At 40.8% G+C, this 71,584-nt stretch overlaps 1 protein-coding gene and 1 non-coding gene across 2 annotated transcripts; both read left to right on the top strand.

Annotated features, from left to right (window-relative positions):
* The first annotated feature begins 13,683 nt into the window (after positions 1–13,683).
* On the top strand, positions 13,684–64,258 carry INO80D (INO80 complex subunit D). Its single transcript, XM_045032068.1, has 11 exons — positions 13,684–13,947; positions 26,064–26,158; positions 26,259–26,505; positions 33,362–34,113; positions 37,454–37,562; positions 50,582–50,806; positions 53,006–53,115; positions 55,826–55,959; positions 57,392–57,609; positions 58,180–58,337; positions 60,361–64,258. The coding sequence occupies exons 3-11, from the start codon at positions 26,288–26,290 to the stop codon at positions 61,527–61,529; spliced, it is 3,093 nt and encodes a 1,030-aa protein (XP_044888003.1). The 5' UTR covers positions 13,684–13,947; positions 26,064–26,158; positions 26,259–26,287; the 3' UTR covers positions 61,530–64,258.
* LOC123343468 lies at positions 51,496–51,616 on the top strand. Its single transcript, XR_006572255.1, has one exon. It is a non-coding gene; the product is annotated as a small nucleolar RNA SNORA57 (small nucleolar RNA).
* Positions 64,259–71,584: the final 7,326 nt, after the last annotated feature.

Below are 71,584 nucleotides of genomic sequence, written 5' to 3'. Positions count from 1 at the left end.
TCATCTTGGGTGGGGTAGCAGGGGAGAACTGATGACCAGAATTACCTCACTCCCCATCCTTTTAAATAGGATTTGCATAAAGTGGGACCCCCCCTTCCCTTATAGGGGAAAGTTACAAGAAGTCGCAGGTAATGTTTTAGTATCAGGTGACAAGACCACCTGACTCTAGGATTAGTGTCCATGAGTCAGGGGAAGTATGGAATGTCCACAGGAAGGCCAAGCTTTTCACAGTTCATTGTCCTTGCTGATGGGCCATCTGCCCTGTCTGGCTTTTTCATTGTTGTACCTGAAGTGTCAGCAATAGGCATCACCCAAAGTAGCATAGTTGAAATACAGATACATAGTCAATATTCCTAATTTCAGATACAGAATTGATATATACATATGATTTACTGAACATGATTATCCTATTGTATCTCACATGAACCATCTTGTCTAAAGTATCTTATGTCATGTCATATAAGCATATTTTCATAAATATGGAATGACGTAACTGATTTATTCAAGGGAAATAATTTAAATCAATCTAACTTTACCATTTGTTCCATTTCATAGATGATAGCTTCAGTAATTAAATTGGTTAGGTCACTTTTTCATACACAATACCAATACTACCATGTGTGGGAAACAAACTGCAATAATCTTAAATTGATTTATCTAAATATTATGTGTGTGAATATGAAACAAGAATTTAACCAATAGAAGTACTACTTTATTACTACCATGCTGCAAGTTAGAGATTGCAAGGTTGTTTTACTCAAATTCTCCATCAGAATTTAAAAATGAAAATATTTCTCAATAGTTTGTAAAGATTAGTTTATGTACTGAAGGTTTGTTTAAAAATAGTCTCTTTAAACACTGCAAAAATTTAAATCAACATTGCAAACTCTTAGGATAGTTGAAGCTTTCCTTTAAAGTGCCAGCTCATGGAGTTGTGATTATGAGACTATCATCTTTCATTAGAAAAAAGTTTCCAGTGTTATGGATAGAGAAAAGCATGAAAATATGAACCCTAGAAATTCAAAACTAAGACAATTTTTTTTTTAATCACTTGATTTTAGTATTTGAAGTTGGCAAGCCTACTTTGGTTCTCAAACTAGCTCTGTTCCTGATTTCCTCTTAGCTTCAGAATAAAACATTGAAAAAGAAGCAATGGGGTACTGGTGGGGAGAGAATTGGATGTCTCAAAGTAGTCTGCAGTTCTAGCAGATCCTGGCAATTACAGGCCAGTAAGCCTAGCTTCAATACTAGGCAAATTGGTTGAAACTATAGTAAAGAACAGAATTCTCAGACACATAGATGAAAATGATATGTTGGGGAAGAGTCAACAGGGCTTTTGTAAAGGGAAATTGTGCCTCACTAATCTATTATAGTTCTTTAAGGTAGTCAACAGCCATGTGGACAAGGTTGATCTAGTGGATATAATGCAGCAATTAGGGGTATGGAACAGCTTCCCTATGAGGAGAGATTTAAAGACTAGGCCTGTTCAGTTTAGAAAACAGATGACTAAGGGGGATATGACAGAGGTCTATAAAATCATGAATCTTAAGTTTCTCTATAAGGAAGTTTTACTTACCCCCTCACAAACACAAGAACCAGAGACTCTCCCACTCAAATTAATAGGAAGCAGATTTAAAACAAAAACGTAAGTACTAACACAACACACCTTGCCTGGGGATATTGCAAGGGCCAAAAGTATAACTGGGTTAGAAAAATTAGATAAGTTCATAGAAGATAGGTCCATCAATGACTGTCAGTCAAGATGGTCAGGGACAAAACCTCACATTTTGGGTGTCCCTTAACCTCTGGCTTCCAGAAGCTGGGACTGGACAACAGGGGCCAGATTACTTGATAAATTGCCCTGTCCTGTTCATTTCTCTCTGAAGCATCTGGCATTGGCCACTATCAGAAGACAGCATACTGGGCTAGATGGACCATTGGCCTTACCCAGTATTGCTATTCTTATATTCTAATTAAAATATAGAAGCAAAATAAATAGGGGTTTCTTAATTATGCAATCCACTCTGTAACAGCCAGAAACATGTTAATACTGTGCAGCAGTTTGAGGCATTAAGAGTTGGGATATGTCTCATTTAATCTCTTTTTTCCAGAAATGCTTTTGCTGGCTAACAGAGCTGGAAGACACTACATTTCCCAGAATGCAGCATCTGCATTTCCTGTCTGCTGATCTTGCAGGAGCAGCTCTACCTGTCACATGACCAGTTGTGCTCCAGTAGCCTAGCTTTGCCTCTCTCTTTATGCTTATGCTCATCTGTCCAATAGTCAAACACCTCTTCCCCCACCAAATCATCAGGTAAATGCAGTTGTCAGTCAGTGATTTTAAACATATTTGGGGGGGTTAGGGGAGAGCCTGCCACATTCCAAATTTCTCCCTCATGTGGCCTTTTCTGCACTAGGAATAGAAAAGGTGTATTGCTAACTAACTCAAGGTAAAATGCCAGTGAAGACAGTTTGTTGTTTTCACATGAGTTTGCAGGTTGAGCTAAATACTAGGCTCCCTCAGTCTTTAACTGGCCTGTTAACTTCCAAAAATTACAAACTGCTGTGGTTTCACTAACATTTTATCTTGAGTTAAGAACACACCTTTTTTCCTAGTACAGAGACAGCCTGTAAGGCTGAAGTAAAGATGTACTGAGGAAAAGGTTGAGAAGGGTTTGACGGTAAGTAGGTAGGATTCTAGTACTCTCTGAGGAAAAGGAGGTTTTTCACGCTCACACAGTTACTTCTGCAGCAGGCTGTGTCAGTGTCAAACTGTGAGTAAGTTGAATGAGAAGTATTCTAAAGAGGAAAAATATAGATGAGTAAACTCACTCACCAAAGCCTTCCCTCAAGCTTCTTCCCAAGAGACACAATGCAAACTCCCCCTAGGTCAAGGGCGAGAGGCAGCAAAATCCCACCTCAAACCTTGACTCCAGACACGTGCCCCACACAGTATTTGTAAGAGGGCCTGGCTAACCTACAGCAAAAACATACTCTCCTGAGAGAGAGACTAAACATTTTCTTAACATTAATTCCTAGTGTTGGCTTCTGAATCTATGTAAGCAGATGAAGTCTCATAGGATGGAAAGGAGGGGGCTGAAGACTGAGCCCTGAGGCCCACAGACACAAAGAGGGCAGGAGGAAGAACCATCAAAGGATATGCTGAAATAGTGGACAGATTGACAGGAGGGGAACCGAGAGAGGCCAGGGGGATAAAAGCCAAAGGCTATGGCTACACTTGCACTTCAAAGTGCTGCCGCGGCAGCGCTTCAAAGCGCTGCCAAGTGTAGTCAAAGCGCCAGCGCTGGGAGAGAGCTCTCCCAGCGCTGTCCGTACTCCACCTCCCTGTGGGGAATAACGTACAGCGCTGGCGCTTTGACCACACTGGCGCTTTGCAGCGCCGCAATTTGCAGCGCTGGAGAGGGTGTGTTTTCACACCCTGCTGCAGCGCTGCAAATTTGCAAGTGTAGCCATGGGCAAAGAAAGCACCAAGGACCGAATAAGGAGTATCAACAGTACATGAGACTCAAGGCCTTCACTTATTAATAGCCTTAAGGTGTTAATACACCAGGACACATTTTTAATCCAAGTGGCCGTTGAATGATAATTTCTGAACAAGTTATGTCATGTCATTCAGAGTAGTTACTATTGGCATAAAACAATCTTTTACATATGTAGATTACTTTCACCTCCAACTATCTGCCTACAACACCAATGAAATTCAGGGGTGGAGGGATATAGGCTGCTATTGCACAGCACTACAAGGGGGAGGAAGGCAATATTTTGCTCAAGGACAAGCCTCCTGCTCTTCCAAAATGTGTCTTTTTAAGAGCTATGCAGTGCAGAGTGGATGTTGTTCAAGATTTTGTCCAAAGACACTACATGGTATATTACATGGTGCAACAATCTGTGTCCTTTGACATTATGGAATTCAGTCAAACTTGTGGTTCCAAGGACTCCAGATATTTAAAAGTAGATGCTTTTACTTCCTGAAAATTTAGTCTTAAATATTTTCATGCCTGGGTTAGTAGTTTAGGAGTCTGTGTGGAAAGCTTGATATCTATGTACATACTTTATGCATGCATCCATAACCAGTAATGCTAAATAAATCTGCTACTAAATAATATATTTTCTTCTGGCTCCACACTCATCCATTCTGCTACAGTGCAACAGTGTCTAAAGCTGAGAAAGCCCTGGAGACTCTGAGGCCTTTCCCTGCTCAAACCTGCTTCCATTAAAACGGTCATTATGAGGCAGATAGTAGTTACTTTAACAAGGGTGTTTTCAAGGGATTGGATGAGAACTGTTTTCAGTTTGAGGGGCTTGGGGAAGTGTAATAACATTTACGATCAAGAGAGATTCCAAAATTTATTTAGTATTCTAATCCAGTTTTGAGCATGCTTAAATACAATTTCAAAGGAAATTAATATTTCCTTCAAATTACTTTCTTCTTGTCAACCTTCCCTACACCTGTTGGAATTAGCATATAGATGAAAAACAAGTACATCCAGGGGACAAATCCAGCTAAGAACAGAAAACTTTGACTGACCCTGATCCTCAAAGGTATTTAAGCTCCTAGCTTCCATTAATTTCATTCCAAGTTAGGAGCCTAAATACCTTTGAGGATCTGGGCCTTTACATCTAATAAATAACCCACAAAAGGGACCATTAAGGTCTGGCCTCCTAGAACCTGGCTACCCCTCATGCTTTCAGACATACACCAATCTCTTAACAGCTTATGAAGAAATTTCCCCTATAGGCAGTTTGCTATATAATGGTCTATTATGGAGCATCCCCCTGAAGCATCTGGTACTGGCTTTTGTTAGTGACAGAATATTGGACTAAATGGGCCAGGATTTTACCCAATATGGAATTCTGATATTCCTAATTTGCAGTAATGACAGAACCACCCACTATGAATGACTGAAATTTATGGTTTAATGCATAGTTGAACTAATCGAATAAAAAAAACCACAAGATAATAAGGCAAAGAATGCCATTTATTTCAGTGATTGTAATTTATGAAATATCAATACATTTATACAAATGTACTAGTAAATACATTAGTATATTTTGAATTACAAAATGGAAGTTTTACTAACATGAGACCTCATTACAGTGTTCTCTTATGATTTTATTACCTTGTTTATTTTCAATTCACAAAAGTCTCAATAGATGCCCACCCCATGATCTGGAAGACATTAAAACACAGTAGTATACACATTATTACATCTTTGCTGAGATTTAGGGGGACATTGCTAATATTTTTTTTAATGTGAATTGATTAATGAAGTGCAGATTAGCGAGGCTCTACTTAATGTTTTAATAATTACTCAATTAATTATCAACTAATTCAATTATGTGGAAATTAGAATGTAGGCCTACTCCCAAGTGGTTACACAGTTAAGTTCTAAGAGCTTGATCCTCCCATTAAAATCAATATCAAAACACACATTGATTTCAACAGAATAGGATCAAGACTTAATAGCTGATGGACATGCAGTGCACTAATTCTTTTGTCTGTTTCAGTTTGCCACTGTCAGAGAAAAACTCAGTTCTCGCTTTTTGTTTGGGTGCAGCAGAGTCAGATACTTTATTCTGTTTAGCAGCTACAACAGGGAGAGAGTGCACTAGGACATAGGGTCTCCCCTTCCTAGACAGGTCTCTCAACAGGTAAACAATTACAGCAAGCATTTATACTTTTGTTACAGACAATAATAAGCAACAGCTGCATTTTGTTTATACATAGGTCATCCTGATATCTTGTTTTTCTCACTTCTAAAGAGACGCCAGTCTACATATCGTATTATCTACACAAGGTCGAAAAACAACTTCTCACACAGTTCTTTTCCACTCGCCTCACACAATCCTCGCTTCTACAAATCTCGCGTTATTAGGGTTACAGCTGGCCTAACTCTGGCTAACAGCTAGTCTGACTCTTGCTAACAGACCGTCATGCATTAAGATCCCCTACAAATCCCTGTCAGTTCTTTCTGTACTTCCACACCACTTCATATGGGTCCTAATACAAAGCCCAACAAAGTTAGTGGAAATAATCCCTTTGTATGAGTCTTGGATCCCATTCACACACTTGAACAACAAGTCAGTCAGAACAGTTATCTAGCATGAAGAATTCTACTGGAATTCTAAAAGGAAGAATATATTTGTAATAAAGATAACTATAAGGCTCTATATATTTGGTAGCACATAACTACTTGTTCATTTACATATCACAGCTTTTCAAACTGGTTTAACTCAGGTGAGCCGGGGCTCCTCTCTTCCTTGACAGTGTCATAATTACTAGCAAGCTAGATGGACCAGACTTAGTGACAGCTATAAACTACCTTGTTGGTCTGCCATGGCTCTTGTCAAGTTGTCGTAAGAGAAAATTACCTTTCACATGTTGTGTTTGATACCCTTAATAGTCACAAATTTGTCCAGACCTTTGATAGCCAAGTCTGTTAGATAAGCATGTGTTTTGGACAACGCAAGTATAGAAATATATCTTAGGAAAACAGATAGGCCAAAGATACTTATTTGTATGTATGTTTGATACGAAGTTAGAAGGCTTTGCTTAAAAATAAAAGGCTATTTCCCATGCTACTTCCATGGTATGCTGAGACACTGAATCCATGCATGTGAGTACCATGGCTTTTCTCTTGGCTATCCCATGCCTGCCCTGTTCGGGGCCAGTGTAGAATCCCCTTCTGCAAGCTGCAGAAGTTACCCACTCTCTGATTCCTGCTGCACAGCCCCACACAGGCTTACATGGTGTGCTGGCCTTCCATCTCCAACAAACTTTATACACTTATTGCAGAGTTTGTCAGCAAAAAGGATACTACAATGTTAATGGTATTCTGTAGCTAAACATACTCAAAATAAACTATATCTCATCTGTTTAAACCATTGAGGGCTGTATCCCAGTGCACAAGAACTTAAGAAGTCTGCTATAAGGTACAAATGAGCAATCTCTTCTGAAATCTTTGCAACATCTTCCTGCTTGCTGGGCTTAATTTTCATAACTAGTGAGATCACAGTGTCTGTTTAAACAAAGCAAAAGGAAAACTCTTTGCTGTTTAATCTGTGCACTGCAATGAAACAATTTCAGTTAAAAGAACAGTTAGCGTTTTCTGGGAGAATGCCCTTGACCCCAGAGAATATTTACTCTTTGTAATATGTGAACTGTAGTTGTAAAAGTATTTTATTTCAGAAATGATTGTAAAAAAAGTGGAAAGAAGAATATGGTTTAGTGTGTCCAAGAGGCCTCTGGATAATCACCTCCCAGGCAAGCTTCCATCACAAGCGGATATGCTTAGTTCTAGAGATATTAAGCAACATTATGCCTGGTGCTCTTTGCTCAGTGTCAGTTCTTGGAATAGCATTGTCTAACCATGTGGAGGCCTCTTTCCTCCATCACGGGTCAAGTACTACTGCAATGGCAGTTACAGCTAGCTGTGAAGTAGCCCAACATGACAGACACACTCAAGGCCTTGCCTATATCTGGGATTGCCAAGTGCCCAGTTTTCGACCAGAGCCCCCTCCTGCATCCCAAACCCCGCATCCCCAGCCCAGAATCCACACCGCCTCCCACACCCCAACTCCCTGACCCAGCCTGGAGCCCTCTCCTGCACCCTGAACCCCTCATTTCTGGTCCAACCTAGAGCTCACACACCCAATTAGAGCCTTCACCCCTTCTCACATCCCAACCCCCTGCTCCAGCCCAGTGAAAGTGAGTGAGGGTGGGGGGAGAGCGAGCCACCGAGGGACAGGAAACGTAGTGACTGGGGAGTGGGGCTCAGGGTAGGGGCAGGGCTAGGGTGTTCAGTTTTGTGTGATTAGAACAGTGGTGGGCAACCTGCAGGCCGCACACGGGCTGTCAGGATAATCCACTGGTGGGCTGTGAGACAATGTTTACATTGACCGTCCGCAGGCACGGCCGCCTGCAGCTCCCAGTGGTCGTGATTTGCCATTCCTGGCCAATGGGAGCTGCAGGAAGCAGTGGCCAGCACGTCCCTGTGGCCCGTGCCACTTCCCATAGGTTGCCCATCACTGGATTAGAAAGTTGGCAACCCTTTATATCCCTAACTGTGCCAGCTGCCTCATCGGATTCCACCAGCAACACATGATTATGGGGGTTTAGTGTCTGAATAAAAAGAGTTAATGCGAACGCTTGTGCTATTACTCTAGTGAGTTTGCTAGTGAAGACAAGCCCTTAGATTGTAAACTCTTCAGGGCAGGGGTTTTTCAGGTAGATGTTTTTACAGTGGCTAGCACAACAGCGCTCTAATCCCTGATTGGGGCCTCAAGATACTAATACAATATGTAAAATAAATAATAATATACAGAAGCCTCAGGAGCAACCATTGCGAAACAAATAAAGTCTATACATTAACTGAGGAATTATTTTAATTAATGTTTTTAATAATATATAAAAGTTTGAATTTCTAGTTAAAGTTTTTTTTTAATAAAAGGTGTACTGCCTTTGAAAACACAAACCACATTATGGAACTCAAAAGCTGAAAGCAGCACCATAAGAGAGTGCAATATCTTAACAGAATTTAGATCTAGAAAAGACCTAAACATTCACCTAGGTCGCCTCACTGGAGGACAGTTCATGGAGTCATAGAGTTTAAGGCTAGAAGGGACCACCAGATCATCTAGTCAGATTTCCTTTATATTCCAGGCCACCAACATCACCCGCACCTACACACAGAACCACTTTTTCAAAATTGTTCCCTACAATATATTCTCTGTTGCTCTATCCAGTCTTGTCTGGGAAATCCTTTTACAGTTTACTAAAACTCACCATAAGGAAATATGTTCTGATATTTGGCCTAAACTTTTTTCTGTTTATTTTTGCCCTGTTATTCTTAGCTGCCCTCTAAAGCACCATAAACAATTCTTCTTTCTCCGCTGTGTTTAATCCTTTCAAAAACAAGACCTTTAGTTCAAGTTTGGCTTTGTGCAATAAGATTTCTGAATTAGAGCTACTGTCTATTTAGGGCTTTCCCCCAATATTCACCTGGATTTCTAAAGAAGAGAGGCTCTCACCAAGGTTAAAAAGCATTTGAAGACTTTGTAATTGAGGATGTTCATTCAGGTTGAGTGTGTATGTAATTTTATAGAACTATATTGGGATACCCACATTTTTCCCAATTGAGGTCACACTTGATAAGCAGCATGTACAGACCCCACTTCCATGACTACAGAGAGAGAAATGGGCTTGGGGTGCACAAGGGGGATGCACATGCATTCCATGGCATAAAGCCCAGTTCTACAGTCCAAATGGGGCACAGTCAAAGTACACCTCTCTCTGCAGCCGCTAGTCCTCTCCACTGCTTGTGCTCACCGGGTCTGCAGCGGCTATTTCCATAGCTGCAACCTAAAGATTATTTTCTCTTGCCGTCCCAGAGAGATGCCCAGGTATACAGCACACTTCTTTGGGTGGGCAATGGGTCTATGGATTTGGATTTATTCTCATCTTTAATGAGGAGGTAGGCAAAGACTATAAGCTCCAGAATTAAATGTTCATTTTGCATCTTAAACTGAGACATCACAATATGTTTTCCTTTGGATTTATAGTTCTGTTCTTTATCTTCTAGAGGGTCAAGAAACCTGGTACTTATTCTTCAGCAGGAAAAAATGACAGCACTGCAAATCAAACCACCAAAATATCTCTGTCTTCCAGTTTTAGAGTGAAATCCTGCTTATCTTGCCCCTATGAATATTCCAATTTACTTTGGTCCCTACAATTTAATATTCTGTTGTGATAAAAAGCGATTTAGTTATAGTAATCACTTTTAACATTACACAAAATATTATTGATAAATGGACATTTGTCTTAATCTTCCTGAATAGTTAAAACAACTAGGGGGGAGGGATATCTCAGTGGTTTGCACATTGGCCTGCTAAACCCAGGGTTGTGAGCTCAATCCTTGAGGGGGCCACCTAGGGATCTGGGGCAAAATCAGTACTTGGTCCTGCTAGTGAAGGCAGGAGGCTGGAATCAATGACCTTTCAGGGTCCCTTCCAGCTCTCTGAGATAGGTATATCTCCATATATTATATTTTTCCCTGCTATTAGTTTACTCCGCTGATTTACATTTGTCAGCAACAGATTGAAAGATAACTATCTATATTATGAACATCTAGTGAACTTTTCATCATCATTTTATTCCTTTTCAAAGAAAAGTCAAACTTTTGGCACAAACTACTCAAACAGCATCCCTTTCAGTTTTAAGCTTTTCAAAGTGGATTCTGAAATTTGTTTTATTGTTTTGGATTGCGGGGGGGAGGAGAGCAGGAGAGAGAAAGGGGCATTAAAAATCTTCACAGGTTGTGGCCCCTTTAATTGCCATATTGCAAACAGTTTGATATTGCAGGGATAGTTACTGGAGCTTTGTACATTTAAGCTCCATCCTGCAAACATACATATTTAAGTTTAAGCATGTAAATAGTGGAAGTTAAAGTCTGCAAAGTTAATTACACTGGGCCAAACAACAGAGAAAGAAGTAATCTTGAACATAGGATTTGTATATCTCCAAATGTTTTAAAGGGCATTTCTGTTATGGAGTGCATCATGTGCATCTCATTTTAACAAGACTAAGGAAACCCACATCCATGGGTACAGACAGTTAACGCTGCTATATTCTCTGGAATCTGAGCTTTTTCTAGTGGTGCAGGTTATCCTTTCCAGTGTAAAATACTGCCTTTTATTAGAACCTCTCTGTTCACAGCATAACAATAGCAACAAACAGGATGTGAAGTTTACAAAAACTAGAATTAGCCTGGGGAAGAAAAGAGATAGAGGGGACTTGACAGAGATATTCCACAGTATAAAGGTATAGTGAAAACTAATCATTCCCTTGTTTTTATCCTTTAACATAATACACCTCTACCTCGATATAACGTGACCCGATATAACACAAATTCAGATATAACGCAGTAAAGCAGTGCTCTGCGGGGGGCAGGGCTGCACACTCCGGTGGATCAAAGCAAGTTCAATATAACGCGGTTTCACCTATAATGCGGTAAGATTTTTTGGCTCCTGAGGACAGCGTTATATCGAGGTAGAGGTGTATTAGAACAACAGGTCACTTGATGGGGAAATCCTGAATTCTGTACTTAGGCAAACTCCCATTGACTTGAAGGGAGTTTTATACAAGTAAGTACTGAGTTAAGGCCCTGATCTTTCAACATTTATGCATGTGCTTAACTTTACTCCTGTGAGTAGTCCCATTGATTTTATAGGACCAATTCATGTGAATAAAGTTAAACGTCTGTATGTTTGTAGGACTGGTGACTAAGAATTGAAGAATTTGGCCTTTCATTAATTAATTTAGAATAAAATGAAAGGAAATACTAGTTCATAAAGCACATAGTTAACTTGTGAATTCACTACCACAGAAGGTCATTGAGTCAAACACTGTCATTGAATTTTTTTAAAATGTTGTAGAACATAACAATGATCAATCACATTTGTAACCGTTGTACATTTGTAGGTATAATAAACAAATATTTTTGTTATAAACATACTATGATAAAGATAATCAGATTTCATACTTCAGGGCATAAGATGATCATTGACACACTGGAAGGGTCAGAAGGAAGCTCTTGACTATCCCATCATCATCCTATATGCAGTTTTGCATAAAGAGTTAGGTGCATTATGTTTTTTGTTTTTTTTTAAACTTCCACTGCCACAGCAAGATACTGGATTTAATGGATCAATATTTTGAACCAGTAAAGCACTTCCTTTGCAACTACTCCATGCATTCTATCATGGTGCAACCTTCTAGTCTACCATAATGAGCTAACAGTATTTTTTAAATAGCCAAAACAAAATATTCTTCTTAATGCAAGGGCCAGGAGACTCTTTATTATGTTTTAACTCTAAAACTCATACCTCCAAATGGAAGACCCACTATACATTCACATTGCTCATTCACTATTCACTATACATTCACATAGACTCATTGCTTATCCTAGCTCAGAAAATCCATATCCAAGTAAATTTTCAAAAAACAACTTCTTTGTAAATTCAGGGATAAGAATGCTACAAAAATTGGAGATATTGCCACATCTGATTTGAGACATTCTGAACTATGAAACCAATATAAACATGGAGGACTCGGAGAACTCTTGATTTATTTCAGATTTCATTAAAGAGACAGACAGTGGGCTATGCCAATTTAATTTCAGCATTGATGTTACTTCAGTCAAACTGCAGTTTAGCCAACCTACATCATATAAATAACTTTTACAAAGCTGCAAAATTTGCAGTTCTCTACTATACATCTCCTTAGTTTTCTAATTACTTCCTCCTCCATGCAGACAAAACAGAACAATGTATTTGCAGTTGTTCATCCCTACATAGGACTCTGCTGAATCTCACTGCATGCATCTCACTTGATCATTGCCTGTTAGGTTCACTCCCTCAGGGGCACCTGGCATTGGCCACTGTCGGTAGACAGATACTGGGCTAGATGGACCTTTGGTCTGACCCGGTACGGCCTTTCTTATGTTCTTAATGTTATCACTCATCTGCTGAACTGAGTGAGAATGTTTTCACTTACAAGATACCTGGTGGCATCTCCCATTACTTTAACAGCATTTCATACATTTTGTTCAGTCTAATCAAAGCACCTAAAAAAAAAACCCTTTCAATATTAGAGGTATTTTAAAAAGATCTTATAGAATAAATGAACATTGTCTCTTGACTTTGCAAGATTATGTCAGAGATAACATTACTCATAAATATCAGGAACAAAGCACCCAAATCAAAACAATCTCAGAAAAAGAATCAAAACAGATTTTAAAAGGCTGCAAAATGCTTTGAATTTAAAAAAGAAACTCAACTACGGTCTTAAAATTTGTTACTATAAGTTTTATTTTTCACTTCTCATCTTTTATGGACAGACAATGCCAAAATTATGATGGACCAACATCATTTTCTAGATATGTGACAGGTTCCACTAACTGTACTTGCATTAAAACCCTCTCTACATATCTCTCTGCACTCTGAAATACTAAACAGCTGTATCTACCTACCTATACATTCAATCTGCTTTATTTACAGTGCCTTGAGAGAGACAGAGAGGACACCATGATACATAACTGCCAGACTATCCCACATCAGTTTCAGCTTTTACTCTGAATAAAAGAGTACCATAATAAAATACGTTATATCAATGAGTTTCTTTCCAGACATCAATTAAAAAAAAAAAACTGCTACCCAGAGACAGAAAAAAAAAGTTAACTTTGTACTTTATGGAATACAAAATAAAATAATTTAAAAAACAACCTCTCACTCTTAATTAAAAATAAATCATAACAAATAAACTTACTAATAAGAGATTTCTTTTTGACCATTCTTCTTTTAAATTTGTTTTTTCAGACAAATGATCTTCACTAATTATAAAGGAAAATATTTCCTAAGCCACATGCATTTTTTAAGTCACACAAATAGATAAAGTCTTTTTTTTATTATTATTTTTAAACTGACACTTTCTATCAAAACCCTCTGTACTTTTCCCCCCTCTCTACTACCTCCAAGATGGTAGGAAAGTTGTTGTTTTGGAGGGCAGAGGAGCTGCTCTCTGATGTTATGTCCTCTCAGTGCCTGTAGTGGTGCTGTAGGAGGCTGCTGGCTCTCTTCTTGAGCAGCCCCAGCAGCCCTGCCTTCTTTGCTGGAGAATATATTCAGGGATTCCCCTTAATAATCACCTACCCTCTGAGCACTTTGTACTTTTAAAATAATAAAAAGCCCCCCGAAGCTTTCTCCCCCACAAAAGCAGGATCTCCTCAGAGCCAGGGGGGCAGCAGCTGCTCAGCACAGAGCCCGAGCCCATTCCCGGTCCCTCTGCTGGGGAGGAAACTCTGATCTGTCAGCCCAGCAGAGGGAAAGGGGGGAGAGGCGAGAGAGGAGAAAAAAAAAGCAGCTGGAAAGGTAAGCCAGGCCCGGCCTGCATCCTCGGGCTCGCGTAGCGCGGCAGGCGGCGCGCAGGGGGCAGGGCGGGCGGCCACGCGGACTACGCGAGCCCGGGGATTCGACGGAGTGCTGTAGGCCGCAGTGGGGGTGAGGGGTGTCGGAGGGATTTTTAAGACTTTCGGGCGCTAGGGAGGCAGGAAAGCGGGGGTGAAGCGGCCGCTGGATCCCGGGGGACGGGAAGCGGCGCCTCAGTGTGTTTGAATGTAAGGTTAAGGGCGGCGAAGGGGGCGGGTAGGCCTCAGCCCGGCGGGGCCTAGCCGCTCCCCGCCCCCGCCGGTCCCCCCGCTGCGGCCCCCCACTCACGAAGACGGACGGGCTCCTCCTGCCCTGCATGCTGCTGCACTGGGCTCCACGGGTTTGGGGGGGTCGCCGAGGCCGCAGCAGGGGCTGGAGCTTCCCCCCGCCCGGCGGACGGGGATGTGGGGGGAGCGGAGCGGAGCCCCCGGGGGGGCGGAATTTCATGGGATCATATAATTACTGAAGTTATTTTAATTATAATTAGGGATTGAGAATGACAACCCCCCCCCCATCGCAGCCTGGGAGGCGGGTCCCGCGGGGGTGTGTGTATGTGTGTGGGGGGGGGGGAGATTTAACAGCAGCCGGCGGCCTTTAAAGTTTAAGGTTTTCTCCCCCCACCCCCCCCCCACCCCCATAACCTGCCTGTTTTATACCTCCTGCTGCTGCTATTTATAAGTAAAATCATGGGGACAGTATTTTCTTCTTTACTAAATTGGGGGGGTGGGGGTTAAATCCTTCCCTTCCCCGCCCCCCAACCAACCCGTGTCTCCCCCTCTTTTCTGTTTCATTATAGCCTCCTCGACCATGTGCATGTCAATTTTGCTTTGAGTTATTTTGTTTGAATTATAACTTTTTACGGGGTTCCCCCTTGGTTTGTGGAGGGGGCTAAAGGTTTGGGGACCTGGGGAGTTGTTAGATGGACATAGGTTGATCTCACTAGAAGCAGCCTTGCATCACTTGACTCCAACTCATTCTGTAATTTTGAGTGTGAATAAATCTTTCCCCCTCTTTTAGTGCCCCTCTTGCAGGGTCATTATATCTTTCCAGCTAACTTCTGTGTCTTTGAGAGTTTTGCAGGCGCTGTCATTGATAGTCCAAGCACACTGACGCGTGCAGTGTTCTTGGACTGACTCTAGATTTGTGAATGGGGTGTGTAAACTCCTCCTTATTTGAGGTCCGATCCTGCAGACAATTATCTTGTATAGTGTTTACTACCAGGAGTACTTTAAGTAAGCCCTGTGCTTAGTATTAAGTGTTTGCAGGTTGGGGCCGTTGGTCAGTTTTGTATAAAAAGGCTAGGGAAAGATGTTTCCGCAGACCACTTTTTGATAACAAGAAAGGAAAAACTTTTGCATCCAAAGGTGTTTTAAAACTTGGATCTTGATCCTATAGTCTGACTCTGATATCAGTGTGCAGGTCATTATGTCTGTATGGAATCTCACCCCCCTAATTGCAGTATCAGGGCCTGATTTATCAGTCATTTATAGTGGTAAGTAATGAATTTGATGTGAATATAATTCTTACCCAGGAACCCTCTTTACAATCCTAGTACATAAAACTGAAAACGAAAGCAGTTTTCCTGGGGAAAGTCAAGTGTGTTAGCTATACTTGAGAGGGTCCACTGTGGGAGACAGGCATCTTGCACAGCATAGGTAAAATAACTCTGATTTTTAATAGCTATAGATAGCAGTGATTTGTTCCAGTGCATTTTAAAATTTTTTATTAATTGCTTTGTACATATAACCTTGAAGCATTTTTAAAAGCAAAAAAAAAAGCTTGACTTGACACCTGATATTCCACTTTCTGATTTCAGAATAACCAAGTTATAGTTAGGGTTTTGTTACGTAGCAACCTGCAATAAATGCCTATGTTCCCCGTTGTGGGCACTTCTTGAGAGTTGATTTGCCATTCTTTGTTTGTAAATTTAGCAATATGTCCTGTCCATATATTACCCTCCCATGTATCAACAGTGGCTCATGCTTGGACTTTGCTGGCAAAGTATTACACTGACTGACAACCCAACCTCCAGAGCACTATTCTGTTGTAAGAAACTGGCACTTGGAAACCAATGGGACAGCTATAAATTTGTCAGAGCTGACTTATGGACTTCTAAGTGAAAGATCCCAATGATATTTTTATTTATACAAAGTTTCAACTTTTTATTTTTATTCTTGTTTTGGAAAAATTATAGAAACTAACAACATTAAGAAAAAGCAGCAAAGAATCCTGTGGCACCTTGTAGACTAACAGACGTTTTAGAGCATGAGCTTTCGTGGGTGAATACCCACTTCGTCGGACTTGCATCCGACGAAGTGGGTATTCACTCATGAAAGCTCATGGTCTAAAACGTCTGTTAGTCTACAAGGTGCCACAGGATTCTTTGCTGCTTTTACAGATACAGACTAACACGGCTACCCCTCTGATACCTGACAACATTATAGATAATTTGGGATGTTTTCTTATTTTCTTTTTATGTTACAATTCATGTTTTCATGAAAATGTAGGCTCTGATCCTGCAAATATTTATGCATGTGCTTACTTTTATACATTGTTTGGTGTAAATTACCAAAGCGCCATTGTGAAGCTATGACAGTTTACAGCAGCTGAGGGTCTGCTCTGTGAGTACCCCCAGTGACTTATTTCACACACTGTGAGTGGTCCTATTGAAATCAGTGGTGCTGTTCAGTGTGTAAAGATAAGCTTATGTGCAAGTCTTTGCAGCATTGGGAATAAAAGTGCATATTTGATTTTTGTTAAACCTTATACGCAAGTGCATAATTGGAATTATTTAAAATAAGTACTTCATAATGTCATGGCCCTCTCCCGGCAGATGTGGAATAGCTGCTAGATGTATTGCAGAATTTTTCTAAAGACAATTAGTTCACTTTCAAACCTTGCAAAGTTATAAAGGAGGCCTTTTCAGGAGACATTTCTGGGTTATCAAGGTTTTCACTGTCTGTCCTTCACCTTTACATTTTCTCACTGGATTCTAGTTTGTTTTGACATTTATATTGTACCGGTACAATAATTTTGTTTTGTTTTTTAATGTTCTGATGGCTAAAAGATTCCATTTATTCCTTTTTCCAAAGACCTGTATCCTGCAGAGAGTGCCTGCTCTGGCAGAGCAACATATGTGCAGAGAGCCTGTAGAAGTTGGTGTGGGTCTGGGTGGGCACATGGCTCTGCCTTTGTGGGTCTGACTGCAGGATTGTGGCTTTAGCATTTATCTTTAAATGCTGCAGTCTGTGTTAATGATAATTCAGAAGACATAGATCCTGATCTTGCAACCCTCACTGACAAGAATAATCTCATTGAAGTCAATGGGAATATTTCTTTGAGTAAGGTTTGCAGTATCAGGCTATTTTGCTGTATATATCTCCCCTTCTGAGGATTCCCCTTTGCAGTTTAACTCCCGGCTTCCCCATCTTATATGGTTACTGGTATTTAGTGTTTGTGTATCTTCGTACACTTATTCCATGTGCTGATTATTGGGTAAAATGGATCAGCTAGAATTAAAATCCTTACTTCTGTGCACTTTCCAAAGGAGAATAAATAGAAGAATCAGTTCAGTTTTGTATCAATAAAAGTTAGTTTCTAAGTAGGTCCATTTGCTGCTGCCAGTTGTAATCCAAGCATTGTCTGACCATTATTAATCAGAGTAACACAATTATTTTATTACATTTTAGTATATTTTAAAATGTAATTCTGTCGATCAGTACTGAGCCTGAAGGTACCACATTCTCACTTAGTATATTTTGGTTCCATGCAGCCGCTTTGTGCAGACTTGGAGCCCTAACAGTTCTGAGAAGACAGAATGAGGACAACATTGTCACTTCTAGCTTCCTAGGTAGATTTTAATATATGAAAATATAGTAAAGTATAGAATTACAGATAATTAGAGAAAAATGCTATTATGATTAAATTAACATGTTTCTAAAATCTGAGAGCCAACATGGAAAGCAATACTATGAAGTGGCCATGTAGGACCTGAATCACTTTGTTTCCTAAAATAACATTCAACATCAAGTGTTAAATATTTTTTGCTTAAATCATGGCAACATTTTTTTAGCCAATGCATTTTATATCAGCACTGATAATTCAGTAATACAAGGTAGGGAGTGTGTGTTTGTGTGTATATGTACATGTTTGGTCAGTCACTGTTGTATCCCAATGAGCCTTGATCCCGCAAATGGACTTTGAGTGAACACTGGCACTCATGTGGAGCACTGTTGCTCTTGGTAGGGCTCTTCAAAGGTCTCACAGATGAGGGCCAGGGACGTTCTAATTATGTTTTGTTAACTCTTGTCACTGACTATCATTCCCTCCATGCTACTATAAGTCTCTTCTGTCAGAAGATGGAAGATAGTTCTATCTGGCTAACGGAGTCTTTTAATTTTGTTCTGTTGTTGTTTCCAGAATTATAGCAGATTTGGTTTTGTGACTGAATGTAGTAATAACCCTAGCTGTTAAATGGAATTAAACTAAAGTAATGATTAGATCATAGTATGGGAATAAGGGTTGTAGCTTTATGGTACTGATGAAGATCAAAATGAGGAGTGATGTGACTTTACTTTGTAGAATAGAAAACTCTTTAAGGAAAGACTAGATGGTGCAAGATTGGTAATATGAAATGGAACATGTCAGCTCTATCACTGATTCTAATCCAGCCCCTATCAGTAACAACTGGAAGTTTTATTCCTGTATGGTGTCTTTCAAATGGCTGGGCTGTGGGATGAGTTGGGTGATCTCAGTCAAGTTCTGAGTAGATCAGATGCATGTCTCACAAGCCACCAAAATTGCTATGCTTATTGGCAGTCTCTGCAGGGAAGCTAACAATTTAACAGGTGTGAAAGCCGAACATCTTGTACCTAGAGGTGGGCTTTCCAGGTCAGGGTTGAGGAGCAGTGTTGGAACTAGCACAACTTCTATGGATGCTGTATTGTTCTGTGAGTAAATAGAGGACTTCGGTCTCCCTGGCCATCAAATTGGCACATTTTAGAAACTCATAAATGGAAAATGTATTTGTCTGTCATATGCCATGCGTACACATGAACCAGTATCATAACACTAAATCCACACTACACATTTAAAAATACAAAACAACCACACTGAAGTGACATCTTTAATGATGACAAGTGTTTGGAAGCTACAGTGTGAAACTTTAAACTTAGTCCTCATAATTATACATCTTTTAGCTCCAGACAGATAATTGCAATCCAATTTACAATGCACTTGAGGATTCCATTCCCTAAATGTGCCTCATACAGATAGAAATGTACATCTCCAAGCATACATTTTAAAATGTAACTAATCTGTGCATTAAAATATTATTATAATATTTGCAGTACAAGTGTCTTCTGAAAATTATGAAGAGTGTATCCTTGGTGTGCTAGATTCTCCCTCTGTGACTGGGCCACCAATTTCCATCTTAGAGTAGAGCACATATCACATAGCAAGTTTCTGCATAAGATAATACTGACATTCAGTATATGATTATACAAGGGGAAATCTCTGCCAGTTTGCTGGGAGATGATACCACAGAGAGTGGCATTGCCTAGTTCAGCCCAGCCTCACAACATATTCCCTCATGATGCCGAGTTAGCTCTCACATACACAGACAGAATTACCAGAGGAACAGGTTTTCTCTTTTATTTATCCTCTCAGTACCAAAACATGGAGAGAATGATATGGTCCTAGATTTGAAATGTTACAGTATTTTGCTGAGACAAAATGGGTGAGGTAGTACCATTTATTGGACCAACTTCTGTTGTTGGAGAAAGAGACAAGCTTTTGAGCTACACAGCACTGCTCTTCAGGACACAGTGCAAACAACTGTATTTTGCTGGTACCTGTTTTGTGGGTCCTCTGGTGTATTTCTCCCTGCTACTGCTGACTAATATTAAACCTCACTTCTTTAAAATTATCTATTAATATATAGCCCATGCTTCTAAAAATGTGACTTCTGGTTTTCATACACAGATCTGGTTTTTAAGTAGCAGCTTGTGTGCATACATGGGATAACTGCAGGCACAAATTTGGAGAGTGAGTTGAAGCTGTCTGAAGACTCAGTCTCTAGCATAGGCACAAAAGATACAAATCAAGTTTCAGAAGGTTTTATGCCCTGATATTTTGGGTGCAAAGCACTTGGCTTTCCAGAGGAAGTCCACATTTCACAGTCTTCGTCTGTTACTGAATTTTGTGGGACAAAAATAATTTATCTTCCACCCACTATTTAACAAACATGGTTTCAGTTCTTTTCAGATAAGCTACTTGTGCTTATTGCAATGTATTGCTCTACTTGATTATTTAGTGGCAAGAAATATTCTGTAAAAAAGAGCTGTATTTCATTCACTGTAAAATACAAGTTCAGATCAAAATGAAAAAATATAAAGTTCTTGCAATATGTATATGCTATGGTAGTAAAAAGAAAAAGCTTCTTTAGATCCAGGGTTACATTTTGTTTACATAAGCCCTGCTCCTGCAATCAGACCCAGGTGGGCAGATTCCTGCACAGCTCCTCTGACTTCATTGTATGGGCACTGGGGTCTGCCCCTGAAGATCGAATTGCAAGATTAAGACATAGGCAGCTGCTACAGTTTTATGTAATGGCTAGATCTGTTTTTGTTACCGTAGTATATTATTAAATCTACTGCTATATGATTACAGTGATGCAAGTGATCGCTTCCTATCAGACAGAATATTTCACAAGGTACTGTTCACATGAGTTTGTCTTGGTGCATATGCACAGAATCCAGTAATTCTAACCCAGTGATTGATATGGACTGGAATATGTGGGGTCTGGCCTAGTAGTCAGAGCAGGAGTCAGGTCTAGTGGGACCCAAGTGTCAGCACCAGACTCAACTGCCAATTACCAGAGCCAAGGATCAAGTCAGAGTCAGAACCAGGAATTGAAGCTGAGGGTCAGAGCTGAGGTTAGATGCCAAGGGTCAAGCAGGGTCAGAGGTGAGGGTCAGAACCAGGACTGGTAACTGATGATTGGAAGCAAGTTGTAAGGGCAGGCAACTGGAGGAGAGGCCAGGGTCAAGCACAGAGCAGAAGCACAGTGGGGGGAGGAGCAAAGGCAGGAGCCAGGAACCGAGCAGGAATCAGGAACAGGGGGGTTAGGTGCAGGAGGTAGGCACAAGCAGAGTCCAGTGCAGCCGCAACAGGAAGTCATCTTGTTGCTCGGGCAAACTTCCTGTGCCTCCTTTTGACTTAGTGTGGTTGGACCAGTCGGTGGAGTCGAGCAGTCCTCCAATCAGAGCTCCTGTGGGTGGTGCCTTTGCTAACACTGTAGTGCAGTGGCTCTCAAACTTTTGTACTGGTGTCCCCTTTCACAGAGCAAGCCTCTGAGTGCAACCCCCCCTTTTATAAATTAAAAAACACTTCTTAATATATTTAATATCACTATAAATGCTGGAGGCAAAGCGGGGTTTGGGGTAGAGCCTGACAGCTCGTGACCCCCTCCATGTAATAACCTCGTGACCTCCTGAAGGGTCCTGACCCCCAGTTTGAAAACCCCTGCGGCAGTGCTACTAGCTTGTCCGTCCACCAGATTTCAGCAGACATTGGGTGCAGGGCCAGGATCCAGCAGCTGTTTGGGGGCACCCAGTCCTGGGTTCACGACCTGGTACTTCACGGTGATTCCCATCCCCCCCCAAAGATCCATTGCTTTCTGTTGTTATTAATTGTTTATACTTTATATGACATCCTAGTTCTGCATGGTGCCTTACACATACATAAAAAGGAAAATACTGTGCCTGTCTTGAGGAGCTTACATTTTAAGTTAATTCCAGAAACACAGCTAGCATGATAACAGACCTCAATGGAAAAGTGATAGGGAAGTATCTTAATGGAGAAGGGAATTCAGTTCATGGAAATTGGCTCTGGGCAAACTACAGCAATGAAACTGGTTGGTTAGGGTATTTCTTGTTAGTTATGTTGGAACAGTTTTAAATAACGTTTGATTTTCTTTGGTGTATCAGCTTTGAAAATCTTCACAAATTTATTTTGTGAAGAAAGATTTGAATGAGAAGATGATTGACCAGTGAAAGGTTAGTCAAGGCCTATCAGGAAAGAAGGCATGAAGAAAACAGTGGGTGTGATTAGGTGGGTGACTTTTGTGGCTGAGAGAGAAGGGGATGAGATGGGGAATAGGTAGTAAAGAGGCCAGCAGTGAAATTTCTGTGGCAGTCGTATGTATGTATTTTTTCCCTCTCTGGAGGGAAGAAAAAGTTGACCTATCAGGCTGAATACCTTTCTCTGTTACACACTTGAAACCTTATTGACTCCATTGGTTTTGTATGATGTAACTGAGGGCAGAACTTGGCATACAGTGTTCTCCTATTGGTTATAGAGGAAATAATTAAAGAACAGAAATCTGGCTTGTTGTGGACACAAACCTTATTCTGAGCTCACTTACACTCAGGACATGATCAACTTGAAATCTTGCCAGTAAAATGAGTTAAACTTACGTTGGGAGGGTCCTATGCTAATTTTTGTGGTTTTACAGTCACATTTTCCTATTTAAAAAAAAATAATCCTTTTCCATTGTGCATATGAAAACTGCCACAATTTCCCCCCTCCCCTTGCAGCTCCCAGCTGCTTTCTGTTCTAGTAACCTTGGCTTTTCCTTGTAACAACAGTAGGAATAAGCTTTTTGGACAAAAGTTTGAATTTTTTATTTTTTAAGTTGTGTGTCTATTTTGACCTCAATACGAGTTATCCTGGGGGTAAAGCAGGTGTATGAACAAGACTTCCTAATCTGTATCAAAAACACTCTTGTTCCTACCAAGATGTTTGAGATCTCCATAAAGCTTTACTTCCTTTAAAATGTATATTTTTTAAAACAATTAAATCACTTTTATCACCTCTATTTCTGTTCCACAAATGCTCATCAGAGAGAGAGAGAACACAGCCAGCCAATGAATAAAATACTTTATTTAACAGAATTCATTATCTGGATTGCTGATTTTATGATGAAAGATTATTTTTATTTTATAAAAATTGTCTTAAATTACTTCCTCAAAATGAAGTCTTGAGAATGGCTAACAGATTTTTGGATGATGCAGGGAATGATTCTCTTGTTGGTACCATGTCAGTGATATGTATATGAACACTGTATAGTTAGTGTGATTTTGATTTCAGGGCAAAGGTTTTGAAACAGTTTGAAAATGTGATAACTTTCCAAACCATAGTTTCAAAAGGGAATCCTTTTGTCTAATAGTTGGCAAGGCCTTCCTAATAAGGCTACTTAAGTGTGTTTTATAGAAACATCTTTCCCTTGATTAATCCATTTTTGTGAGATCATTGTGCTGAAATACTGTTTCTCCCTACAGTGGACTTGATTCTTCACTGTCTTGCTACTTGATCGGTCACGTATGCCAATGAAAAGCAGGCATAAAATGCTGCTGATTTCATAGCATTTTACACTGATTGTACACAGGTAAATGACTGCACAAGATGCAAGGCAGTGGAGAGTAAGTCCCAGTGTCTGCAGTCTTTGCATTTTAGCATCTGCAATGGAACTGTTTCTTTAATAGAACTATTTTGGGGGGGAGGGGAGGGAGGACAGGAGGTGTAAGGTTAAAAACTGTTAAAATTAAGAATAGAAATAAATACTTTTCTCTACGTTTTTTGTTACAGGAAATGGTATAAAAATATAGTTTAAATCATTTCTCTGTGAGTCACCCAGTTTTCAGAGGTGGCTGTGGTTGCTACAGGTGCTCTATACCTCTGAAACTCAGGCTACTTATTTAGGTGCCTAAATGTGCCTAACAGTAGGCATCCCAAGTTTTCAAGGATTTGCCCAAATGGATTACCAAACTTGTGTTAAATAATCTCACTTAACACACATCCTCCTCTGCAAAAGCCCAGGAGAACAGTTGGAATGTGCAGCTTCTCCTGAATGTCTCCAAATCCAAGCTCTGACTAACCAAGGAGGAAAGCAAATTTACCAGGCAGTTAACTAGAGCACTTCAGATTATCTCAACTGCCACAGTAATAGATGAAGCAATCTTTCAGATAGCTGGGATTGAAACCATTTATGGCTTTAAAGAGCAAATCCAGTGCCTTAACAGTCTTTGCTTTATTATTATTATCATTGTTGTTATTTGTGCTACTGTAGCGCCTAGGAGCCCTTTTCATGGACCAGGACCCCACTGTGCTAGGCGCTGCACAAACACAGAACAGAAAGATGGTCCCTGCCCCAAAAAGCTTCCAGTCTAACTATGACAAGAGACAACAGATGGATACAGACAGACTGGGAAGTACAAGGAAACAATAGATCTCCAATCCATTCTGATGGGATATATTCTGGTGACTGGTTTTGAATTTCTATAGTACTCGCTCCTTGGTGCATTCAGAGAAATTGGTTAAAGTGATTGATGTTGGCTTGAATAGTATAATTTGGGGTATGATAAGATGTTGATTTATGTTTGTGCTTCATTGTTCTGGTGCAAATGAAGTACTAAGGTCGCATGTGTGTATGCGCGCGCAGAGAGAGATCTGGTATAAAAGTTTTATTGCATGTGTTTGGAATGGCCCTTGTTATTCACAGATGAGTTATGTAGCTCCCTCCAAACTTATCAGTAAACACTTTACAGCATATTACCCCATCATGTATTCAGTGGTATATGTCACATATGTTAGATGTAAAACTGTCAGGAATGTTTTATAGAATTTGTTTAGTTTATTGAAATTGTTTCTTATATCCCTTTCCTTGTAAATCCAGGTGCTTTCGTTACCCGAAGTACCACTGTGCAATGCTTGGTGTGAGAGACATTTTAACTAACACTCACAAAAATGACTTAAAACAGCTTTTCTAGACCTAAAAATGTCACAACACTAAAGTAGTTTTCTCAGGGAGCTATCAGGCAGGAAGTGATCACTGGACCATAGTGGGAAGCTCCCATTTCCAATATATAAAGCTCCCTTTCTAGTCCCGTGGGGCCACTGGATAATTAACTTTCAAGGTATGACATTTTCATTTATAGAAAAGCTGTTGTGGCCCAGGACTGACCTGCGCTTCAGATAGGAGTGCAATTTTTTGGGTGGGGAGGAGGAAACCTTTCTCTGGCTGACTTTGAAGCTCCACAGTGGTTTGCGATATTAAAATATTTCCCAGCAAGAACGATTAGTGGGGGAGAGGGTAGGTCAGCTGGTCCTGGGTATGTGTTACACAAGCATATGACAAATCAACTTATCACATGAATAGCACCTCTACGTACATGGTGTACAAAACTTAATAATTGAAAAACTGAGCACACCAAGTTCAGGACTGCGTTTCAATTCTTCAGGGTTGCTTGTTTAGTTAATAGTTGAACTCGATCATTACAAACAGTTTTGCACAATGTAAGTTGGGCATTAGCAAAGCAGCTGTATCATGTATGTAGAGCTGAACCTAATTGAAAGGTGCTCTGGAAAAGAAGGACGTGATTGCTAAAAACTCCAGAGTGGTGGGGAATCAGAAATGAAAGGGGTGGCATGTGAGATCACAAATTTCTTTCTGTATACCTTAGTAACCTCTGCATTTAAAAAATGACTCCGTGCTACAGCTAATGAGTGAAATCCTGGCTTTCCTGAAATCAGTGGGGGTTCTGCTGTTGACTTCAGTAGAGCCAGGATTTCACCCAATAAGTATGACAAAGTAAATAAAATCTGGCTGGCCTTGGAAAAGGCTGATTACAGATTTATGCAGAGTCTGTGGGGATTACAAATTCCGAAAACCATACACTAGATGTGAGCCATGCAGCTATAACAAAAACTTATTGTGCTGCATGAGTGCTAAAATTAAATTTTAACATATCAGGGCTGCTATCTTCAGAAGGTTATTCTGAGCAAGGTATTCCACTGAATATTAGCGTGCAAAAATTTGGGTTAGTGATATGTCTACATTCCATTTAATAATTGACTGTGGATTATCTAATTAATCCAGTTTGTTGGGTGTTGGCTGAGCCACGTGCTGAGAAACAACATCCAACACCTTGCTTACTATGCAAAACGGTCCCATCTGCTTTAATCTTGACCGATTTGGACCTTTTTGATATTTTTCTTAGACAATCTGCTTCATCTGACTCGTCATCATTCCAGGATAGTGGTCTCCTTGGGGCTCTCTCCTAACATTGATATGGTACAGAAGATTTAAAATCAGGTACTGTCGTGTGCCCTTCCCCTCAACAAAAACAAAATGCAGAACTTAATGCATCTTTTTTTTTCCATGTGATTTATCTTAATATTTTTGGTTCTTTCAGCTGATGTTCACAAGGAATAGAGTCACGTGATGTATGAAGGCAAACACATACACTTCTCTGAGGTTGACAATAAGCCCTTGTGCTCATATAGCCCCAAACTGTGCAAGCAGAGGCGACTTAACGGCTACGCCTTCTGTATCAGACACGTTCTGGAGGACAAGACTGCCCCCTTCAAGCAATGTGAATATGTGGCCAAGTATAACAGCCAACGCTGCACCAACCCTATCCCCAAATCTGAGGACCGTAGGTGAGTGATGGTGGCCCTCCATGAATTGGAAATAGCTTCAGTCAGCTTGGCTACAAATTTGGTCTTACTGATTGGGAACTGTCTTCATGGTTAGGGAGAAAGTGGTCAAATAGATTAAATATCAGTATGTTTCTGTAAGTATTTTTTTTTCTTTTTTAAAGACCAATATAGGGTTTTTTTTGTTATTTGTGGGGAATCAGATAGGGGAAAAGGAAGAAGCAAAGTATATATTCAAGCAAGATTATTGCTTTTCCTCAAAGTTCACTTCAAACTCTACTGATCAAACCTTTACATAATACTTACTTTTCCCCTTCATTTGTTTCTCTACTGAGTATACCTGGGAATTGATGCTCTTAAAAGGTGCTTGAATTGCTTGAGGAAGATTGTGGTTGGACATCTGGGTTTGATGGGGTTGGAAAAACATAGCTGGGGAGTTGCAAGAGTGCATAGGCTTCTGGTGAGAGTTTGGGGAGCTCAAGGCAGAATCAAAGTTCAGGGCTCCATCAGTTGAGGTACTCACATGTCCCCTATAACCATATTATTTGAGCACTTCACACATGTTAATAAATATATCTTCAGAGAATCCCTGTGCAGGAGGGAAGTATTCATATTTCACAGTAGGAGGATTGAGGCACAGAAATTAAATGACTTGCCCAAGGTTACATAGGAAGTTTGTGGCAGAGCCAGGAATTGGAACCAGACTTCCAGAATCCCAATCCTGTGCCTTAGCCACAAGACCATTCTTCCTTGCCCTTTAAGACTGGTTTAAATATTGACATAATTGGAGTTGCATGGGGTGTAAGTAAAGACAGAATTTGGTTTTAATTTCCTTATGTTGTGTCTGACTTGCATATAAGTTGTGGTCAGAAATGTGGCTGACTTCTAAGTTTGGCTGCATGGTGCCCATGACATTATATTTCTGAAGAGACACTATCACACCATTAGTATAGTATTTCAAATGATGAAATAAAGTGTTTATTAACTATCTGAGATTGGAATTTGTACCATGGAAATAATTATTTTTAACCCCAAAAGTAAACAGAATATGACAAAAAAGAAATGGACAGCTCTTCACTGACCTTTCATTTTATTAGCTGCCATTCCCTAACCTTTCACATTATTACTAGTGTTCCCACTGTGCCCTACATATAACTTCCTTTTCGGTTCCCAGCTCCCTCTGTTGTCTGAAACAACAGTTGGATTGTGCTCTAAATTAACTTGCACTTCACCTGCCATTTCAGTTGAGGAGACTGATGAAGTGAGAAGAACATTTACCAAAAGCTCTAAGGCAAATGCTCAGATGGCACAGAATGAATAATTTCGAGCCATGATTTGATAATCATTGACCATTCCTCTGCTAATATCCCAGTAAAGACTGGAGATAAGTTTAAAAAAAAAATCATGGAAATTGTCAGATCAAACGATACATTGTCATTTCAGATGCAAGAACTAAGTGGGCCAAAATCCCTGTTTACCTTCTAATCATACTTTTTATAAAACCTCCAAAATGTAAGTGAAAGTTCCTAGGTCCCATGTGTCCCCATGTAATTTGATATTAATCTTTCAAGTGTGAAACCAATTCATTGTGTAAAATAAAATGTATCAAAATGTATACAGTACACTGTGCTAACTTCTGGAGTGTGTTGTATCAGAATAATTAAACTGCATGACAAGCATTGCATTACAGCATTTGAAAGTTGAGGATAGCAGGTGTGTGAAGAAGGGAGTAAAACTTTAATCTCAAATGAGAGATGTTGGAATGAATATTTTCAAAGACGACATCTCAGACTAGAGTTTGCAGTTTAGCAATAGGGTTTCATGAGTTTCCAATAATAATTTTAGAGCAGGCACAAAATGACAGTTCTTGGCTGATGTGGCTATATCTATATCATAGGAGACTGACTTTTCACAGTCAGTTCAGTATGGAGATATTTGCCATTTCTTCCTCCTTTGCTTGCCACCTTTAATTTTCTATGCCAAGACTTTTGTATTTCATCTGCCAGACAACCCACTTTCGTTATACAGTTTGTTACATAATTGTGTAGGATCAGAAGTGAGCCATAGAATGCTTTGATAACTTTCATCTCCATCCTATATAATTTGGAAGCTTATTTAAAAAAAAAAAAACTTACAACACTTTGCACTCACATGCAAAAAGCCTCAGCTCTGATCAGAAGACGATAAACAAAATTATTTCCTGACCTCCAAGCAGAAAAATAGTTAATATTCTTTTAACTTGTTAAATTAATTAACCATTCAAGTTCTTCAAATTAAATCTATTAGTACACAACTTCATCACCTCAGTTAGAAGTCTATTCTGCCTATTCAAGCCTCTCTGTAAAATTACATGTTCCCTCTTAACTTTGAATTTGTCCCCTAATTCTGATCTGTCTAAGTACTGCAAATAGATAATGAAGCTCAATTGTATTATTTTAATTATGTTGCATTACACTTTATATAGATTAAACACTTATCATTTCATCTCTTAATTGTCTTCTGTCAAAATGAAATAAATCCACGTTTGTCAGTCTCTTCTGATTTGTAAGTTCCTCCTTTCCATTTTTTCATCTTCCTTAACATAGGTGATACTCTTCAACTTAACTAGATCTTTCTTTAAATCAGATAATTGGAACTCATCACTACTCCAGGGTCTTGTATAAACTAGAAAGCAAAATGTGTTAGACGTCAGATGTAAACATGGCTCCCCTAATCCCTTCACCCTTGAAGTGATTGTTCTGCTGGAAGTCAGTGGAGCTTAATATCCTTTGTACACTCCACGTTTGACTGTTAGTTTTAATAAGTATCAACCACATTCCCTTACAGTGTGTGTTGATCACAGTTCACCCTGTCTACGCCAGAGTGACAGGTGTTTTTATCACTGATTTTGGGATGGGAGAAATGATCATATTTGACATTCAGCATAAAGTACTTAGGGCTTCCGATTTTCAGTTTTAACTGATAAACATCAATAAAACACTACTCATCAATAGAAATTGGTGTTTATCCAATAAACATCGGAAATGGTTACTTGTGTATATAAGGGCTAATCTACAAGGAGCAGTAATTTGTACTACAGGGGTCTGATTTTAACTGCACTAATGTGTTGCACATTAATTGGTCTATGTCGACCCTGTTGGTGTGCACTAAAGATTCTCTAGTGTGCTTTAATGTACTGCTATGTTTGAAACAGTACTATATTAAAGTGCACAAGGGAACATTACAGAGATTACTCATTAGAGTATATTCAAAGAGAGCCCTGAACTACCTCTCCTTCCCCCCCCCCGCCCCAATTTAGGACATATATATAAAACTCACAAATTGCTAAAAATAACCCCCCCAAAAATGAAATTAATAAACTCAGAAAAACAGAAGCCTTAACAATACACATAGCTTAAAGAACAGACTCACCCTTTGTTTGTAGCATAGGAATGGCCTGCACGTGGTGGTCTAACCAGTGTTTCGTGAAATGATAGCCTGATATCTTTGGATTTGTATCTAGAGAGATTACCTGTATAAGTAAATGTTCTATTAACCTTAAATCCTGCAGTACTATCCGTTAAGGATTTAAAAGATCCAAAGCTTTTCCCTCTACCATATTAAAGAGAAAATGTCAGATTAAAAATTATTTATATAAAAACAAATAGTTTGAAACTGACAATTTTTTGCAGTCTAACTCCCTGTCTTTTCTTACTTATTTTTTTGTGTTTCCTTTGATTTGTGCAATGAAAATAGACTAGTCAGTTTCACCTTCTGGCTCATGCCCAAGTACAGGGCTGCCTTGTTTGGGATACAAACACTACAGGGAAATGTTTAACCCAAAGAAAACTATTTTCATTGGATTAACCAAAAAAACAAAACAAAAAACCCCACCATGGAAACATTTCCATTGTGCTTGGTTTGTACTTTTTTCCCCGTTAAATCATTCTGACAGTGTCTCTTGCTAGACTGACACCTATATTAGTTAAAAAATACTTAATTTCTTAACATTAAGCATGTGAGTACTCCCACTGACTTCAACGGAAGCAGTATTACGTCCTGAATGACTTTTATCTATTACAGCTGTCAATTTAAAAAAAAAAAAAGGCACTTCAGTATGCTTTCTGCAGGAATCTCCTTCTCACACTTTTCCACAAAGATTGCACACATTTAGTATCAGCCCTCTGCTATTAATTCATTACCTTTTGTAATCTATTAACTACCTTACATTTAGACAGTAATCTATAGCAGGGATTATCAGACTTCATTGCACCGTGACCCCCTTCTGACAACAAAAATTACTACATGACCCCGGGGGGTGGGGACGGGGACCGAAGCCTGAGTCCACCTGATTCCCACTGTGCCATGTAGGGGAGTCAAAGCCTGAGCCCCACTGCCCTGGGCGGGATAATGGTCAAAGCTGAAGCCCAAGGGTTTCAGCCCCAGCCAGGGAGCCTGTAACATGAGCCCCGCTGCCCAGGGCTGGATCCCTCAGGCTTCGGCTTCAGCCCTGAGCCTCAGCAAGTCTAAGCCGCCCTGGCAACCCCATTAAAATGGGGTTGTGACCCACTTTGGGGTCCTGATCCACAGTTTGAGAACCACTGATCAATAGTGTTAAATTTTGTCATGAGGTTTTGAAAATATTAACTCAATTGTTCCTCTCCACATAGACGAAAAATAATTTCATTTTAAAATGCATACTGACTCATAGCTATTAAATAGTACCTCCCCAGACATGTCTGTAAGCTATCAATAAATATCTCCAGTTTTTAATATAGATGTTAAACTCTCAAGCCTGTAATTTTCAGCCTCCTTCCTTGAATCTGTCTCTTTAAATATAAGAATTGTGGTCCCCAATCCTGCAACTTGAAATAGGCAGATCTCCACTGGCAACAGAGACTCTACACAGGTGCAGAGAAGTCATAGTTGCTATTTCCCAATCACCTGCTGGTTCTAGAGTATCTAGACAGCCTAGAATTAATTGTTTATCTGTTAGATCCCCTAATCTAATGTGTCATCTGTCGCTGTAGATCATTACCCTTAGTCCTTTAGTGAGACAGACTGTCAGTGGTTTTAAAGTAAAATTAACTAGAAAAGAGTTCATTTTATAGCAGCTTGAAATCCATATTTGTGCTATGTGTGTGTACATTTTCATTGCATTATATAAGCAATGCACAATGATGCTAGGATAGAACTTTTTTGCCTATATTAATATAGTTTTTGATCTGATTTACTCAGTTGCTCTTTATGATACGTACTTACTCATGGAAAGTAACATACAGTTAAAGCCATTTATTTAGTTGCTTAATCATCAAACACAAATAGTGGCCCTTCTCAGCAAAGATCTCCAATTCAAGACTGTCCCTGGAAAAAGCCTCTTGTAATTTGTCTTTCAGTCACAGAAGTGTATTAACTCTATCTTTTCAACGTACACCATACTAAAACCATGCAAATTTACTCTCCGTGAAAGAACAGCCTGATAGCAGAGGTAGTAGTCTCTATTATAATTTTAAATGTGGGATTTTAAAATAGTTCCATTTGACTGGCCCTTAATAGCTTTCTTCTTGTCAGGGCCCTTCAGTTTATATCCTAATGCAGTGGTTCTCAAACTTTTTTTTTTTTCACGGACCACTTGAAAATTGCGGAGGATCTCGGCAGACCACTTAATGATCTTTCCAAATGTTGCTTATACTGTTCGCTAACTATTGTAAAGCGCTTTGGATAAAACCGCTATATAAATAAAACAATAATAATTAACGTTTTTTTGTTCTACAGATAAAAAGCACACAACTCATATTTTTAATACACCTCTACCCCGATATAGCGCTGTTCTCAGGAGCCAAAAAATCTTAGCGCGTTATAGGTGAAACCGCGTTATATCGAACTTGCTTTGATCTGTCAAAGCGCACAGCCCCGCCCCCCCAGAGCACTGTTTTATCGCATTGTATCTGAATTCGTGTTATATCGGGTCGCGTTATATTGGGGTAGAGGTGTATCAGTATTCTTACTTTTCTAATGCAATGGATGTGCCCTCTCCCCTGCCGCGGCAGTCCCTGAGTTGGGGCTGGGAAGTAGGGGGGCGTCTCTCCCTTTCTCTCCTCCCACTGCAGCAGCCACCGAGCTGGGGTTGGGAAGGAGGGCGGTCTCTCCCTGGCAGCCACAGCCCTGTAGCTGGGGAAAGTTGCCTCTTTCTCTGGCCACTGCAGCCCTGCACATCCCAGATTCCCCCCACTCCTTCTCACCCCACTGTCCCCTCCCATGTACCCCCTATTCCCCCCAAGGTCACCACCTCACCTTACATGTGTGTCTTCTGCAGGATCTAGGCACCTAATTAGTGGAGCCACACCTGCATGGCTCCACCAATTAGGTGGCTGTCTCTTCATTCTCTTGTGTGAGGCCGTCAAGGCACGCACCTTAGCAGGAACTATCCGCAGACCACCTGACTGGAGCTCGCAGACCACTGGTGGTCCACGGATCACAGTTTGAGAACCTCTGTTCTAATGTATCATACAATCCATTTGTCTTGTTCACCTTGCCCTGTATGTGTCCATTAAGGATATGAGGGATAGATAAATATATTTTAAAGGATAGGTATTTGGCTCTCATATGAATAACATACTAAGACTTTTTAAAAATCCAAAAATGATAAATTCTCTCATATGGAAGTTTTTATTTTATATTATGGGTCTGAAACATGGGAGGTGATTGTAGAAACTCATTAGTACACAAACATGAGTTGTTAATCTAATTTTTTCAGTGGCAGGTCAGATGGTTTTTGTTGTTTTTGGGGTTTCCTGTTTGTGGTTTCATCTTTTTTGCTTTCTTAAGCGTGTTTGTTTTAAAGAAGAGAAAAAGGAACTTACTGTTTTCACTTTTGAAGGTACTGCAACAGCCACCTACAGGTACTTGGCTTTATACCTAAAAAGGAGAGGAAGAAAAAGAATGATCCAATAGAGGAAGTGAAGGTCAGGCACCAGATGGATGCTATGGCCTTCAGTCTGACAGTGCCCACGCTGGCCTTGAAGATGTCCAATGGACTGGATGGGATGTCCCTCTCTCCACCCGGGGCTAGGCTTCCTCTCCACTACCTGGAAGCAGAGTTAGAAGATCCCTTTGCTTTCAATGAGGAGGATGATGACTTAAAGAAAGGGGCAACAGTGAGGAAAAAGTTGCAGAGCAAGTTGGCCCAAAACCGGCAGCGCCAGAGAGAAACAGAGATTTTAAAAGTTCACCAAGAGCACTTTAGCCCCCTTCCTGCACCTTTGCAGCAGCAGCCACTGCAGCAGCAGCAGCACTCCCATCTGCCACCTTTATCAACTTCTTTAAAGCCGACAGGGCTATCGCAGGGCTTAGTCTGCAAGTCACCTCAACCTCAGAACACCAGCCTACCAATGCAGGGAGTGGCACCCACCACACACACTATAGCACAAGCAAGGCAGATGTCTAACAAGAGACCCCTGCCTCTCCTGCCACCCACCAGGGCTCCTGTCATGGACCCACCAAGGACTGATCGGGTCCTCATGAAAGCCACAGCCTTTTCTCCACACTCATCCTGCGTGAGCCGGCTACAGAGACTGGTGAAACTGTGCACTCGAAAACAGCAGCTGGAAACGGATCTGTTTCCGCATTTAGGTAGGTAGATAATTACATACATCACTGCACTGTTTTTTTCAGGTTGCTATGAGAGTATATGCCTTTAAATTCATCAGGACATGCACTTATACCTTTCTGAAAGGGGGAAACATGTCAAGAGATGTATAGGCAGGTCACATCTGTTTTACACCTTTTTATTTTTTTATCACTTGTTAAAAAAAATGCTAGTTAATGATTTTGAGAGGCCAAACTGAGGTATAATTCACTCTCAGGGGTGTGCTTTTTTGTTTTTGTTTTTCATTTTCAAGTGAAGCAGTAAAGATGGTTCTGAGTGTTCCTAGGCTGAGTGTATAGACCAGGTTAGACCTAGAGCCTATGTTGTAAAACCCGAATATTAAACTAATGAAAAAAGGAGATTGTAGAATGAAAGTGCAAATACAACTTTGAGGCTTTGAATGTGCATTCTGTGCACACCCAAAACACCAGTTGACTTCATTGAAATTTTGAGTGCAAACTGCGAAGATATGGGATCTGATTCAGTAAAAGAGAGACTAGTGGTATATTCCACTAGAGAATGTGCATTCAGAAGCTGATTGTGAAGGTGCGGTTCTTCCATGATGATGTGCAGAAGTTGTCCATTTTACCCATTAATAATATATACTGTTATTAATTTATTATTATGCAGACACCACAGTAATAAGTTTTAATCATTGTGTTAACTGCCTATATGTTAGCTTTGTTTTTAATTTAAATTGTTTTACTGACTTCTGCTTGTGGAAATACGGCTTTTTGAAATTTTAAGAGGCATTTGACTATGGATAAGGTGGTGGCTCGTTGTCTCCGTTGTAAGTGGAGGTTGAGATACATACACCGCTAATGTTACCTTGCTTTTTAATTTAGCTTTAGATTATAGTTTAGTTTTACAGGGGTAAGCAAGTGGGCAGTAAATAGGAGAAACAAGAACCAGAAATGCAATATAATAGAAATAGAAACAGCAAACCATTTGTATCTTTAAAAAAATGTACTTCTAGTATGTCTGGGCAATTATTTAACTAGTGGCACACATCACAAACATCTCTAATTTTTGCTATTTCAATTAATCATTTTTAATTTGCTATTAAGATCTGCCTTTTGGCACCTGTGGGACAATTTGGCTGTTTGTAGGGAAGCTAATGAGTATCCTACAGCATGTCTCTTAAGGATGTTGTTCTGAAAGAATTGTTTCATGATTCTCTGGATAATGCAGTTAATTTGAGGAATGAGGATACCAGGACCATCCCAAGTGTCAAGATTCCCAAATAGGTTAGAAAGTTGTCTGGTCTCATGAGCCTGCATAAGAGTAGCATTCTATGTGTGATGCATTCTGTCACATGTGTCACATTCTACAGTAACACTTTCTATAAAAATAAGTTTTCCTATTGTACCTAGTTTTAGGAAAATGTTTGATCAGATATATAAATATAAAATTGTGGAAATGTTATGCTATAATAAATGTGATAATGAAAATAAGATTATAGCATTTTATAACTGCTAATTAACATAATACACTTAATTATGCATTAGCTGTGTGGGAGTAGATAAATACTTACTTGCAAGCTCAGAGTATGGACTATTCTTAGAGACTTTTTTATCCTGGTGGAAAAACTTCTGGGATTTCTATTTAAGAAAATACCTAGTACTAGAGTTGAGTGGCACAAGATATGAATCTTACTTTCAGCATCTTTAAAAAGATACCCTTAATTTTTAGTAAAACTATGCAAACTGATGTTTGTATAAACAAAATGGAAAAAAGATCCAGTGCTCCCCATTCCCCTTTCAGGAGTTAAAAGATTTAGCAGCCCAACTTATGATATTAGTTTTTAATTTGTGCCAAAAAATTGATTACACTGCATCCATTGTGCATGTGCCTTTATGGAATGTCAATTTAGCTAGTTTATTTTTCAAGTAAAATAAATTTAAGTGTAAGTCTGTTTTTATTTTTCAAGTTTCTTAGCGTTTACACCTAGGCCAAACTTCAAGGTCTAAAAATAGGCACAAAGGTAACATTTTCAAAAGTATCTATGTGACTTAAGAACCAGAATTTAGGTTTCCAATTCCTGACTCTTAAATCAAAGTCCTGTGTCCTAAATCACGTAGGTGCTTTTGAAATTTTTACCCCAAATCTGTATTTAGGTTCCTAAATTAACACAGGGAAGCTAGCCTCTAGACACCTGCTTTGGAAACTTGGCCCCAAATCTTCTTGGATAAAATACAATAATAAGCTTTTTAAAAAAAAATAAAAAAAAAAGAAATGGCCCTTAACACTCTGTCCCCAACTCCTGCTCTATATTTAGGGCCATATGTAAAAACACATGAGAGAAGAACAAAAAAATCAGCTGGTTTGGAAGGGAAACTGCGTTTTCCCATCCTGCTCTAAGGGATCAGCAAGGATAGGGTGGGGCCATGACAAGATGCAGAAGATGAGAATCCATAGGAACCCTGGCTTGATCCTGCCCAGACATCTGGAGGGACTTCCCTCCATGGTCCTTCCTGGTCGCCCTTTTCAGCAAAGTCCTGCAGTGCTGTGTAGGATACTGCCCTGGGCTCTTTGGTAATGAGGGACACAAAAATCACAGAATGAATTGATCCTGCTCCAAAAATTGTTAATTAATCTGGTATTCTTGTGTGTACTTAAGCTGTGTAGGAAGGTGAACACGCTGCTTAAGAGTGACTGACCCCAGCTCTTGTCTCTTCCCCCGGGAACGGAAGCCCCTTTCTCACTGATATCTGGTGGAGATGGCAGGTGATTTACACAGAAAAGAACAGAGGAACATACTGTGTAGCTGTGTATCCCCCTCTGTCCCGGTAGCTTTCTCCCATGGTTTTGCTCTTCTCCACGCTTTTCAGTAGGGGGAAGCAGAGGGTCTATAATATGTATAGAAATAAGAAACAGGATTATGTAATATATTTAGACCATTTACTATTAATTATTGGACTGTCAACGCTTCATGGTAGGGACTTCCTCTTTATCTTCCTAAAAAAATCTAACATTGAGCACAACAGAGATATTTGTCTTTACATAAAACTGGTGGTAGTTTTGGTTTTTATTTAATATATTTTTGGACAAAGAAGGCCAATAAAGATATAGAAGGGATAAAACTGGTCATTGAAAAATGCAGTTACATGCTGTTTATACACTGTAATGAAGCTGCTATCATAACTGTTCTTGAGAAAATTACGTAATGAATCAAATATAATGCATCCTCGCTACTATGCTATGTACGACATAGAATAGGCAGAGGCCGTTGATAGTGGTTATTGCCACAGGTTAGTCACAGATATTTGAGGATTACAGTCTCTCTTCATCCAGCCTTCATATTTCCAATTCTCCCCTACTCAGGGCTGGACTGGTCTGAAGACAGTGGAGAAGAGTTGGAGGATTCAGAGCAAACGTCACCATACCAGGTTGCATGGTCTATCCGGGAAACTCTCAGATATGAAAGACATGAGTGAGTATCCTTTTTTGGTATTGTTTGTATTGGCCCCTATTCAGCAAAGCAGTTAAACATGGGCTTTACTTTAAGCAAAGCTAGTGGGGCTTAAGCGCTTTGCTGAATCAAGACCTTTTATTATAAAGTAGTACCAGGTCAACATGTTGTTTAAACTCTATCCAGAAGCTCTGCCCCAGATATCAGAAATGAGATCAGGAATCACAGTAACAGACTGAGAGTAGACTTCTAAATTCCATTTTACATTTGATGAGAACATAAATCTGATCTCTTCTCTGGAAGAGGAGAATAATTTAAAAAAACTAATGTACAAAGAGAATAGAGTATCTCTTAGTAGATAAAATGGGAGCATGAATTTTAAACCTTATCGTAGCAGCCCTCCATAGTATTTTTCAAAATCTTTTGTTGTTTCTGTCTTTTGAAAATTGTACTAATCAATAATTTTGTCACTGAATTGTTCTTTTGCTTCTGGAGACATTGGGTTCACTTTTGGTTTTGAGTTTGGTCTTATCATAATCCTGCTAAAAGATCAAATGTCATTTTCAGGCGATGCCCAGGGCTAGAATGCAAGTTATTTTAACTAGGGCTAAGATTCTGCAAAAGTTGTTTTTTTCCCCCTTCCCCGTGAGGATTGTTTCAGTTCATTTATTTGTAAGAGCTACAATTCTGACTTAGTCCCACAGAACCAGCAGTCTGCTGCTGAAGCAGGGCAGGGATAAAGGCCTAGATTCAGAAAAGGACCTAAGCATGTGCTTAAATCCCACTTAATGGGGTTTAAGCAGACACTGAAATGCTTTTTGAATAAGGATGACTTTCTGTATTGGGGCCAAAATCAGGACTTATCTTTTCTGTTTTTACTACCTTTTAGTAATACTTTTGTCAATACATTAATTTGTTTGTGATACGGTAGGGAGGAATATGGGATTGATAGTTTGCATAACTGTTCTTTTAGTTGATAAGTGGTATTAAGCCTTCATCGACTAACCAGTAACATCAGGTTCTAGGTTTTAATTAAAAACTGGCAGTACGTTTGTATTGCTGGTGCAGAACAGCTTAAAATGTTGTGCAAATATTTTTAATCCATGACTGTGCCGTCTCACAACAGGATATGATCCTATGTGTCTCTATGTTAATGTCATTCTAGCATGCAGGGAGTAAAGTATACCATTCAGAGTATTGTAATTAAATTCAGATAATCTAGAAGAAAGGAGTTTGAGTCATATTAATCACAAATTGAAATCACAGCCTTGTTAAGTTTTCTTTTATAGCTTGTTATAGTATGGTTCAGTAGATATTTTCCTTGTGTCTAAAAGCATTGCACCTTCTTCCAGAAGACATGGATGGGTATGGTGGTAATACTTCAGTGCCCTTGCAAATGTGATATTTAAAACCGCAAAACTGAACTGCTAGGACACCAGCTTGCAGAAAAACATTCCGATTTGTAAAGGCATCTTCATGGTGAACTGCAAAGGGGCCATCAAAATTGAGAGAAGGCCAGAAATATATGGTGAATGCCCTCACCAAGCCAAACTTTGGTGACAATCAGCAGACCAAAACCATCCCTTTTAATATTCCTTTTCCCCAATTAAAAAAAATATTTTTTTAAGCTGACATGAAAGTCAGTTGCTCCTTTGGGATCATTAGGCAGAAAAACAGCGAGCTTTCATAGAAGTTACAAATATTTTTAAAATAAAGCTAAATTAAAGCTTTTTTTCCCCGGTATTCCTCACAGCCTGGCTGTTAGGGAACATAACATTAGGGAGCAAATGGAAAACTACAGTCAGCATGGAAGGATGTCTAGTTCATCTTTTAAACCAAATATAACTTTCAAAAAAAGGTCATGTGTCCAGTCAAAGAACTCTTCCTATGACTATAGTCTTCCCTCTCTTTGACATTTGATTGGAATGTTACATCCCAATTTCTTTTTCAGCTTATAAGGGGGTTGTGCATTAGTTTCCTAGTCTGTGGTTTGTTTTTTGTTTGGTGGTGGTTGTTTTTTTACTTTTGCTATATCCTCCATGTTCTTTTCACATGTTGATTTTTCTATTTCATTTAACATTGTGCACTTCACTTAAAACATTGACCATAACTGATAAATTATTGTACATCACCTGCAATTCTTACACTTCTATTAATCTGCCTAGTTCTACTCTTCAGCACCTTTTCTAATTTTGTTTATGGATAAATGTTGACACATTTGCTTGTTTCCAGTCTTTCAAAATTGTATTTCTGTTTGTCAAGCTTCAGTAAAGATTATTATTAACTAAACATCTATTCCTTGTTCTACTTTGACATTCTGCACCATGTTCTCTGTTTCTGAAGAGATATTAATTTAAACTGTTCCATGGATGAGTTTGGTTTGTTAAAGTGGCTCTGCCTTACTAATTTAATAGCTACTCAAATTGATAGCAAGCTAACCAAAGTCAGCTAGCACCTTGTTGTTTTACTTTCTTATGAATTTTGGGTTGATTTTAATGGAAAACCTGGATCTTTTCCTAAAACTTACATTCTAAAATCAGGTATCAAAATCTGAGGATTGGCTTTTTTTAAATTAACGCTGTATTTAGCAATAAACATAGTAAAACTTAACTCATTCCATCTTTGACCAGATCAACTGTGATGGGTAGAATCACCTATTGATTCCTATGGGATGGCATTCTGCTTTGAACAGTGTTCTTAGGAAAGTTTCAACGCTTATCTGAATATTTTATTTGTAGTGAATGTATTCCTGTTTTAAATTAACTTGTGTTGGTTTCGTAGACAGACACTGTGCACTATCCTTCACCTCCCCTTTGGCTTGTGTCCCAATTGCTGTAGGGCAGGAAGATAGTGGAGCTGGATGGCAGGGAAATCTTATTTTTATTCCTACTCAGGCCTCACTGAAAATAACAATGGAAATGCTCCTCAAGTAGGAAGGAGTAATAGGGTACACTATGCTGACAGAAAAACAAACAAACCCGAACAAACAAAAAAACAAAACAAAAATTCAACAACATGGCAATGAGTCTCTCAGCCTGGGTTAACTGACTTAGGCTCACAGGGCTTACGCCAAAAAAAGGGGGAAAACAGCAGTGCAGACACTCACAGCAGGGCTCTGAGACCCTCCTCCCTGGCTGGGTTTCATAGCTGGGTTCCAGCCCGAGGAAGAGCATCGGCACTGCTATTGTTAGCCCCGTAGCACAAGCCCCGTGAGCCTGAGATAGTTGACATGGCTCTGAGACTCGCTGCCCAGGTCTTTTCTCTCTTTCCTCCTCCCCCCCCCCCCCCCGCCGCCGCCTCCTCTCCTGTGTAGACGTACCCATAGAACAGGGGTGAAAGGAACTCACAGGACTTACCGGTACTCCTGGAGTCCTGATGAGGGGGCGTGGCCTCATCTAGAAGAGGTGGGGCCTCAAGATTTAAAGGCCCTGGGGCACCGGCTGTGGCTGAGAGCCCCAAGGCCTTTAAATCAACCCGGGGCTCCCAGCTGCAGAGGTGGCTGGAAGCCCCCGGGGCTCAGGGGCAAATTAAAGGGCCAGGGCTCCAGCCGCCGCAGAGCTCTGGGCCATTTAAATCCCCACTGCGACTCCGGCTGCCGGAGCCATGGGTGGGATTTAAAGGGCTCTGGACTGCCCGCAGCCATGGGAGCTCTGAGCCCTTTGAATCCTGGCCCCAGCCCGACCGCTGGAACCGCGGGTGGGATTTAAAGGGCTCTGGGCTGCCCGCTGCTGCGGGGAGCCCAGAGCCCTTTAAATCCCTGCTGCGGAAGCTGGTGCGTTCCGGCACGGTGTACTGGCTCTTGCCGATACGCCGTACCGGACCAGACCGGCTTACTTTCACCTCTGCCATAGAAGCAAATGATGGACATTGAGTGTGATTCGGCATTCACCAGGGCTGGGGGAGAGAATAATAGTGGTCAGAGCACACATTTTAAACCCAGCTTTGGGAGAAAGCTGTAAAGGTTGAAATACAGGACTGTCAGGATGCCTGGGTTCTATTCCTAGATCTGCTACTGACTGATTATGTGAACACAGCAGAGTGTAGGTTACAGCCTCTGCCTTAATTTCATCCTCTGAGATGGATGTAAGTATGCTCACCCTGCTCTGGAAAGCACCTGGGATCTGTGGATAATTGGTTCTGTATAAGTGCAAAGAATCGATAATCCATTAGTGTTTGCAGAGTCCTTGGTATTCCTTAGATCAGGGATCTCAAACGCAATTTACCTTGGGGCCAGTGCCAGTCCTCAAATCCTCCCAGCGGGCCAATAGTGTCACTGAAGCTGGTGTTTAGAAAAGAAAACATTTTATATTAGTTTTATTATTTCTAAGAAATTCAAAATAAAAAATATATCATACAACTTTATACAGTTCTTTGCCTCCCAGAGAGTTTTTAGTGTGACCAGCCACCTGGCAACTCTTCAGTTCTGTCAATTTGTTGTTGATTGGCCTCAGTGACTGAGCAGTTGAAACCTTCAGAATTGCACAAAGGTGTGCCTCAGATAGTTGTGTTCAGAATTTTGACTTGTATTCATTGTGGAAAAAAGTGGTGCTGCCTCCATGGCTGACTCTGCCCGGCAACTAATGAAGGTATCTCTGTCCCTCTCCCCCAGCCAATGGGAGCTGCGGGGGGCGGTGCCTGTAGTTGAGATTGCTGGCAGTGTGTCTGTGTGCATTCTCCTCCGCTGGCTGCAGTGGGGACGTTCTCTGGCCGCAGATGGCCCATGGGCCAGGACTTTGAAACCCCTGCCTTAGAGGGAGGAGGTTGTGCTCTTTAATGTTGACATCTAGTGGAGACTCTCAGCACTGAAGCAGGATGGTGATGCCTGAGGCAATGCAGACATTTGCTGCATTACGCTAGTAACTGACCATCAAGAAAAGCTATGTGGAGAGGCAATAATGGGGAAGAACAACGCTCCAGTATGGCTGGTGGGCTGTGCTGGCTGGCTGTAGGCCCTGGGAGTGGAGCTAGGGTTGCCGGTACCTTCCAGAGCTCCAGCTGTCCTACAGGCAAGCCCCTGCTGCCAGTGTAACTGTTGGCTCGGTATTTCCCATGAGCTCATCCTACAGACTAAACAATGGAGTTAGCAGGAAAGGAGTGAAAAGGAGAGTATGGGCTGCAGAGTGCGGTGGCAGCAGCAGCAGCAGAATTCTGAATTTTAGAGTCTCCATTTAGCTACTTCAGTGTAAAAAGGGCACATGTTAAATAGTGTCCTTCAACAGATCTCCACAGGTGGGATCTGAGTTACTACAGAGAATTCTTTCCTGGGTGATGGCTGGTGAGTTTTGCCCACATGCTCAGGGTTTAACTGATCGCCATATTTGGGGTCGGGAAGGAATTTTCCTCCAGGGAAGATTGGCAGAGGCCCTGGAGGTTTTTCACCTTCCTCTGCAGCGTGGGGCATGGGTCACTTGCTGGAGGATTCTCTGCACGTTGAGGTCTTTAAACCATGATTTGAGAACTTCAATAACTCAGACATAGGTTAGGGGTTTGTTCCAGGAGTGGCTGGGTGAGATTCTGTGGCCTGCATTGTGCAGGAGGTCTGACTAGATAACCATAATGGTCCCTTCTGATCTTAAGTCTATGAGGTTGGCTTGTTTTCAATACTTCTCCTTGAGGGAAACATTTCCTCTGTAGTGTTCAATTAGACTTCAGTGATGGTATGGCTCAGCATTCAGAGATCATGATATTGGCTTAAAATTAATGAGATTTTAAAAATAATACAGTTGGAGTTTGTTTGCCTTCTGTTTTTTTAATCTGTAGGGTCACATTCTGAAGCATAAAGAACGAGGAGTACTTGTGGTACCTTAGAGACTAACACATTTATTTGGGCATAAGCTTGTGTGTAAAACATGGGGGCCATACACTTACTTTATTATTATTAAAATGAAAGTTGAGATTCTGGCGTATTCACAGGACTTCAGGTCTAGGGCCTTGAAGAAAAACAACAAATATTGCAAGACTATGATAAAATCCTGAGTTAGCAACACTAGAGTTAAAATCAAGAGTAACTGACTTGCTGGGAAACCTCTTTCAGCCCAGGAAAATTCTTCATCGGAACACTGGTTCCTGGGGGAGGTGTGATATGAACAGTCCTTATCTTCATCTATAACTGCTAATACCGAAGTGGTCCCTGCTTGCAACTCCATTGCCCTCCCTGAAGCTACTCCATGGAAGATTTGACCTTAGCTCCCATCTGCTTGTAAAGAAAAACAAGTTTATTTAAAACAAAGTCCAGATTTTAACAACTTTGTTGGCAATGTATATATTGAAGTTTGTCTAAAATGGTCAGAATAGACTGTTTTTGCCACTGAAAGCAATGGGAAGTAATTTTTCTCCATCATAGCTATCAGTTCACAAGAAAGATAGTAGCCTTCAAAAATGAGCCTACAGCCATCAGCGCCGCAGAAATGTTGAAACTACCAAAGCGTGCACAGTTGCAACCACTGCCATAATGCCCACAGATGTAAGGATGTGGTGCTGCAGGGGACTTTGCCTCTAGAACCCTATTGGCCACTTCCTTGGCCCTGCGATGGTCAGTCTCTCTCTCGCTGGAACTTCCATGGCCTGGTCTTCCAGTCAGGACACTTCTTAGGAGGAGCCGCCGCCTTCTGGGGTAACAAAAATCCAACTGTGAATCCAAATAAATCCAAGCTAATCATTCTCCTGCCCCTCTTTGCTACATTGAAGTTCTCTGCTCTTTACCAGTATGTGTGGGCCTTGCAGAGTTTCTTCTATGCTGCTGCTTTCCAGCAAGTTTCCCCCACTGCTTCTCATTCCCAGGGACACTGGCAGCTTACCTTAGGGATCTTTGTGCTCCTTTTTAGGTCCTGACTCAGCCCCCCCAGGGCCTGTCCTGTTCACCACTGGGTCTCCTCCAGCCTGACTTTATCAGGCCCTTCCCAGAGTGAGGGAACTTCTCATGCTCCTCCCTCCTGGGTCTCCTGCCTGAGTTCACAGCTCTGTTTCAGTAGTCCTCTCTCTCATCCCACCACAGCAGGGATCAGGAATTATAATTAAGTCTCCATCTTACTCATCAGGGCGTAACTGTCTGGTCACAGGCAAGGTGAGCATGCCTTACCATAAAGGGCCAGCCAGCCTCTGACACCGAGGTACTTCTTAGGAATTTAAAAAACAGAACAAACAAATGAGATGATTAGTGTTCGTCCTCACACCAGTCCCTCTGGCATACTGCATGGCTATAATATATAGTAAAACCCACCAAATAAATACAGCCTCTACCACTTTAAAAAAAAAAGGTATTAGAAATGGCAAAAGGAAGCGTGGAAAGATTCTAAAGATTCTTTCCTATCATGTTCAAAAGAACTACACTGGAGTGATTTTATTTATATATTTATTTAACAGCAGTGTTTTGCTAGCCTGTACCATAGTCCAGATCTCCTCCTGAGGGAAGAGCAGGGCTCTTGGTTACTCTGTAGTAAAGAATAACAGTACAAAGAGTGGTTCCTTTGTTTGTTACTTCCAATAGCAGGATGAGTTTTTCCAATTAAAAAATACTTTATACTTTCACCTTCCATTGTAGTGTGGTGGCTTTGCAAATAATTCACAAGAGGTCACTACACTGAGCTAGTCGATGGCAAATCCTGTAGAGAAAGTCACCTTTGTCCTGTCTGTTTCTTCATGCTACTTGGCATGCCCTGTTCTGTCCTCTGCCAAATTTTACCTCCACGTAAGAGTCTTCATTAAAACCTTCCTCAGAAGCTGCAATAGCAACCAGCAGAGAGCTTCAGTTGGCAAAATATGGCCGCATATGGAAAGAATGCAGTTAGGCCTAGGTCGTCTTTTGCAGATATGACAGTGGTAATGCTGGGATTATTAGTTTTTCCAGCTTATTTCATTCTGAATGCTGCCTCATGAAAGAGAGAACCATCTTAAGGACTCCTCCCAGCTCCACATTTCTTGTTTCTCACCAATAAAGGGTCCACAGTTTGAGAACCACTGGGTTATGGCATGTGCATCAATTTCGTGCAGAATGGAGAGGGGTAACTAGTGGTGTTCCCCAAGGGTCAGTCCTAGGACCAATCCTATTCAATTTATTCATAAATGATCTGGAGAAAGGGGTAAACAGTGAGGTGGCCAAGTTTGCAGATGATACTAAACTTCTCAAGATAGTTAAGACCAAAGCAGATTGTGAAGAACTTCAAAAAGATCTCACAAAACTAAGTGATTGGGCAACAAAATGGCAAATGAAATTTAATGTGGATAAATGTAAAGTAATGCACATTGGAAAAAATAACCCCAACTATACATACAACATGATGGGGGCTAATTTAGCTACAACGAGTCAGGCGTCATCGTGGATAGTTCTCTGAAGATGTCCACGCAGTGTGCAGAGGCGGTCAAAAAAGCAAACAGGATGTTAGGTATCATTAAAAAGGGGATAGAGAATAAGACTGAGAATATATTATTGCCCTTATATAAATCCATGGTACGCCCACATCTCGAATACTGTGTACAGATGTGGTCTCCTCACCTCAAAAAAGATATTCTAGCACTAGAAAAGGTTCAGAAAAGGGCAACTAAAATGATTAAGGGTTTAGAGAGGATCCCATACGAGGAAAGATTAAAGAGGCTAGGACTCTTCAGCTTGGAAAAGAGAAGACTAAGGGGGGACATGATAGAGGTATATAAAATCATGAGTGATGTTGAGAAAGTGGATAAGGAAAAGTTATTTACTTATTCCCATAATACAAGAACTAGGGGTCACCAAATGAAATTAATAGGCAGCAGGTTTAAAACAAATAAAAGGAAGTTCTTCTTCACGTAGCGCACAGTCAACTTGTGGAACTCCTTACCTGAGGAGGTTGTGAAGGCTAGGACTATAACGATGTTTAAAAGGGGACTGGATAAATTCATGGTGGCTAAGTCCATAAATGGCTATTAGCCAGAATGGGTAAGAATGGTGTCCCTAGCCTCTGTTCGTCAGAGGATGGAGATGGATGGCAGGAGAGAGATCACTTGATCATTGCCTGTTAGGTTCACTCCCTCTGGGGCACCTGGCATTGGCCACTGTCGGTAGACAGATACTGGGCTAGATGGACCTTTGGTCTGACCCGGTACGGCCTTTCTTATGTTCGCTTCTAATCTCAAGTCAGGAACTTTTCATTGGCTTGTTTATCACAGCACTTTAAAAACAGAGGACATTCTGTATGTTGGATTATTGAGTATTGGCTCTCCTAAAATCAGAGAGCTCCCTCTAAACTAGTTTGGATACCTTTTTTAGCAATCTGACATTTTTTACACTATGGACTCTCCGAGGCCCCCTTTGTTGACTTTAGCAGTACTGGGTTGGTGGACACCACCTGTTTGTTCTTCCTTTCTATAGGGTAGTGCCTTTTTCATTTTTTTATGGTAGAGAGTCAACATTTATTCCTTCAGTGTTAAACACACCTGAATTGTACATGCTGTTGAACATGCTTGTAATGGCATGGCACCCATTTCTCGTGAGCAACCCCTTCTGGTCAGGTGTGACCCTGGTTTTTAAACCACTCTCGGCCCTGGTATCGGGCCATACCCCCAGGGCTTCCTCCCTGGAGACAGCGGTTCCAGCTGGGCCTCCTCACAGTTCAGTCCTCTTCTGGGGGTTTACTACTGTCCAATTGTAGGCTCTTCCCCAGTAGCCTATGAGGGGGTCCTGGGCCTGCCCACTACTCCAAGTTCCAGACCAGGGACCATAAGAATAGCAGCGACACACCATTGTGTCTCTTTAGCAAAACTGCCTTCAGTTCCTTGGGCCACTTCCCTGCGTCCCCAGCCTTCACCGACGCCTTACCCTTAGCTCAGGGTTTAGGTCCAGGGGCGCTTCCTTGTTCCCCCAGTCCCTACTAGCACCGAGCTGTCCTTTGTGCTACAGTTCCCTCTGGCAAGCCAGGAACTCTGTCATCATTCCTCTAGATTTAGCAAGGAACTGCTTGTCTCTGGTGCTGTGGCTCCATTTTATATGGCCCTCCTAGGCCCTGATTGGCTGCTTCCCTTGCAGCCACTCTAGCCTGCTTGGAGGGCTTCTCCACAGCTCCTTTCCTGGGATGAGTATGGCAGGGGCCTTCGGGCCTAGTCCATCCCATCACAGTTTCACTTATTTAAGAAAGATGGCATGTTAGGTTGTTCATTGAAAGGCTCCCATGCAGTTTCAGCAATACTTTAAAAATGAAATCCCAGACTTTAAATCCTGGTTCATCGTACTCTGTTACACATGCTTAATGAGAATAAATCAAATGTAGTTTGCTTAAACAGCTCAGCATAGAAGGGTGAAAATAAAATGTGTTTTTGAAATTTTGACACAAAAAACGGTGGATGTGACTGCTATTTTAAAGTCTCTTGGGATGTACAGATATGTTTTGGCTAGTCTTGCTTGGAAGTGAAAGTCCTAAGTATTATTTAAAACTTGGTTGTCTCCCAGAAAATACAAGAGCCACTTCTGCAGTGCTTTCTGGGCCTCTGTGTGCCTCTTAACTTGTGATTTTCAGAATTATCTCATAACTCATCAGTCAAAAGGAGTTATACATGTTTTGACCTTTCTACACTCAGCTCAATGGGAGGTGAGTCAGAGGTTTATTATAATTGTAAAGACGTTCTCTGAAAGAAGGCCACTCAAATCAGAAAGCAAAACCTTTTCAAAACCACTTTCACTTTCTAATGCAGACTGTTTCCTTTCTCTAATGCTCTGCTCAGTTGCGAATACTGTAACTTTATTTTAAGTAATATACTTATAAGCGCCTAATAGTTATATCTGTGTATTACATATTTTTGTGTTGACTGCCTCATATAAGGAGAGGCTACTCACTCTCACCCATCTTCCTCCCCCATGGTGGTTGTTTAAAATAGAAAGAAAGAGAAAATAATTAAAAAGCCATGCAATTCTGTATATTGATCAAATTGACATTTTAACCCACTCATTGCATTCTTATTTTTTATCATTATCTAAATATGTTAAGGGATACTGTTAATTATATTAACTGATAATATTTTCCATTTATTAATTAGCAGAGGATATATTTGGTTAAGTTCTTATATACCGTAGGTAGCTTTATATTTCTGTTATGATTGTGCTTCCTCACTGGAGTTTTTATGGGCTTTTCTGATGGGTATTAAGTAGGCTTTCCCAAACAGAGAGGAACTTTCGCATCTAAACTGAGAATGTTTGGCACAAGTTTTTCTATGAAAGAAATTAAATTTGAATCCCCTTCTCTTAGAGGAGCACCTACCACTCTGACATTTCTGGATCTTATTTTATTTAATAAATATTGCAGTTGATGGTCAGCGTTTAGGCTGTCATTAACTAGTTTTGCAATACGCTTTGTTGTTCAGAGACTTGGATTTCAGTGTATTTGATTTTGCTGATCAAGCTCTGCACTTTGTACCATAGTTTTTAACTCCTTTGCTTTAGGGTTGCTAAGTTTAGCAAGAATTGCCAAGTTTTATTTTCTCCAGAGAAGACTGAACGGAGAATGTCTTATTTGAAATAAATTCACTCCAGTGCTTCTTGGTCATAAACATTGTTTTGCTGAGTGTTATCAGGGTGAAGCTGACCGCTCGGTACTATGAGAGATCCTAGATTTGAAAAAGCCCCAGTGATGATTTTTATTACTTCTACCGAGCATGTTTGGCAGGTTTGGGTATTTTTATGGTGTGTGTGCTTTGCCATTTAGAAAAAGAAAATAAAAGGAGAAAAACCTTCCTGAGTAAATGGGGATTGACTGATTGGGTGCTCCCAGTTCATGCGTCTACTCAGTTTCTTGCATAGGCTTACCCAGATCCCTCTCTCACTACCCTGTGTATTAACTCTGTAGTAAACTCTGCTTTCTAACTAAATACCTAATGCATAACTGTGTGTTTTGTGTGTGATTTTTACTGTATCTCATCATAACAGCACATAACAGGGAAGTCATCCATGGGCTTTAATATTAGTGTCTTAGTTTTACTACTTAAAAAATTGCCCAATATACTAAAACAAAGGGAAAAAATTCATCTCTGATACAGGTGGGTGCATCTACATGGACTTTGGAGTTATTCTGATTCACCAGGGGTGAAATACTGGCCCAGCTGAAGTCAATGGGAATTTTGCCCCTGCAGTCAGTGAGGCCAGGATTTCACTCCAGAGCTACATAAGACCATAAGCTCGAAAGATTGTCTCTTTCACCAACAGAAGTTGGTCCAATAAAAGATAATGCCTCACCCCCTTGTCTCTCTAATATTCTGGGACCAACAGAACAACAGTAACACTGCGAACAACATAAGTGCCTGTCAATTTGGGTAGTAGATATCAGAGGCTAGATTCTAATCGTATTTGTAGCAATGTAAAGCTGAAGTAACTTCATTAAAGTCACTGGAGTTTCATTGGTGTAAGCCCAGGGAAGGTTAGAGGAGAACTTGGAGCCAGCTTTCTGGGGAAATAGGAGAAAAAAGTTCACCCAGTAAAATCATCCATGAAGAAAGGTCAATGGTCTGGTACGGTGTTCTTAGAATTCAACCATGCTTCTCTGGCATGACCTTTCTTCCATCAGTTTCTGCTGAGTGTTTTCTCCTTTCCATAACTGCAGCTTAAATCAAGCTTAACTTCATTTGCAGAGACATTTACAGTAAATAAAAGTTAACAGTATTCTTTTTAACAGCAAGTTCCAGACATTTAGATGTGTCAGACTCAAAGATAAATTGATGTAATCTCTAATACTGACATACCAAGAAGATTAAATACCTTTAACATTTAAAAGGATTCCCATAGTTTGAATTGGTTGAGTTTCTCTTAGGGAACATATCCCTGGCTGTTTTTAGCCTTTAGCTAAGTGTGGAATTAGAAGAAAGATGCTTGTTGAATAATTCTGAGAGAGTTATAAATTTAGTTCTCTTTGAAAAAGACCATCTATTTTGTCTTGCATCCGAAGAAGTGGGTATTCACCCACGAAAGCTCATGCTGCAAAACGTCTGTTAGTCTATAAGGTGCCACAGGATTCTTTGCTGCTTTTACAGAACCAGACTAACACGGCTACCCCTCTGATACCATCTATTTTGTGTTTTCTTCACAGGTCAGATGATGATGATGCAGATAGCAGGAGTTCCAGGGTGACCCAACTTTGCACTTACTTTCAGCAGAAATATAAGCACCTCTGCCGCCTGGAGCGGGCAGAATCTCGTCAAAAGAAATGCCGGCATACGCTCCGGAAAGCTTTGCTGCATGCGGCCAGCAGAGAGCCGGAATGTGCTGGGCAACTGATACAGGAACTCCGAAGAGCTACATGCACTTGGACCAGGTTAGAGCTCATACACTCCAACCTGCCTGTAGTCATAGGCAAGGCTGGGTGAGAATCGGTAGTGAAACAAGCAAGCTAAGTTGAAATGTTGAACTTTCAACCTAATATCCACACGGCTCCTGTACATGGAAGGCAAAATAATACTGACATTATTATCCTGTCATTACTAATCCTATCTGTAGAGTACAATAAATTAAAGCACGATTTATTTCTTAAAAGGTTAGGCATTTTTTAGCTGTGTAGTGTAGAAGATGGATCATTTGTTCCGCAACACACGCCCATGATTTTAATTCCTTAGGATAAAATCATGGTCCCATTGAAGTCAACGGCAACATTCTAATTGACTTCATTAGGGTCAGGATTTCACCCGGAGTATTTTAGCTTATGACTTTTGTTACTGATTCTCTCATTGTAACTGATCACCCACCCACATGTCTTGGGTTTTTAGTTAAATGCTTTACAGAAACATTCACTCTGCTCTGCAGATTCCCTCAGCAATGCAAACTTTAGGGGCGGGGGGGGAGTCTGTGTTTCCCTTTACCTCTTTCTAGCATATCATCAGAAGCTCTCATAATGTATTAGATTTGACTCGATCTAACATTGAATGAGATTCAACAGTGAAACAAATATCCTCTAACAACTCTGAAGGTTACTTTCTGTGGGATTTCCTTTTAGAGAATGTCAACACCCCTCCAGTTTTTGTCATGAATGGAGTTGCTTTGTATAGAATATTTGCGCAAATCCTGGTGTTATGTCTTTGGTATCAGCAGCTTCCCTCTGCTGGTTCTATCCTCACTCACCAAGGCATGTGGCTCTGGGGGACTCTGAAGACCATTATTGGGGGAAGGGGGCAGGTGGCAGGAGTAGACTTAAAGCAGCTTCTACCCTCCTCACACAGAGCACTCTGCATGGGGGTGCTCTTAGCTCCTCTGGGGGGTGAAGAAGGTCTAAGGGCTCTGCTTTATGGTGAGGGATATATTGAGGCTGGGAGAAAAGGCTCCCATTTTATAAGGATAGCTCAGAACCTCAGTCGTATTAAATGGTTTCTAACTGAACGTTTTTAAAATAAATACATAAATAAATGTCTTCAAACTTAAACTACATGATAAACCTTGCCAGAATGATTTGGCTAATTCAGTGCAACTTGGTCAGATTATTTGGTAACCTAAGTAAAGTCTACTCTGTGGCACACAGATTAGTTGTGTAATTAGAAGTGAACAAAAAATTAAATCGGGGGTAGTCTGACAAAATAATAGAGCTCTATAGTCACTGCTCCAATTTCATAAAGTGTAGGAACTGAATTGATTTTGTGACTCCAAAATATTTCACGTTGACCATAGGGGATGATAATATTTACTAAAATTATTTTGCTCAGCCTTGTGATCTATCTTAAAACAGTTGATGACGCCCTAAGGGTAATAGCAAAGAACCTTCAATCAGCGTCAAGAATAATATGCGTACAAGGTGAAATTCACCCTGTGCAAAGGGCCAGTCCTATTTTGAGGTCTTACGTAGGACTTATGCATTGCCTAGGCCTTGTGCAAGCCTTCTGCATGTGAGCTGAATTTCAGTGAGAATGCAACTCTGGGTTCTGTCATTTAATATTTACATTGCATGCCTGGAGTCTCTGATCAGGTTCAGGGCCTTGTTGTGTCAGATGCTGTAAACAAACAGTTGTGATGAAGTCTTGCTCGCTTCATTCTGTAATGCTGTTACACCGATGTCACCCTGGCCCCTTGTTTACATCTGTCCTATATCCAGCTCTAGAGAATAAATAACTACACAGATGTGAACTGTAAACCACATATCCAGAGTGTCATGGTTCACTTTGCTATGGCTTTGGCTACACTTGCATTTCAAAGCGCTGCTGCGGCAGCGCTTTGAAGCGCTAAGTGTAATCAAAGTGCCAGCGCTGGGAGAAAACTCTCCCAGTGCTGTCCGTACTCCACTTCCCTGTGGGGAATAACGGACAGCGCTGGGAGCGCGGCTCCCAGCGCTGGGGCTTTGACTACACTGGCGCTTTGCAGCGCCGCAATTTGCAGCGCTGCAGAGGGTGTGTTTTCACACCCTGCTGCAGCGCTGCAAATTTGTAAGTGTAGCCAAGCCCTTAGTTTAGTGTTACTGTTATGCCAGGATATCTGCTGGCAGTGGATTTTTTTTTTTTTTTAAACTCCATGTTGTAATGTATTTTTGTTTCAGCACAAGCCAAGCCAAGCAGAGAGATGCAGAACCAACAACGTGTAGTGGAACTGTGAAGGGTGAACAGTGCACTAACAAGGCCCTTCCATTCACCAGGCATTGTTTTCAACGTATCCTCTTATCTCCCCTCTATGCTCATTGAGGAAGGAAACACCATTGATAAAGTTTCATTCTTTAGCGTGACAGATAATTTTGTATCAGAAATACTTATTTGCAAATGTCTCCTGAACCGTTTTGGCTTTGTGTCTGTCTTCTCACAGGTATTTCGGGTAGTGGGAGGTGATCTATTCACCATAGGCAGAGAAGACCCATACTTCAAGTTACTGGTATCTGTCATAGTTACACTGTTGCATTCCTCCTGAGCTCAGCCTGCTGCCTACCAGCAGCTTTACAGATCTCATTCTTTGATGGGAGAGTGTGCTCTGCACTGCTCTTGTGTAGTTGATGGTAGCTTTCCATAGGATGTCTGGATGGTCTTACAGGATTCAGTTGTGTATGCAGAAACTAGGAATACTGGATGGTCTTACAGGATTCAGTTGTGTATGCAGAAACTAGGAATACTGTGGAGTAAAGTGGTAGGCTAGAGGGAATGAATGAAGGTTCTAATAGCCTGCATTGCTAAATGAGGCGGTGCGGGGGAAGAATGAGAAGTCCCTAGGACATAGCTCTGGGTGAGGAAAAACCTGTATGTGAATGCATGGGATTTCAGGAAAACCTTACAGAAATGTGATCTGTGGAGGTGTGGCATTCTCCTCAAAAAGTGTGTGTATGGGGGAAACCTTGTAAGAGTCAAAACCAGCTTCCATATCTGAACCTGGAGGCTAAAGATGATTATTATCATGAATTTTTTATGATTATTTGAAGTACTCTTTCTTACCTGACAAGACCCACTTGCATCTTCTCACACCTTTCTTCCCTCTCCTTCTCCCCACAAAACTATAGCTGTGAGTTCACAGCCACCTTAGGAACTGAGGGAGTGCTGCAAAATGATGAGGGCGGGGGAATGAACGCAAAGGGTAGAAAGGATCTAAATGGATGAGACAAAAGCAAAGTCTTTTAAAATGGTGGGCGTAAAACTGAGTTACCATAAAAAGCTTTTAAAACCAGTTCCTCTGAGAGGGGGAAATCACAGACTATTCTTGGCCCATTTAGGCTCTTATTAATATACATTTTTAAGATACATTAATGTCAGTTGAAATCAGAAGCTATCAGTGGCCACTGACAGTCTTATCCAACATGGGCACCATGGTCCAGTGGAAGGCACACTGGACAGATCTGGCCTGCTGTTTGACTTTGAGCAAGTCACTTCGCTTCTCTATACCTTCTCTTCCCTGGCTGTAAAATGAGGGTGGCAATACATTGTAAAGGGCTTTGAGGCTTGTGCATGATGAGCTAATTGGCTTCTGTAACTTACTATCTGCGGGCAGCGGGAAGTTACGTCCCATGCTGCGTCTTTGTCTGTATCTGAAAGGAGCTGACGGTTTTGTGTGGCCTTGCAAAGTTCAGCTAATAAGGCAGGTATGGGTGGGTATTAGATGGTGCACTTTGGCCCCCACCAACGTAGTACATCTCTGCGGGACATGTTGCTTGTCCCTGCAATGGCTGCAAAATACAATGCTGATTTCTAATTTTATATCTTAAAAATACAGATTTCTGTGAACAAGAGCCTAAATGTGGGGCAGTTACAAGGCTTAGATACATGGGGTCAGATTTTCAAAAGAGCTCTGCACCCAAAGGGGGTGTGTGTGTGTGTGTGTGTGTGTGTGTGTACACAAATACAACCCCCTCCTCAATTCCCACAAAAATATTATTCTGCAATGTCTCAAGTCCAGTTCAGAGAAACAGAGAATGCTTTGATCTTGCTTTTCTCTCCCCTTCACTCGTCTCCCCCCAGAATGAAAATAGTCTCTTTCCACCATTTTCAGATACTTGTTTCCTGCCTTATCCATCCTTAGGTTTTCCCTTTTTCCTTTGTTGTTCTATATTATATTTTTTCATTCCATCAGGGTAGTTAAGTTATGGAATAAGCTTCCAAGGGAAGTTGTGGAATCTCCATCGTTGGAGGTTTTTAAGAAGAGGTTGGACAAACACCTGTCAGGGTTTATTCGGTCCTGTTTCAGCTCAAGGGGCTGGACTTGATGCCCTCTCAAGGTCCCTTCCAGCCCTGTGCTTCTGTGATTCTAGCAGCAGGTTTGACTATGAACTACTCTGGGCAGAAGGAAAGTTGCTAACTTTATTTGAAAAAGAAAAAAAAAACCCACTGTGAAATACGTATTTGACTTACCTTAATGTCTGAAAACACAAGTTTCAGTTTAGGTTTATTTGACCTTTTCAGTCTGATTACATATCTGCTTTCAGAGGAACAGGAAGGATCTTAAAACTTTTTGTTTTCTTGAGAAAGAAAGGTAAATACCAAAAATTTAGCTTAAAGGATGAAATTAAGAAATTCTCTTTTTAATGTTCTAATAGGGACAGTCAGTAGGAAATAGTCCTGCTGACTACAGTGCACCAAACTGATTCTATTGATTGAGTCTCCAAGAAAAATACTTTTTTTCCCCTAAGAACTCATTAGCAAAATAGATGCATCAATGAACCCTTCATAACAAATGATAAAATCCTTAGCAATGCTGCATTAATGCAATTTGTTACTTGAAAAGTTGGGTTTGAGCCGTACCTAGCTTTCAGCTTAAACAACAAAGTTAAGATACTCATTAAAAATAACATCTCGATGGACTGGTAGAATTCAAAGCTTTGTTTTTTATCATATTGGCATTTCTCCATCACCGTCTGGTGTGTTGTTCCTGACCCAGAAACGCATAGATATCCTATTGAACCGTTCTCAGCAGCTCTTCTCAAGTTGCACAGCCAAGTTTGCAGATGGGCAGCAGTGCTCTGTGCCAGTTTTTGACATTACACATCAGACACCTCTGTGTGAAGAACATGCCAAAAAAATGGTAAGTATAAACCGCAGCTGTAACTATTCCCACAAATTGGGGTCATCAGGAGTTCTATTTATCTGGTCTGGGTTTAGCAACTGCTATGCTATTTTACAAAAAAATATATATATATATCCCAAAGGGTATAAAATAGCTTTATATATACTTTTTTTTTTCCAGGAGAAGGAAATATACTAAAAAATGGAAATTGACCTGACCTTTCCATAAAATAGTATAGTAAAACCTAGTGAGAGAGTTTCAGGCTACAATATCTAAGGTTGCCTATGACTGTGGTATCGCAATAGCTGTGACCCTGCAGCATGGTGTATTCTGGAGCATTATAACAGGCTGGGAACCAGTGGAACGTGAGACAACAGCCTCGATTTTTCTGATCTCCACCGACCTTCCCCAAAAGCAGCATTTTTAGGTTAATTTATGTGCCAGCTGCCATTTAGCCCCTGTCATTTAATTTTTTTTCAAAAATATTTTTGGGTCACCTTAAACTCTGAGGTTCCCTTTGTGTTTTATTGGTGTAACGCAGACCCTTAAAGTTTTAATCCAGGTTTTTTTTTCTCTCTCTCCAGGTAAATCCTCAGTGTCCCTATCAGAGGCCTGAAGATTGTCCCCCATTTTTTCCTTTGCTTGGCACATCAAAGCCCTGTGTCACAACCATCATAATCAAAATCGAAGACTGAATCCAACTTGCTTCAGAGCCTATAAAATGGCGCTCATTTTGTAATTGGCCAGTGGGTTGCTCTTCAGGAGTACAAGGCCCTACAGCTGTGCACCTGCGTCCCCTGCCAATTCTCAGTCCTACAGCACTTACTATGTCTCTTCAGTGCTCTCGGCCCCTTACAGCAATGGGAACGTGACTAGAACTCTGGTTTACACCTAGCTGCACAAATCCTTGCCACCAGGTCACCCCAATATTGTTCATTCTTTTAATACTTACCTGGGGTGTTCCAAATCGTTTACTTTGGAGTTTATGTGCATTAAACTGTAGTTCTACTCTGACACAGTCATTGAAAATGACACTGTGGGCTTCCATATTTGCTATATCTCGGTGATGCAAATAGTGTGGGATTTTTTTCTGACTGCCAGCTCTGCAAACCCGATCGGAGAATTAAGCTGGGTTCATTCTTTCTCACTCACTATTACCAGTAATAAACATCCCAGATTGTGCCCTCGATTAAACCTGTGCAACCTCATTTGCCTACAGAGAGGTTGCATCGGTGTAACTAAGGATGTAATGTACTCGTTGTTCTCAGTGATGATGCAGGAGGAGAAAAGGAAGTAACTTGGCTTTCATATCCATGCTTGGATTTGCAGGCTGGCAGTTAGAAAGATCCTCTCTTCACTCACCTTATGTCTCAATGTTTGGGAATGGCAAGAAAAGAAAATTGCATTGGATCCTAATGTGTCCCTTCTTCCTTCATTCTTTCTCCAAAAGGATAATTTCTTGAGAGGGGACAGCTCCCGTAAAGTTCAGCACCAGCAGCAGAGGAAACCCAGGAAAAAAACGAAGCCACCTGCACTTACCAAAAAACACAAGAAGAAGAGAAGGAGGGGACCACGTAGGCCCCAGAAACCTATTCCTCCTGCAGTGCCCCAAGGGAACCTCAGTATGCCCACCAGCATCTCACTGCCAGTGGAGATCTCCCACATACGGTCAGTGCCAGTGGCGGCTCATTTTATTTTTTTTTTAGCTTTTTAATGAAAAAATTAAATATAGGAAAAGGCGGAGGAGTCAGTACACTGTACAGAGTGTGACTAAATGAAAGCTGGACACACCTCAGCTCCAATTTTATGGGCTTAATTAGGTCTGCTAAATATAGACGAAGGGCGAATTTTCCTTTTTCTTTTCCCCACCACTTAATATTTTGACCTTCCAAATTCGTTTGGTGTTTGAACTGAAATGAACATCTTCAGGTGTCTTGTATCTCTGTCATTGCTGAAAGGAAGAATTGGAAAATGTTAATTTCAGATCTCAACAAAGATTCGATTAAATGGATAAAATGTTTTGTTGCCGATGCACAACTTACAAGTGTCATTAGTAGAACAAATTGAAGAGTTTTTTTAATGAAACTTGTCTAAAAGGCATTCTTTCCACTTGTTGATTTTAAAATATAAAAAGGGCAGAGGGGCCAGAGCAAAGACTGAAACAGACCTTCTGTAAAGTATGCTGCAGTAGTGAGAAATCAGGATTTAAGAGTGTGACTGACATCACTGTCTCTCCAGGAGCCCCTCCACGCCAGAGTTGAGTACAGATGAGCTGCCCGATGACATCGCCAATGAAATCACAGACATTCCACATGACTTGGAATTGAATCAGGAGGACTTTTCTGATGTCCTACCACGGCTGCCTGATGACTTGCAAGATTTTGATTTCTTTGAAGGTATATTTTTGTTTTAATTTATGTGAAAGTTAATACAAATAGTGAGGTGAGAAAGTGAACAGTCAGAAATGTGCGTTTGAGGGTTCACCTGCTTTCTTGCAGGGAAGAGAACTATTAGACAAAGAGCACACATTCATCTACTGCTTATACGTGACCTCTAAGAAGAGCATGTTTTAGAAGACGTGCTTGTGTGATTATTTGCTTGTTTGTATACTTAGTGCTACGGAAGTCCTGATTGATTTTGTGCTCTTCTGCATGTCACTGACAATTGCAATTTAATCAATCAAATTCTCAGTAAGAGATCATTCTGTGACTGGGATTACAGCCCTGTTTTATCAGTGTCTGTCTTTTTATCAAAGGAAAACAGAAATTAAAAAAAAAAAACCTGTGAAACTTGCTTGTGAGCTGAAATACACCTGAATTTCTGTGTGTGTTGACTTCAGCGCCCACTAACGGTGGGAAAAGGCTCAGAAAAGAACCACCAGGAGTTTTGGAAACCTCTTGCTGTGCGTTTTGTCACTTTTCTGAGCTGACATGATATCAGAATTTGGCATTTTAATCCTATTAATAAAATTTAGGTTATTCATGGAATCCAAGGCCAGAAGGGACTGTTATGTTCATACAGTCTGGCCTCCTGTATGACATAGGCCATAGAACTTCCCTGAATTAATTCATAGAACATGTCTTTTAGAAACCCATCCACATTTTTAAGTAATTGTTATAACATAATAAGCAAAATGGACTTTGTAGACTGATCTTAGTACTATGTGGCATCACACTTTGAAAAGATACTTAAGCTTTTATATCAGGGATGGCCAAACTTACTGATCCTCCGAGCCACATACAGCGAAACCGGGCAGGCGTGGGGCCGTGGCTTCTCTCCGGCTTCAAGAGGAGCCGCGGCCCCATGCCTGCCAACAGAGAGCACCGGCGCCCGCAGCCTCAGAGTTCTCTGTCCCTGGTAGGCAGGGGACCGCGGTTCCTCTTGAAGCCGGAGAGAAGCCGCGGCCCCGCGCATGCTAGGGACAGAGAGCACCGGCGCCTGCAGCCTCAGAGTTCTCTGTCCCCGGCAGGCGCGGGGCCGCGGCTCCTCTTGAAGCCGGAGAGAAGCTGTGACTCCGCGCCTGCCGGGGACAGAGAGCACCGGCGCCCGCAGCCCCGGAGAAGCCGGAGAGAAGCTGTGGCCCCGCGCCTGCTGGGGACAGAGCACCGGCACCCGCAGCCTCAGAGTTCTCTGTCCCCGGCAGGCGTGGGGCTGCAGCTTCTCTCCCCTGCCATGGCATTGGGTACCACTGGTACAGTACCGTATTATGCCTTAAAGGTGAGCCAACCTATGATCGCATTATATGCGATTTCGCATTATGGCGGAGCACGTTATTGCGACGTTTGACTGTGCTATAATCTTCAGAAGTTTGAGAGCCTAGTGCGCTTGCTTGGGGCTTCTGCCCCGCAGCAGGGTAGTGGGACTAAGCCCTACGAGAGGCACCTGCCAGTCCTCAGGGCTTCAGCAAGAGCGGAGCTGAAAGCCCCGAGCCCTGGCAGGGGTCTCCCACACGGCTGAAGCCCCTGGATTCCCTCCCCACTGGGCAGAAGCCCATAGCCCCACCAACACACCGCAGGGCAGAAGCCCCGAGCTCCCCCCACTCCAGTCTGGTAGGTGAAGAATGGGAGGGTGTGGGGGGGCTCCGCAAGCCACACTTTAACTGTAAAAGAGCCGCATGTGGCTCGCAAGCTGCAGTTTGGCCACCCCTGTTTTTTAGGCTAATGTAAATCTGGCAAATGTTTAAGGCTTATTATTTTGCATTTACACTGAAAAAAATTCATTTGGAAAAAAATTTCCAACTAAGACAGACAGCGCAAATTTCTTGTTTTTTTTCAGTCCTATCACGAGCCATTCTGGAAGTTTGTTATAATTTTCCGGTAGAAATCCTATTGAACTTTTTGGATAGCTGTATTCCTAGGGCCACAGTGTGAGGCGTATCTCTGAAAAGCAAACTAACTTCTGTTGTTCCTGTTTCTGTAGGTAAAAATGGAGACCTCCTTCCTACGACAGAAGAGGCGGAGGAACTGGAACGGGCTCTGCAGGCTGTAACTTCTCTTGAGTGCCTGAGTACCATTGGAGTACTTACACAGACAGACGGTGTGCCAGTTCAGGAGCTATCAGATAGAGGGATAGGGGTATTCACCACAGGTGCTGGAGCTCCAGGAATGCAGTCCTTGAGCAGAGAGGTTAACACGGACTTGGGGGAGCTGTTGAATGGGCGTATAGTACATGATAATTTCTCCAGTCTGGAGCTGGATGAGAACTTGCTCCGTTCTGCTACCTTGTCTAACCCACCTACGCCCCTGGCAGGGCAGATCCAGGGGCAATTCTCTGCCCCAGCCAACGTTGGCCTTACTTCTGCCACTCTGATAAGCCAGAGTGGACTTGGGGAGAGAGCCTTCCCAGGACAGTTTCATGGACTTCATGATGGCAGCCATGCCTCCCAGAGGCCACACTCTGCCCAGCTGCTGAGCAAGGCAGATGACCTAATCACCTCACGACAGCAATACAGCAGTGACCATTCGCACTCCTCACCCCATGGAAGCCATTACGATAGTGAGCATGTGCCGTCTCCCTACAGCGACCATATCACATCCCCCCATGCCACATCCTATTCTGGTGATACCTTGGCAGCTACCTTCTCAGCAGAGATGCCCATGATGGCACAGCACTTGCTCCCACCGCAGCTGGAGGTGCCACTTAGCGGGGTGGTGAACCCCAGAACTCACTGGGGAAATCTCCCTGTCAATCTTGGTGACCCCTCTCCGTTTAGCAACCTTCTTGGTGCCGATGGACACCTTCTTTCCACCTCCCTGTCCACACCACCTACCACCTCGCACTCAGAGACCACACAGCCTGCCTTCGCCACTGTGACCCCCAACAGCTCCAGTGTGCTTCCGGGGTTACCGCAGACCAGTTTTAGTGGCATGGGTCCTGCCTCTGCTGAACTAATGGCCTCCACTTCCCCCAAACAGCAACTCCCTCAGTTCAGCGCAGCCTTTGGCCATCAGCTGAGCTCACACAGTGGCATTCCTAAGGACCTGCAGCCCAGCCACAGCTCCATAGCTCCTCCCACAGGCTTCACAGTAACAGGTGCCACAGCTACTAGTACCAATAATGCATCTGCTCCCTTCACCACCTCTAACTGAGCTGATCTGTCTGTATTTGCAGGCAGATGGGGACCCTGTGTTTTCTATCTTCTTTTTCCTCTTTATTGTCCTCCCCTTCCTTTGAAGAGGGTTTTTTTTGTTTTGTTTTCTTTTTTAAAAGAGGAGGTTCAATAAACCTCCTGCTTCCGTACAGACCAGGTGGCCCCTCAGTGAACCTCGCTCTGGTGTTCACATGTGCTGTTTATGCACTGGTGCTCATTTATTACTGGCAGGTTCACCAGACCCCAAAAATGTCCTTAAGGATACAGCACAGTTACTGGATGTAATTGACCTTAGCAGTAAGACCTAGAAATGGGACGATACCTCAAATTACCAATGCACGTTACTGTTTCCTAGGGTTAAGATCAGTGCTTTCCATCCCATTAGCATGTCATGTAGGAAGTTTTTATAGTGGGGAAAAGTCTCTTGGTTTTAAAAAAATAAAAAAGGTAGCATCTGGGCATGGAAAGTTGGCTCCACACTCGGGTTTTGTAATGGTTCACCAAAGCACTCAAGACCATGGTTCAATTATTCATTTGACAACTCCTTTAAAATAGTCTTTTGACCTCCTCTGTGGGCGTGTGTGTGTTTGAGGGAGCAGCAGTTCCTTGTAATCTGCTGCTGAGTCAACCGTAGTTGTGTCCCCGTCCGAAATTGGTCACTGTTCCTACTGAATGTTGATTTATTTTCTTTATTTTCGGTTCATTGAGCAGAGAGGGGATTGACTGACTAGGGCGAATAGGTTTTACCTGTTTGCCCAGGGCACTGAGGGTTGTTGCTGTTTCAAAGGTCAGCCCAGGGAGAAAAGACAAGAAAATGGAAAGATTGGAATAACGGTCTAGTCAAGACTCGTGCAGAAATTCCCACCAGTGCTGAATTACTGTGGTGTTGTAGTGTTGATGATTTGCCTTTTCAAATGTGGCTTTGTCCAGAACTCTGCGCAGCAGGTGTTTCCTAGCTGAAACTGGAAGAATTCTATTGGTATGTATCCGAATGCTGCCCATTCAAACAAATCTACGTCAGGCCCCTGGGGTAAATTTAAAATGACTGAACTTCTCAAACTATCTGTTGCTGTTGAGACTCTTTCTATAATAGTCGTGATTTTGTACCAGGAGCCATACGGTTTTTGAGACACTTGTGAGACTGATGCCCTGTATGTGAAGTTGAATGTATGTGGGAACCAGCGGGTACATATTTGTGGTTACCAAAACCAAACTTACTTAGGCAAAATAGGGAAAATCCTTCTATCCACAACACCTTATTGCTTTTATTGCCCGTTTGCTGAAAATGGTTTTAAGACTCCTTGGTCATAATGTCAGTGTCTTATAAAGGCAGTGGATTCCTCTTGTATCTGTTTCTTCCCTAAAGAAGAATAACAAAATCACAAAGAGTTTGCTTGAATCATTTAATCTCCCTCTTCTCCCTTCCCTCCCTGTCCCAAAAAAGGGAATGTGCTTGAGAAAATTGTGACTTTATAACTAGCCACTATGTGAAAGTAATTCCTACCTGATGGTTATAAAAAGTCTCCATTGTTTGGTTTGCTTCTAAGATGCATATGAGAGAAGATGAGAAAGCAAAGCAAATCTTTCTCTCCTCATGTTGAAGGCAGTTTCATTATGAGGGTTAATAATTTCTTTGAGCAAGGGATTATTCAACTGAGTTCAGTTATTCCCTAGTATGTAGAGAGTAATAGATCTTCCCTCAATGTAGGTATTCTGTTCATGTGAGTGATGATGGGGCCCAAACTCTCTGCTCCCAGACTTCCTGAGGGTAGGGATTGAGATCTGGATCCAAACTTCCTGGGTGCGGCCCATCTCGGGTTTATATCTCACTAGTTATAGCCATTCCCGTCTTTATAAAAACTTTGTCCCTTTTTTAATTGTAAAGGAATAAGCCCTTTGGGTACATCCCTTGCTGAAATTGCAAGCATATGTGGCGGGGGGGACACATTCATTTTCAGGTTTTTGATATTGGGAAATCCTTATTCCCATACCTGGTAAAACGAGACTTAATATTCTAACAAATCCCAGTGTTCTTAAGTGTGGTCTAAGTTTGTCTGTAACTGATTTAAATGTTTTCAAATCATGTCATAAGTTGAAATGAGGCTTAACAAACCCCACTGTATTGTCCCACTGATATTGTGAAATGAGGAAAAGCCGATAGGAATTTTTTTTTTTAATTCTGTTCTCTCCCCTCCCCGCATGCTTGTGAGGAGACAAATGTTTGGTTTGCATTATTTTCCATTGTGTTAATATACTTTCTTTAGTGTATTGAGATGATTGATTGAAAAAGAAGGGTGAACTACTTCGCCAAATAGGTAAATGATCAATTGTTAAATCTACCAGTATTAAATGTCATGTGACAGTATGTTCTACAGATTAGTTTGAGGGTTTTGATTTATGAAATATTTCTGACGCTCATCAAAATTTGTAATGGAACAGCAGCCTGTTCTCTTCTTCCCACACATTCATCACTTCCCTTTACCTACCAGTAGAGAAAACGCTTGGGCCCAATTTCTGATCTCAGTTACATCCGTGTAAATCATGGAGTAATTCTCTTAGCCAGATGAGTTACGAGGGATTTACGCCAGTGTAACTCAGAACAGAATCTGGCTCTTAATCTGATCATTTATTTAGGCTGGGATTTTCCAAGATGCCCAAGAGAATGTAGGTGCATAATTCCTATTTGAAATCAGATTCCCATAAGGCAACTTCGGAAGTCTCACCCTTTAGATCTCAGCTTTATGGATCTGTGGGTGATTTTTCCTAAACATTGGCTGCATAACATTTTTCATGAGCAGATTGAGTTTGCAAAAAAGCTGCACTACTTTAAACAAGTTTTCTATTTGACATGCATTAGAAAAGGAATCCCTATCTACTTTCCAGTACAGAGCTTTGAAGTGGTCAAGATTGTTGCCAGTTGCAGGTTCACCTCATCTAATTGAAGTATAACTAATTTAATGAAGTTACATCCTAGTAAGCAGTTCTGATTTTAGGTCCTAAATCTGCAGTGAGCACCCCGCAGGTGGATCCCTATACCCACACAAAGCCCACTGACTTCACCCACATAGAGTTCAGTGCAGGATCAGCACCATAGTGTTGTGGGAAGAGTAGTGGACCCAAGGACAAGGGGTTATGCAGCCAGACATGTCACTTCTCTCCCGCCAGGAAATACGTTTGCTTCATATGGGATTTGTCTTGGTTCTTACGGCTGCCATTGATATGGTTCTCATTCACGCTCTCTTGAAAAGGGTGCATCTCCTATAATACAGCAATTAGCACTAATTACCCTTTCACCAAAGAGTCAGTGTAGCAATTCCAATCCATTTGTTGAAATGATCAGTATCTGCTGTGCCACTTATACATGAAATGAATAGAATAAAGCTAGTTTAGCAACTAAAAATTATGTTCTTTCTATAAATTTGGGGTTTTAAAGAATTAGAAGGCATTTGACAGAGAAGTGTAGAAGCAATAATGTCTTTTTGGGTAGTAATGTCAGGTGATTTTAGCACAGAGGCATAAGAATTGGCGGAGATTACACTCTTGACAAAGATTAACTTTGCTTGGACAATTTATGGAGGCTGGCCTGGTTTATAAAGCAGATACACCTAATATATATTCCATACAGTGAGAATTTCCCTTGACCATTCAGTTTACTCAGGTTCCATTGGCTGTTTAATGGGAAAAAGGGGGTGAAATTAAAGGCTGGTCCGTTGGCTCTGCTGCTTGCTATATTATGAGAAGTACCTTTTGAATATCATCCACCTTTCCTTTGGTCAAGACGTTTGTTTGTTTCCTTGCCTCTGTTGATTGCCTTTATGTATTTGCACATCGTAACAATGAACATTTGTTCAAAAATAACTTACTGCAGTTCTGCTTAACCTACTGAGTGCCAGACTATGCAATAGAATGACTCTCCAGTTTCATGTCATAGGTTCATGAAACAAAGGACTGTTTTCTTAAGCAATTTAAGGTTCTCATTTGGTAAGCATTTCTAGGGTCCCTCCTTGAGAAGCTTGTAATCTGCCAGCAAACATTGGAGATGAGATTGCAAGCGCAAATGCAAGAGAAATATTTTTGCTGTCAGGAATGTGTGTTTGTTCTTCAGTGGGAGGGAGCAGACGAAGCTAACTTTTTAAAAAAATATTAGCTTCATTGAAAGTTATATTACTGACTTCATGAATTGCTTTCTTTGGAGATCATGATCCTAATATTTAGACATTGAGAGGTCAGATTCTCAGCTGGTGTAAATTAGTATGGCTGTATCAGCTTCATTGAAGCTGTGCTAATTTACCAGAGCTAAGGCTCTGGCTGCGAGAGTCTCACCAGGAACACAGAACAGAATTGAGTTTGTTAAAGCTTTCTCTGACCGTTGAATTACCCTGTTGGAAACGAAGTTCACCAAGGAAGAGGAAAATGAGTCCTTTGAGAGTATGCCTTCACTTCAGAATTAGCCCAGGCATCCTAGTCTGGGCACCTGTGTTAGTGTAGACTGGGTGTGAGCCACCACGCTGCCCTCCCCCCCCCCATGTGTCGCTAGAACGTCTGGGGGCATGGCAGGTGGTGCTGCAGTCAGCTGACCTGGTCTGATTCTTTCCCAGGGAATTGTGGGAGAGCTTGTCCGTCATTGTGAGCACACAGCAGGTGGGGTGAGGGGAACATGGGAAGGTCCTGGAGAAGTGACAGGCTCTAACCCACATCCCCAGCTGTGCACGTAGGTTTGTGTGTGTGAACAGGAGGGGGGTTGGGGCAACACTTGAATAAGAACACTGGCTAAGTCTGTAGTGAAGACATACACTGAGATGGGTGGGTGTGTCTTTAGCCTAATTTTCCTCTTCAGCAGTTGCTTTTATCAAAGGGCTTGTTTCTCTTCTTGCCAGCAAAGGAGCCTTTAACACAGCCCCAAGGCAAACTGAAATAGCCCAGATCAGATGTGGACCCAGAATTCCAAGCCCCATGTTGCTGGAAGCGTATTTAACTGAAAGAATAGATTCAAGCTGCTGGGCCCTCAGAACGTTCTCATAAGGCCCTTTAACTTAGGCTGGGAGTGGACGAGTGTTCTGGGCTGCTCCTCTTGCTTCCTTAAATTTCATCCCCTCTTTCCTGCTCTCTGCCATCTCTTTTCATGCTCCTCCACCACCACCCCGACACACAAAATTGCCAGTCATTTAAAATCCTGTATGATTGATAATGAGCAAATATTCTGATTGTTTAAAAAAAGGTTTAGGAGAGGTTCCTGCGAGTCATAATATAAGTTTGGAAGTCAGAGCTACAGTGCAATAGAATATTGAGTAACAATTCACAGAATATGGCATAAAATGAAAATACCATGTGATATCACGTGGCATTACCAGTAAATTGTGAGCTAGCTGCTGAGAATATAACTGTGGTCGCAACAGAGAGAGCTCTGTATGCTCAGGAACATTACATGTAATCTTTTTCTTCCCATAAGTTCCTTTTATTTTAAAGGAAGTTCCCAGTAGAAAATGACCTGGAAAAACTTTATGGAATTGGCCTTATTTAAAACACAAAGTTGATAAAATACCCTCAAGAAGAACCCCACTAAAGTACGATGATTATGATAATGGGAAAACAAAATTCAGATTCGTTAGGATTTAACCCAGGTCTTTCAGAATTGGTTCATGACGGACTTTGGCTCTATCAGAAGGTAAAAAACACTAGTAAAATATACTGTTTGTGTGAACTAACAGAGGTTGGGGTAGAAAAAAGCTACTCATTAGCAGAAGAAAGCAAACTGCAACCACATATCAAAAGGCAATTCTGTGATCACTGGTGGCTGGGTCTGTATGGGAAAAATGACTGGATTCTCAGGAGTTTTTCCTAAGCAAATCTATAAAATCTGTAACTCTGTTGGCTATGTCATGATTCAGTTACCTCTCTTGTTTTTCCCTCACCTTACTGTGGTTTTTCATGCCCTAGTTTTCCAATTATCATGGAACAAGGATATGTAGTGGAAGCATGAAAGAAGGAAACAGACTTTGAATTGCAGTTTGGAGGTGGCATTTGGAAGTTTTCCTTTTTTCTAGGTAGCCTGAAGTCTTGAGTTGGCACTTTTTTTTTTTTTGTCTTCCCTAGCTCATAGAATTCAATTTGAAAACAAATAGGATAAAAAAATAGGCTTTTGATTTTTAAAACTGTATATATTCAGTGTAGAAAAGTGCATTCTTCATTCCCTCTTTCCTCCCCGGTCCCCAAAACACACACACGACCACACACACACACATACATACACACACACACACACACACACACACACACAGACAGATTGTATGTGTGTGAATTGGATACATATGTTGAACTTGGTCTAGTAAAACAAAAATGTTTCCCACCTTCAGTCCCCACTGAAGTAAACTGTGGCTAGGTAATGCTCCCAAATCTCTCCTGGAAAACTTTAACTGTGATGCAGATGGCTCTAATGCAGCTAACTGCTACACCATTGCTTATACTTTGGAGTAGACTGATTTACCCTGAAATGACTCTCTAACCTGCGTCTTAAAAAGTACAATTGGTTCCAGTGGAAATAGATCCATTCTGAAGTGATGGACAGTTTGGTTCTCATACAAAGTACATCTATTTAGAAGGGGTTGAACCAGTTTCTCTGAACAGTGATAATTTTCACTGTACAGTTTTGGGTATGTCTCAGGGATTCCTTGTGGAAATAAGGGCAGTTAACATAAAAAGTAAATAGTTTTAAAAGTAAATAATAATTTAAGGTAGAGCTTCATCTAAATGAGAGTGCAAGAAAGAGAAATCTTGTTGAGTTTTGTAGTCCATGGTGTCTGGCTTAGGGACTTTTTCTCTTCTCGGGGTGCTCATCTCAAATTCAACATACAGAATCTTTTTCCATCACGCTCAGCTTTAAACTTTTATTTAAAGATACCCTTCCCCAATGAGCTTTCAGAATACTTATTGTAGATTTTAAGAGAAAAGGTATATTAATTTATGCTATTAACATCACCTCATAAATTATAAGTTTTATACTAAAGCTGTATTGAGTGTAATGAATTATGTTGCATATGTGTTTTTAATAGCTATAAAATTATATACAAGCTTTTTTGGAAAAACAAAAACTAGTAAAGCACCTTTTTACACTGGATCTTTGCCGTGTCAAGGTGTACAGCTATTCTTTGCTACCTTGCAGATATATAAAAATAAAATGGTACCCTGTATCAACAAAACATAGATCTCTTGTTAACCTGTCCGTATATTACTGCTCCTATAACTTTTTTTTTTTTTTTTTTTTTTTTTGGCTACATCCTGCAATAATTTATCTGTGGTTTGTACCAGTAATGGTTAGATGTTTAGTTACAGGGTAAATAGATCAAATTAAAAATCCAACTACTGAAGCTGGAAGTTGTGAACCAAGTTTTTAAGAACTTTTTTTTTTTAATGTATTTGTGTCCAGTTATGCGAGTTGGAATTTGACAAGACAGAACATTAAATCTCGGAATCCACAGTGTCTTATTCAGGAACTTTCTCCCCTCCTTTCCTTACAAAGGAATTCCCACTGTGACTTATAAATAGAATTAGACTGCTTGTGTGCATGTATGTATTATATACACACACAAAAATATGCATTTAGGGGGGGTTGTATGTGTGATATGAATGTGTATACTGTACGTAGGTCATAGTTTTTGTAAAGAGAAAAGTAGTTGAGAGGTGATGGAATGTACTTGTAGAAATGTGATTATTTAGTAGGGGGTTACTCTGTCCTCACTATTGTAAACCAAACTCTTTCTGCTACATAGTCTTCTGTTATAAGGCTAACTCTGATATCATGTTGATTTTATTCTTTTTAATTGAATTGCATTGAGTCCTGTTAAAATGTCATGAAAATCCCAGGCTCCCAAAACAGCCTTAAAAAAAGGAGGGTGAGTTATATCCTTAAAGAAAATTTTAAAATGAGATTATTTATATTTAGGGTGGTGAGATATAGGAATTAATGTCCATTTTCAAGTTAATACCAGAATCTCCCATACTCTGACTTTAGAATACGTTGTCAATCAGTCATCCTTGTGTTTTCAGGTTAAAAAAATATTGAGATGGGTGATTTTTTTTTATTTTTTTATTTTTTTGAACCGGTCTCCATTCTCTTTAAAGGGTTTCATTTTTAAAGTTATCTGATTTGTTTTCCTAAGGGGGTCTGTGTATTTTGATTGTAACCAAAACATTACTGCTGGGGACTTACAAATGTATACAAAACAAAATTTACTTCCAATCCTGAGAGTTTCATTTGTGCTGTGAATTCTACACTGAATTATGGGCATTTAAATTTATTCATAATTTGAGAGGGAAATGATATATCTGTGTGGGAGTTCTTACCTGAGAGACATAGGAAACCCAAAACATTCCTACTTATTCTCCTTGTCATCCTGATATTCATCATTACACCATCCAGGCTGGAGAGAGTAAAATCCTAAATGATGCACGTTCTGTTGCTGTTAGTTTGAATCATGAAAATTCTGAAACTTTAAAAATCTGTTTATTAGAACAGAGCTTCCAGTGTTACAGATATTTCCAATTTGTTTTGGGCAACTTTTTTCCTTAAAAAATAGTTGCAAATCCAGACCTTTTTTATGTTGTTGAACTAGGTTTTTTTTGCATCCCCAGCCTTTCAAATATGTTTTTTTTTAATGATAATTCTTGTACAGACGCCTACAAAAGAAGGGCAGGGAGGTGGAAGTTGTCTGAGGCCTTTTCCTCCCATTAGTTGATCATAATGGGAGTTACCAGCATAAACAATTTTATGCATTTATGGGGAAGAATAGAGCCCTCTTGTGTATATCTGTATAGAGAGATGTATATGAGAGCTGGGTAGCACTTTGCTGAACATGGAATTGCCCTCATGGTGTGCAGTACGTACATATGAATGTAGCAGATCTAAATCTGTATATACATACGTGAAATGTACATACATATCTCAGACACACAATACATATTGTGTGTGTGAGCGAGATCCAGATATGTATAATATCCACGAAATGCGTGTTTAACCATTAAGCAACTGTCACAAATGAAGTTATAGTTCCAGTGAGGAATTTGGATGGCATAAATTGCTGACTTCAGTGTTGTAACTATTGATCTTGTTACCTGAACCCTCAAGATGGAATTTCCTGGTACATTTTTGCTTATGTTTATACTATATTAATGTTTTGTGAGGCCTCTTCCAATACCCACCTCTTATGCTGCTCTACACCATTACCTTCATCCCAATTAATCTCCTACCCCAGCATTTCAAAATCAAACTTCCATCAGCGGTCAGCTTTAGAGCCTGATCCAGTTCTCAGTGTACTCAATAGAAGGATTCTGATTGACTGCAGTGACAGCTGAATCAAGCCCTGCACATGCACACACTGCTCTCCCGATTGTTCATGTAAATCCAGAATTTCAATGTGACTGTGGTGATTTTGTTTTGCGATGTGAACTGAAATACTTTTTGAAAATGATATACAAAGCTGTTCAGTGTCCCAGAATGTTAAGTCAAATGCATGTTGAGTTAAAAATTCAGAATTGTAAAACAAAATAGTGAAAATTCAAGCCTTCCTTTTACTTTCCTGACAAAAGGAGAGTTCCACCTTCTGAATCCACAGAAGCTTAAAGCAATGCTGAGAATGCAGCTTTGTTCTAGGTATTGGTGATTTCATCAAATGTCTCGGATCTCTAAATTCAACCTTAGAGACTTTAAAAAATAAATCACAGTTACCCTTTAGGATATTTGAATTAATATCTTCTGTCTACTCATGTATTAAATTATTTGACTTTTTCAAAGAGTCTTTTGTATTTCTTGTTTTTAAACCGTATTTTAGTTCACCTTTTTAAGCTACATCTGGATTCAATAACCTTTTAACAGAAAGTGACAGTTAAAAGTCTGCTCCTGGCTAACCAGTATTTTAGTTTTTCCAATTCTGTTTTCAAGTCTTATTGCTTTCAATATTTTTAATATTTATTTTGTCACAATTCAGCTATGGAATTTTGTCTTACAGACAATTCTGTAGGAAAATGTAACCTTATAGTAATGTTTCTTCTGTGCTTTCA

The sequence above is a fragment of the Mauremys mutica genome, chromosome 10, assembly GCF_020497125.1.
Source record: "Mauremys mutica isolate MM-2020 ecotype Southern chromosome 10, ASM2049712v1, whole genome shotgun sequence".
Taxonomy (NCBI): Eukaryota; Metazoa; Chordata; order Testudines; family Geoemydidae; genus Mauremys; species Mauremys mutica.
Note: the sequence above shows the minus strand (reverse complement) of the source record. Positions and strands in the feature narration are given on the sequence as shown.

Excerpts from the sequence above, each read along its gene's own strand:
- INO80D (XM_045032068.1), top strand. The coding sequence starts at position 26,288 with ATGTATGAAGGCAAACACATACACTTCTCTGAGGTTGACAATAAGCCC. Across the intron at positions 26,506-33,361 it reads CCCAAATCTGAGGACCGTAG|GTACTGCAACAGCCACCTAC; the intron begins GTGAGTGATGGT and ends TCACTTTTGAAG. Across the intron at positions 34,114-37,453 it reads GGATCTGTTTCCGCATTTAG|GGCTGGACTGGTCTGAAGAC; the intron begins GTAGGTAGATAA and ends TCCCCTACTCAG.